The 62,497-nt window shown below is 37.9% G+C and overlaps 1 protein-coding gene across 1 annotated transcript; it reads left to right on the top strand.

Annotated features, from left to right (window-relative positions):
* The first annotated feature begins 17,411 nt into the window (after nt 1–17,411).
* Nucleotides 17,412–61,988, top strand: DPY19L1 (dpy-19 like C-mannosyltransferase 1). Its single transcript, XM_058803082.1, has 23 exons — nt 17,412–17,718; nt 18,597–18,665; nt 23,508–23,532; nt 24,055–24,142; nt 24,777–24,914; nt 29,818–29,938; nt 31,492–31,585; nt 33,801–33,858; nt 37,406–37,497; nt 38,936–39,035; nt 40,405–40,482; nt 42,031–42,117; nt 43,566–43,625; nt 46,011–46,091; nt 46,678–46,779; nt 47,477–47,548; nt 48,988–49,037; nt 49,704–49,728; nt 51,334–51,453; nt 56,767–56,941; nt 57,706–57,805; nt 59,206–59,331; nt 60,384–61,988. Exons 1-23 carry the CDS (start codon nt 17,412–17,414, stop codon nt 60,538–60,540), a joined length of 2,325 nt encoding a protein of 774 aa, XP_058659065.1. The 3' UTR covers nt 60,541–61,988.
* The last annotated feature ends 509 nt before the right edge of the window (nt 61,989–62,497 follow it).

Raw genomic sequence — 62,497 nt, 5'->3', positions numbered from 1 at the left:
GGTTACTGAAATTGAACTGCTTTTAATCTGAGGTTTTCCATGAAAATTCCCCCTGTTTTCCTGAAACAAGAACTCTATGATCTTCACTGGTCTTCGCTCTGGTGTAAAAGTTGAGTGTGGGAGAGCAGTTTCTGTTTCTCTTAAAGACATGGTGATTCATTATCACAAATCAATTATTATTTCTTCCTGTGCTCTCTCATGGATTGATCCCAAGGCAGCCAAAGGAGGAATTACTTTTTATCTTGATGCAAATTGTTGGCTGTAAGATTTGCATTGATAATATCTGAACATGTACCGAGGGCTTTGGAGTGGCAGGCTTCAATTACCTTCCCTCTGAATGCCATAGCTTTCTGCCTTGAGACACCAGTCACACAACTCATCTCCAATGACGTTACAAATAAGTTAGTAGCACTCAGGGGATTTATCAGCCTGACTTTATTTAATCTCTCCATTTTCAGTTAACATAGTCACCTCAAACAGTGCATTTCCAGAGGATGATTAGATTGTTTCAGATGGTTAAAGCCTTCCTTGCTGCTTCATTTTACAATGCACTAGGAATTTTGTACATTTTTCACTGAACAAAGTCTAACACTTGTGCCCCCATAATTTCCTTTACAAGGCTTTAAATACCTCTGAGTTGTTCTTAAATGAATTAGTATGTGTTGTAGAGCCTATCTAGCACTTAAGACAACTTGGCATGGTTTCCAGTAGTTCTGGACAGACAACTACTTGTGTTTTCAGTCACAGAAAATGTTTTCTTTCCTATATAGCTGATGAGGGCAAAGACTAACAAGGAATATTATAGGCTGAGATTTCAAAGCCATTACAAAGGTGGATGCACAGCTCACACTCATTTTAGCAAGACTCGGGTTTCTGAGTCCTGTACAGAAAATCTTTGCTATAGTGTTTGTTATTTTAAAAGGTTTATGGGTTTTTTTCAGAGACCAGCCTAAACATTTTAACATTTGTTCCTGAATTATTTTAAAGCCTCTTTTGCTCTATGCCATAATATCATGCCTTTGTTCTTCTGTTCTTTCAACCTTGGCCAAACTGTTAGAGAACACATGGATACTTCCTTTCCATTTGCTAATTCAATAATAAGAGAACTCATGTGAGCTGAAGAGGTTAATTTACTTTTTTCTTTGTGGAGTTATGGATGTGTTTGGGTTTTTTTAGTTTTTGTTTGTTTGTTTGTTTGTTTTTTGGGATTTTTTTGTTTGTTTTTTGTTGTTGGGTTTTTGGTTTTTTTTTGTGGGTCCTCTTCTTCAGAGCTTAGTTCTACTTTGCTTTGCTTATAGAAGAACAGCCTATATATTTATCTCAAAGGCAGAGTTGCTGTCATTACAATATACCCAAAACTGGATTTTGCTGTCAAAAATTTGAGGGATGAGCTTGAGCTGTCTTGACATAAAAGAAATCAGAAGGTAAAATGACACGGAGAGGCATCAGATCAGCCCGCTTTTACCACTGCCAGGAACTCCCACCCTGCTGCCATTCTGCATGCAAAATTTCCCCAAGAGCAAAAGCAAAATGTTTTCCTCCTCAGGGCTTTGGTATAGGCAGCAAAGCAGGCATCAGGTTTGGGCATGGTTTGTCCCCACCTAACACATAAACACATAAACACACAGAGTATTTGATGCTGAGGAAGCGTCAGTTTGTGCCGGGAGCTGCTCAAGGCTGTGGATTCCCCGAGTGATCTAAGCCCAGAACCCAAGATCTGAAATGTACAAGTCTCTCTTTCACACACACAAAAATGTATGGCTTAGAATATTTTTAACACTTGTATTGTTCTGGAAATGTGAATCCGCAGTGCAGCTGCAATGAAATGGACATTTTCACCAGAAGGGACGCACTGGAAAATCCAGAAAGACATAAATAGCAACGGTCCGGATGCAACAGCAGAAATAAATTGGAAGCTGATCATAAGATCCAAGTGGGTATTTAGAGTTAGTGTAAATAGAAATACCAAATTAAGCAAATAACATGTAATTTTGAGATGAATTGCCCTATGTGCCAAGCACAAAACTTTGCACTGACTATGCAGAGCATGATAACATGAGACTAGGGCAGACATTTTAAAACCTAAAATCACATGAGAAATTGCAAACCACAAAAAAGAATACTAAAAGTCACACGTGCAATGTGACCATAAACAAAACTGCAGTATGGTTAAAGCCAACTGTAGCTCAGAAAGAAGTTTTCCATAACATGGAACCTGAAGGAAAACCAGACCATACATCCAAATTTCAGCTATACCAGATTCTAACTGCAAAAAATTTTAAAAAGCACCAGTGTGAGCATGCCTAAACACAACAAATATGAATGCTTATTCTAATTTTTGTGTTAGACTACACTGGTAATTCCCTGTTTACTGCTTTGGTTCTGGAGTATGTCCACATAAAATAAGTTGCTCAACTGTGGCTTAAACCATTTTTCCAAACACACAAAGACAACAAATGGGACGGCAATAATGGATTTCTGCTTTATCTGGGATTCATGGCAAGTGCTGAACATGCATCCAGATGGAGAAATTATTTAGAGAAGACGAAAAAGATCCCAGAAAAGGAAACAGAGAACTGTGTATCATCTTCACTTAACTAATGAAAGCCATAAGAATTAATAAGTGCACCAATCGGTTGGAATAAAATTGAGAAAGGAAAGAGAGGTCTGCAAAATTTCCCCCACCATTGAATATGACATATATAATTTCACAATGAACAATGACTTCATTTTTGTTTCTCTCCACACTTCAGTGATGTTGAATTAACCAATGCCTTAAAATAGATTTCTCCATGTGAAGTCACTTTGAAAAGTAGCTTTTGAATGAAATGTTTCAAGCTAGTGAGGAAATCACAAGTTAAAAAAAAAGGCAAGCCTTTGAAAAAATGTTACGTGATGGTCTGCACTTTTGCTAATAAAGAGAACCATGATTCCTGAACATGAGAAAGTTCAGGCATAAACCTGATTCTGTAGGTACCGTGCATCTCTGTGGTGGAAAGCACCACAGCAAGGAGCTTGTTTATTTAACACGAGTGTGGTTTCACCTGTTTTAACTGGATTTCCTTATTTGTATATACAAGGCATCATAAACAAGTTGTTCTTCTTGCTCCACCCACATGTATTGGATATCCACATGTAGAGCTATCAGGTATAAGAGTACTTTTAAATTTTAATATGGGATGGCTATTCCCCATAATATAATTTTAAGACTAAAACATTTCAATTCAGCATTAGGGAAACCAACCTTTTCCACTTCAAGGCATCCTCTGGTTTTTCTTTGGTAATTTTACTGTGAATTTTGTGTTGTTTCACCTTGTGTTGCTACTAAAAGTATGGACATGAGAAACAAAATTTCATGAGAATCCCACCTTCCATTAAAAAGAAAAAAGGTGGGAGGAAACTAAGGTGGAATAAATGTTTGAAAATTCAGGATATCAATAAATAAACCACCTTATAATTCTTGTTTGGACACGTTTTTTAATATTTGGGACTGGAAACAATATTTTTTGTTGTTGTTGCTCTGTCAGAAAATACATTTATTTCTGATATAATTTATTCCAGTTACATAACCAAAATAAACAGTAATGGCAAAGTGACTTTTCACTGTCACTCTTTACGCACCCTTTAGGACTCTAAAAAAAGAAGGGCTTGTGGATGATTTTTGGTTGGCTGATAAACTGAAAAAATAGGGGAAAATTAATTCAGAATCAAATGAAAACACAAAAATCAATTTTGGAGGAGTATGAAGGGCTGATTTAAATGAAGAACAAGAAGACCAACACATTTTGAGTAAATGTACAATGTTGTATTCACTGAAAATATTTGACTGTGTCCTCAAGCTATTCACGACTCCTTGTAAACTTACTGGTTTACATCAGTTTCAACTGAAATACTAAAACACTTTATCACCTATCAAATACTTTTTATTTTCAACTTCTGATATAGTTTCCTCTTTTCATTTCCAGCTGAAAATCATTTGGTCTGAATTAGAAACTCATTTCCGCTTCCAGGAACCAGACCTTTCTTTTGACAAACGCGCTTATCACCGAACTTCTTGGCCATGTGGGGTCCTAAGACACAGGACTGTTTAATCTACTGTATTATTCACTGCCACTCCATCATAGCTTTTATTATTAGATGAAAAAATAACAATAATAAAAAAAATTAAAAAGGAGGGCAGTTAGCTTTACTATTTCTTGACAAGCATCATTGAGTTTCAGTGAGTTTCTCACCCGTGCCCTAACACTTAGGGTTAACAATTATTTTCCTCTGTATCTTAACAAAGAAGTAATCTTTAAATACTGCTCTGAAGGTAGATAGACACAGGGACTTTTCTGCCTGTTGGTCCCTAATTGGAAGCGTTGGGTTGCACACCTGCGATGCAGGGAAGGGAGCGCAGCCGCGTCCCTGGGCGCCCTGTGCCCTCTGCCGGCGGCACCTCCGGGAAGGCGGGCGGGAGCGCCAACAGCCAGGGGGGAAAACAGGGAGGTAGGAAATAAAGGGCACGGGTGAGAAACTCACTGAAACTCAATGATGCTTGTCAAGAAATAGTAAAGCTAACTGCCCTCCTTTTTAATTTTTTTAAATTATTGTTATTTTTTCATCTAGGGATTTGTGTAGGCAGTGTTTTCCATGCGCCCCGCGTGCCACCTCTGGTATTGCCTAGATTCCCGCTGCCCACCCCTCCCCTGACCTCCATCCCTCTGGAGAACTCAGTTTTCTGCCCAGGAACCTCTTTTGCCACTGCGGCACAATCGCACTGGAAAGCTTCGGACGTTCTTCAGGCAGCAATATCCCCTTGGTTTTTTTCCCCACCATACACAATAAGTAAAACAGTCTGCCTCGGGTATGTTTTCCCAGATTTTCCACCAGGTGCAAAATCGACATGGTGAGTGAAAGCACGCTGGCCTGCAGCACCTATCTATTTGTGTTTCTTAAGTTGATTAGGTTTGTTTTTATCTCAGTAGTTTTGTTTGTTTGTTTGTTTTCTACTTACTGGTTGGCTGGCATCCAGGCAAGACATAAATGTCTTTTTGGATTATGAATGGTAAGATATAAATTTTTTTACTCTCCTATTTTGAGTAAATATTACTGTTGTCTGCAATAATTGAACCTGAACAAGAGGAAAGAATTAGCTTGTATCCACATGTACTACTTCTAATTTCTTCCAAGTAGACAAAACAATTATTTCGCTCTATATCTTAACAAAGAAGTAATCTTTAAATACTTCTGGAACATGCACTCAACACCATGCCAGGCAGAAAATACACAGCCTGATTTTCATTTACACAAAAGGCAGTTTACAAAGCTCAGGAAGCCTTGCAAGGATTAAAGCAGATGTCTGCACCCACTTAGAGCTTTCTTTCCGCACCAGAGTTGTGTAACTGAATAGCTGCTCAGGACTTGCTGCTGCTGAACCGGGTAATCGTGCCACACCTAACACCTTACTCAGGGCAAAACTATGCAGATTCCATGTTTGCATAAAGAAGCATATATTTTCTTTTGTGGCAATCATTTTCATACATTTGCAGCCCTTCACTTCAGTCTCAGAAAACCATGCTGACGGTCTCAGAATTTTGTCCCCTTTTGCCTCCATTGATCATGTTTATCTGAACTGTCATTAATATAGAAGTCACCAAATTACAAAGCCACACCCCACCATTTTAAAGTGTAGCGTTGAATTAAGTTGAAACTGGCTATATACTAAAAAAATAATTTCATATAATTAGAATAATTCATATATCCAAGCATCTTTTTCTGTAGGAATCAGAGTAAAAATCAGGAGCATAAGGACTTATTTTCCTCCTTAATCTTCATGATTTTGGATTTTGAATTCAAGTGGGCACAATGAAAGAAATGCAATCACACACTGGAAAGGATGAATACAGTCTCTGCAAAAGGATCAGATTGTCTCAGCTAAACTCCCTAGTGAAATGGGAATAATTCTCTTTTAATGGAAATGCTGAAGTCCAAAGCACATGTCTGCCATAGCCCTGGCATCTCTGAGGAGTAAAGACATATGACTGGTCTTGAGTTTGAACTCCTTCTTCTTCCAAGCTGTATTTGGAGAGCTTTTTTAGAAACTGGAGAGTTAAACCCTGGAAAAAAAAAATACAATTCCATTAGTGCTAAAATTACAGGGACTTTAAGACACAGATAGGGCAACTCCAAAGAGTAGAACAGGCATAGGACAGTAACCTGACAGTGTTTATTAAGGACCTTACAACGAGAGAAGTGTAAGAAAAACTTGAAGGTGCAGTGGTGACCTTTCTTTTTGCAAGGTGGGTGTGAAATCTTTGCCTTCTTTGGCTTTCCTTTCCTTTGTGCACAAGGGCTGCAGCTGTTCTTCTCTGAACTTTAGCAAGGGCAAGTGTCAAATTCTGTGGCTGAGACAGGGCAACTGTAGTTGTGGCCACAGGGAATGGGAAGCTGGAGAGCAGTGCTGTGGAATGGGACCTGTGAGTCCTGGCTGACAGCAAGCTGAACGTGAGTCAGCAGTGCCCTGGCAGCCAGGAGGGCCAACCCTGGCCTGGGGGCATCAGGGACAGCATCTCCAGCCAGGCAAGGGACTCACTCGAGTTCTGGGTGCAGTTTTTGGCACCGTAATATTAAAAATACATGAAGCTGTTAGAGAGCATCCAAAGCAGAGCAATGAAGATGGTGAAAGGCCTTGAGGGGAAGCCATGTGGGAAGTGGCTGAGGTCATTGGTCTGTTCATCCTGGAGAAGACTGAGGGGAGACCTCACTGCAGTCTGCAGCTTCCTTCTGAGGGAAAGAGGAGTGACAGACTCTCAAAACCATGGACAGTACTTGAGGAAACATCATGAAGTTGAGTCAGGTGAGATTTAGATTGGATATCAGGAAAAGGCTGTTCCCCCAGAGGGGAGTTGGGTACTGGAACAGGCTCCTCAGGGAAGTGGTCACAGCACCAAGCTTTGTCTGATTTCAAGAAGTGTTTGGACAATGCTCTCAGGCACATGGGGTGATTCTCAGGGTGTCCTGTGCAGGGCTAGAAGTTGGACTCGATGATCCTGATGGGGCCCTTCCAACACAGCACTTTCTATCATTCTATGATTCTATTTCAGGTAGTAGTGACAATGAGGAGCAAGGACCAAAAACAGGCTCTTCACAAGACCTTTGGGAAGAAGGTTACTTGTGGAAATCCTGAGTAGGAAGAAACCTCAAGTCAGTTCAAAATAAGACAGCAGCAAAAATCCATCACAGAAGAGACAGACCCACTCTTGAATGAGGGCATGAGACTGGATGGGATGCCAAGAAAGCAACATTTATTGTCTCCTAGGGTAGAGAAGGTACATACAAGGATGCCTTCTCAATCTCTTGAATTACATGAGAAATTTACCCATGGCTGACTGGTTTTTACCTGTCCTTGGGAGTATGATGTTTCAGGGTGTCTGACCTACCATAAGCAGCAGTTCAGGGGATGCAGGTTCCAGAGCCAAGGTTCACTTCAGTACTTAGATTTTTTTTTCTACCTGTAGAACTCCTTTAAAAGCATATGAAACACTGAAAAGCACAGAATCTTTGTTGGAGTTAGGCCTTTGTTGCACTTGCACATTTAAGGTTATTTTCTAATATGACTTTTCTTTCCTTCTTCATCCTCTGACTTTTCATTTTCTTCCTCATTTATTACCTACTCCTCTTCATTCTCATTCTGCTCACACATCCCCTATTCCCAATGCTACAAATCAATTATTGTCACAGCTCTCTTCCTTCCTCGTTATCGCCTCATTTTAGACCATCCACTGTACTTACAAAGTACATCTGTGGCAGACCTAGTAGTGAAACCTGTGTGCCTCTTTAAGACCTGGGCTAGTTTTCCACTGCAAACTCAATGTTACTTCTTCCTTCTTTTCTTCTGCTCTCCCACCTCAAAAGAAAGGCCCAAGCAAATATTACAGGTTTGTCCCTGCTCTTCTCCTTTCAGAATTCTTTCTCTTTTCTTGTTTGGTTTTTTTCCTCGTTTTTCAGATAGTGGCAAAGTTTGAAGGTGTTGCCCATGTAGTTTATTGATGAAGACTGATATTCTCCAAGTTACACTGAGCCTTTGTGATAAACAGCATGGCATCTCACGGTGAAAGTAGCATTGCATTTTCTTCAGTATATTAGGAGCTGGGTGGTCTCCAGCTCAAAGCTGGGTCAGGGGATACTTGGGATGAATGTTTTTAAAAAATACTCACTGAGGGATTAGCCAGTATATAATAATAATAATAATAATAATAATAATAATAATAATAATAATAATAATAATAATAATAATAGGTAGGGCAGGAAGGGGTCTTCAGAGATCATCTCCTTGACTCAAGCCAAGATCAGTTTATAATTAAACCACCTCTGGAAGATGTTTATCTTTTTTGTTTTTGAAGGACCCCAACAATGGCAACTCCACAGGTCCTTTAAAGATTCTGCTGTTTAACTATTCTTTCTTTAGAAATTGGCCCTAATATCTAACCTGACCCAGACTGAAATTTTAGCCCTTTATTCCTTATCCAGTGCTTCTGCCACTTCTTGTAGCAACCTTTTGCCTATTTGAAAACTGATATTACATTCCCTCTGATTACTCTTCTCCAGGCTACTTTTTACATCTTTCTTGTGTAGAATTCAAGGGTGTTTTCTGCTGTGTATATATGCTTGGTGGAGGGGGAAATCTGCTTTGCAACTACCATGGCTGATGTAAAATAAGGATGACAGCAAGGGATAAAGGAGATTAGGAAAAGTCCCTGTCTTTCAGTGGGTCTGCACTACTGAAGTGCAGTGTTCACTATCAGACATTCCTTTAGCTGAGATCTCCCCAGTATGAACTAAAGTTAATAGATGACTGCAAAGTAAGATTGTCACAACCCATTTTGTATTCTTTCTTCTGCATTTTTTCTAACAATGCTGGCAATAAGGCTTATAATGACAGCTGAAATGTGGAGGTTCCATGCTGCCTGTAAAATGGAGTTCCACATATGGTGTGCTAACATGAAATTACTTTAAACCTGGCTCAGGCAGTTTGTGAGTTGTTAGTGGGCATTGAAGCTTTTTCTGTTTGAAAGGCAGATAGAATTTTTCCAAGTACCACTCCACAGATCACAAAGTCTTCTCTGAAGAGAAAATACCTTGTAAAACTTTATCATCTTTTTCTGACAGTTATTCTGCATTCTGCTCTTTGACATCCTTTTCTCCTTCCATTAAGTGGCAATTTTAAAAGTATGTGAAGTATCTCTTCAGCAAAATCCAGGATTACTAGTGGGCCATAGTTTCCTTGCAGTGCAATCCTGGGACTCGTTCTGAAACCACAGCTCTACTCACTCAAATTCTCTGTGACTTTTTGACATGACAGCTGCATGAGAGAAATGGCTAAAGACAGGTCTGTCTTGTGAAATATGCCTTCCATGCCCAGCAGTGCAGCATGTTTAGTATTCTATAGATGCTTTTTATATATACATGCATGCAAACACAAACACTTGTATGCGCACATTTGAAAGTGCATTGTTTAGTGAATTCTCCTCATTTTACTGTGGGGCTATCAGGAGAAAATGAATGCCATCCTATATTCAGGTTTCAGTCCGTCATCAACATATACCTTGATATATATCACGAATGGAATCTCTCAGGAAGAGAAATCCTCTGAACTCCCACGTGTCATGCCACGGGGAGCCATGCTACGAGATCCCTTACTGGGAAACAAGTTGTAGCCCAGTGAGGAACTGGAGTGGTTGCACCTGCCTTGTGAAACAGTAAGTCAGCTGCTGCTGTCTGAGCATCATGAGTTATTCTGAGTTATTCAAACTAAAAAGAAATTGAGATTTTGAAGCAAACAGTGTATTTTAGGAGTTTTTCCCCTCCATTCACATAATCTCTTCAGTGCTGACAGCTATATGCTTCTTGAGAAATGGATGAGGCTAGAGATTTTTCTTGCCTATAGATACTTCTTTTGAATTGTTTTTGGTAACATCAAAAGTTCTAATGGTAGGGATGGAATGGGCAGAGCAGTCCATGCCTTGTGTAAATGTAAATGGAGCTTATGGGGAGAGAGGGAGTGCCACCAAGGGTCTGTGGTTACTTGTGAGCAATGGTCCCAGGCATTCTCACAGGACAGTCTGTGGTGCTCCAGGCAGCACTCACAGGGAAGTGAAACTACCTACATTGCCACACAGCACTCATGGAGAGAGTGAAGGCAAGCACAAATTGAAGAGGAGCTTGTAAAGAGCACCTCTGTGTGAAACACATAATTTGTATCTGCAGAGCTGGAATGATCACCTGGAGCAATACAAATCTGTGGCAGAGGTATTTACAATTTGTACCTGAAACACAGGCCTGATTCTTCTTACTTTGCATGCATCTCCAAGTGCTTCCTTATGTAGACTTTCTCAACATTTACAAGTCAGGTGTGATTCAAGATCTGCATAGATCAGTTGTTTAATTTAAATTACCAGCAACTCTGACAAAGCAGCATTAGTCAGCAAGAAATGACAATGGCCCGGCCAATCTGTTTTCTTTTCAATTAATGAAACAACCCCAGACTTGGCCTACTAGCCTAGATGAAAAAGTATATTGAAACATAAATGAATGTGTTATTTCACCTGCTGCTCTTTGTAATTGTGATGATGCAGCAGCGGAGAGGATGCATTGGACAGTAGAGGGCACTGTGACCTCAAAAATAAGCTTCAGACTGGGCTGTAACTGAGCCTTTTTGTGAACACAGCTGATCAGGCACAGACAAATGTCCTATTCCAACAGAAAAAAAAAAAAAAAAAAAAAAAAAAAAGCTCTGTTTGTTTCTTAGTAGATCTAGAGACTAGAGAAATAATGTCAAAAACAAGGAGGGGCTGGACTTAGACTTAGACTTAGGGGCTGCCTTAGTAAGGGCATGATCACTATAAATTTCCACAGGAACAAATTGAAAAAAAGGGGATGAATTCCATCAAGATGCTTGACACTGTGGCACATCTTAATGTTTTGTGAACACAGACTTAAAAGGCTGAGTTGGGTGCTACTCTTAACGAAGTTTAAGAATGTATAATGAAGTATCTAGGATCATGCTCTGAGAAAGATTGTCAAAAAGTTGAAAAGGTGAGGAAGGAGATGAGAAGATGCAACTACTATTTTTAGTCACCAACAGGGACTCCAAGTACCATTTTCCAAATTTTTCAGTGTAAAATTTGTATCACATTTTTAGTCTTGTATGGGTATAGATTAAAGAGTTTGTAGCCTCAGTATCCTTTTTTCCCCCTCCTCTTTATAAGATATCTAGCAAAAAGACCACATTTACCAAGAAAGGATGCCCTGCAGTGCTCAAAGTGACTGTGTTAGCCACCTCAGTTTCTCATAAAGAATTCACCTTTTCTCAGTCATATACAGGAAGCAAACAGCATTCCCAAACCATGACTTTGTTTGTCATTTAAGGAGTGTTAGATGTGTAGGATTATCTTGCCTTCAGTCTTGTCTGCCATGTTGCTCAGTTTGCCAGAGGTACTTTTTATCACTGTCCTAACGTGCCTCTTCTCGACCTGCAGTAGCCAGGGCAGCAAAGCACATTCTGGAATCCTGACCGAAATGAAAATCAGGTCAAGCAAAGAGTGAAACAGAAATAAACTTGCTAACATCTGAACAGGCGAGCTTAGACCCTGCTGCTGTTCCTGATGCAGCTGTTTGTATTTCACACTGGTCCACAAGCTTCTCTTGCCAAAACAGATTTGCCAGTAAATCTCCAGTGATGCAGATATACTGACTTCAGTATGGCAACATATTTCAAGAGCCCCACTGTCTCTCACATCTGGCTGCTCTGCCAGTTGTTCACTGAAAAGCTATTCTGTGAGCACTTCCAGATCATTGCTTTCCTCCTGTTGCTAAGTCCACTGCTGACCTTCCTGTATTTCCATCCTAAGTGGTGTCTATACTCTCAATCTTCCACAGCGAGAATCTGCCATGAGATACAGGAGTAGCTCAGCCCATGTTCATATGGTCCTGTTCTGCTGTTACCACTTAGCTTCTGCTTGTCGCTGCAAGCTGTTTCCTCCGTGTTCTCTGATGCATCTTTTGGCAGCTGCTACTTAGAGATACAGCAGATAAACACCGACTCCATAAAAAATTAAGTAAAACCACCATGGCTAGTAAATCAGGTTAGGGGAAGCCGGATCCATCACTTCTGCTTGTAAATATTGAGTTCTGTGGTCCTCGGATAACTTACTCTGTAATTTGCTCCTCCAAATAGAAGCATAATGAGATGCAGTTGCTGTGGCTGTGAATCATGGCATCTATGCCAAATTAGCATGACTACTCACAGTGGCCAAATGCCACGCAATGAGAATGTGGCATGTACAGCAAGAGATCTTCATTTTGAAATCTGTAAGGAGATTATGTCATGCAGAGGAGTTAAAAGTCCTCAGAACTGTGAAGAATTACAGAAACATTCCAGGCCTCAGCTGGGAGGAGATGATCACACTCCATGACTTAGGAAGGGGCATTGCCAAATCTTCCCCGTCAGCTGCTCAATAGGGCAAATGAACGCCTCTGCTGCTTTCATCTGTGCAGCAAGGAAAGAAGGGTAACTGGAAATATGTTAGAATCCTAAAAGGTCCTCAGAATTTATTTCCTGAGGTCATTGTATTTAGTGGCCCTGGTTTTATTTAACTTTTTTTTTTTCCAGAGCTGCAGGGAAGCACTTAAGGTAGCATGAATACATGGTACTGGAAACTGAAAGCAAAGAAATAAGGAAAACTCTGGTGGAGACTAATTAGGTTTTCTGAGTCACTAATGTTCTTCAGTGTTATTCTGGCAGCAGGAAGTTTGAGGCTTATAATCAACATTATAAAAACAAAGGAAGTAATTTCCATGTCAAAGATAGAAGGGCTTTAGGATCTCTAATTCAAAATACGTGATTTTTTGTTTCTTTTGTTGTTGTTGCCAGGGTAGGCAAGCTAGGTAAATTGTTCTTACTTGTTTCTAGTAGAAGCAAGGTTTTGGTTGTATGAGCGGTTAGCCATACAGACACAGATAATCCACTTCTACATGGTGTTTTATGTATGTAAAGTTAAAGTTAGTGCAACTGCAACATGAAAAGTGAGAGAAGATACATATGAGCAAACATGTGCAAGTAGAGATTGGATTACTAACCTACCAGGAGCATACTTTTTCCTCCTCAGAATACAGGTAAAGTATGTTTAAAGGGGTTAGCTCAAGGGGGCATATTTGTATCCTGCAGAAAGTGAACTGGTCCCACAAAGCTGTTAAATAGGACAAGGTACACACTATAAACGTTTGCTACTGCATTCTGCTGTTTTTGTTTTCCCTAGCAAATTCCTCCATGTACAAACTCCAATGGCAATCCCACATCTTCACTTCTACCTTACAAGACTCCTTTGTCTTCTGCACTTATATTCAGCCTGGTCTTCACAAGAAGAGGTCCCAAATATTAATGTTTTCCTTAAGATCCTCCTGTAAGTAAGAATTTTTCTGCTCTGTGACTGAAGCTCAAGTAGTATAAATAATGAGTTAAGTCAGATATGGCCATATGGCGTGGAGCTCAAAACACTCTAACATCCTGGTTAGTTACCTGAGGCTCTGAGCTCCACATTGCTGCAGCTCTCTTGCTGTCAGCACTCAAAATGGCTCATTTAATGCTAGGTTGAGTACATCTAACCATGCAGCAGTCACACAGTGGTTTTCTGAAGAGACGTACTTTCTAGAACATGCCTTCATTGCATGCTAACCTTGGATTAAATGAACCAAGGAGAGGGAGCCTGAAGTTCCCTAACTTGCTACAATGCAGCCCTGCTATTATTAAGTTGCTGCTAAACGTGTGAAAGTGTGGGGGATCAACAGAAACCTCACAGAAGCAAAGCCCTGTGGTAGGTGGGACGGCAGCCTTGTCACAAAATCCACAGAATTCACGGCAGCTCCGCTGGAACAAAGCAGAGCAGTACAAGAAACATCATTACAGACTGAAAAAGGGAGTCTCTACAGGCACCCTTATTCCGATCTCCTTGAAGGTGACTGGAGAGAGAAAGAGTTGGTATTGGTAACAAACTAGAAAGCAAAAGTCTCACTAGAGGCAAGAGAAAAAGAGAGAATTGGTGTAATGAAACAATACAGAAGATGAGGGTGAGTGGGGGGAGGCATGCCAGCTCTGGACTGTTTGGTAATGAGGTGTGCCCGTCCAGCCTCCCAAGGAACAAATGCTGTTAGAGAACGTACAGGAACTGCCAAGGCCAATGGGCTTCACTAGCAGTGAATTCCTGAGGACTGAGAATTATTTCTGCTGACAGTGTGTCACAACCGCTATCCAGCTGAGATTGCTGATATCTGTCACAGTGATTTGGAAATATCCAGTGATCACAGAAAATGTGTGAGCAAAGAGATCGAGAACACCTACCAGAAACAGAAATCTCATGTTCCAGAATGTGCCTTGTCCAGGGACACCGCAAAACTGTGGAACAAACTCTTACAGATTTTGCTTTCCCTGGACAAAAGAAGTCAGGACAATCTGATTAAGATGATGTCTCTCCTATGTACATGTATAGGTCTGTCAGCACCCTTGAGAGTTGAGAAAAATTTCATTTATTTTCAGAGATATATTTCTTTCCTTCCCTTCATTTTTTGTTATAAACAGAAAGATTTATTGGAATGACTCCTTTCGCTGTAGTGTGCAGGATTAGTAATGAGCTACACTGTCTGAAACATGATGCTGGATATTAAACATAGCACTTCTCAAAAAAATATGCAATTCCTGTGATGATATAAACCCAAGCTTTGTTTCTTACTACTCATATCTTATAGATTGAAACAAATGTCATTTTATTTTTAGAGGTGTACTGCTCTACCACAGCTTTTCCGAAGTAGTGTTGGAGGTTTTCTATAGCAATTCATGCTTGCTGAATATGGGCACCTTTAGATTTAGGAATGTGATGTTCTGTTTTTTGCACACTTACAGTAACTTTTAAAACCTTTATAATTGTTTAGTAGCATGTGCCTTTGTAGCCAGGTTCTGTGGGTGGCACCTGTTGAAATAAATTGCCTGAAGGGTTTTATTAAGAGAAAACAGCCTGAAGGTAATTGATCTGCTGCAGGCTGGAGCAGGCCTAGTTAATCTCAATGGCTGAGCCATCCCACAGCAATTTTATGAACCTTAATAATATCAACCCTTCAAGTTTCTAAGTGTTCCATGACTCTATTGATTTTGGCAAAAATTGAAATATAGGTTACAGGAGTTAAAAATCAGCAGAACATATCATATTGCTCTTTTTCTATGCTGGTTATGTACAAAACTCTATCTGGAGCCTGTACCCTTCAATCACTCAGACAGCAACAACAGACTCCTCTGGTTACTGAATTTATAACAAGGCTACTCAATTAAAATCAAATACAAAGAAGAGCAGATTATGGGACTTTTTCTCCTGAAAAGCAGGTGAGGAAAATAGTATGTAATCCTCAAACACTTGAAAGGTGTTCCTTTTATGCCTTCATTTATATTTAGTATGTAATAAGCACAGATAAATGTTTCTTGCAATATGAAACTGCCACACATAATTCACGTTGGAAGAAGAGCCTGGGTACTCAGGAGACCAGCTGTCTTATATGAAAAATTGTATTTCTTCCTTGCTTGCTTTTTTGAGATCAGTGTAATACATGGCCTTTGCAGTTATCTCCCCAAAACAGCTAGTGGTAGAAGGGTGATTCTCGCCCAGCAAGGATCAAAATATGGAGGACTTGGACACACAGGATTTCTGTCAGTCCCACAGGCTGCTTTGTTTAGTACCAGGTTTATCTTCACAACCTTATTGGGGTGTCAACGGCCTTACTACTACCGCAAAAACAGCAAAAGCCATCCTGTTCTTACACTTCCATTGCCTCAGTAGCTGAATCTGAACCAAAATTACTTTCCTGGGCTTGCAATGTGACAGTTATCTATCTGTTAAATAATTTTCAAAAATACCTAGTATGGTACTTGCCACATTAGACTCAAACCTTGTGTTTCACAGGATAGGATCGTAAAAATAATTAGGAAAAGGAGATGGACATAGGTTGTAAACATTTTAGGAGAAACCTATATTTGTCAAAAGAAAAAAGTGCAAAGGCTGGAGAAAGTAAAGAGAGTTGAATGGAAAACTCAAACATAGAAAACTTCTCTGAGCAAGAACATAAAATGAAGAGTGCAGAGGGATAAAGAAAGCATGAAGACAGCAATGAGGAGCACCTGGGAGGCAAGGAATAGGTACAGTCAAGAAAGATAAAAATAAGAAGAGGTCAGGGAGGAAAGAGTGAAATTGATCTGTTTGGAGAGGCTGCACTTACTGAAGAGGTTCTACTCTGCTACATTTAATCAACACTACCAAAATGTGGTATTTAAATTGTGAGAAATTCCTCACATAGATAATTAATCTATCCCTATTGGATGAGCCACTGCTTGAGCGCTGTTCTGTGCTGAGCAGGAGAGCACAAGGAGGAGAAACAGCGGCTTTGCTGTAGCTGGGTCTTGTTCCACAGTTGTGCTGTATATTCACAGCTCTTCGAGGAGTAATTAGAGTAGGAGCTTCAGGGATTGCGACTGAGAGCTCCTGAAGGTAAGTGCTCTGGAAAAGTCATGAAGCACCTCATGTCCCAAGGGGCCGTGTAACAGAGTTTATGTGCAACGGGGCCTTTTAACCACTGAACCCCAAGCAAGGGTTTGGCTGGATCTGTAGGGTGCTCGTGAGGGGAAAGGCCGCTTTGCAAAGGCAAACCCACAATAAAACTCTAGAAGAAGGAAGAGGGGTGTTTTCTGTGCTGCGGAAGCCCCATAGGACGTAGCGACGACCCACACAAGTTCCCTTTTGGGAATGAAAATTTTGGGCATTTGGGCGGGGGGAGGAGGTGCCGCGCACTTCTGGAGCGGACTCAGTTTAAGCAGACGGTATCACAAAGCTGAACGGAACGGGAAAGGCAAGTGACAGAAACACCGAGAGGTTTCGAAGGACGAGGCCGCAGCAGCGCGGGGGGCAGGCCCGCCCACACGGGGACCGACGGCAGAACCGCGGCCGGCCCTCGGGCAGGAGTGAGCGGGAAGAGCCCCGCTCTCGCCTCCTCTTTCCCCTCCTCCTCCTCCACCTCCCCCTGTCGCCGGGCTCCGGGGCGGCGCGTCCGTGAGCGGCGGGGCGGAGCGGGGCCCGCGGGAGCCGCTCCCCGCCCCGCCGGCAGCGCCGCCCCCGCCCCCACGTGTCCAGCCGGGCGGAGCGGGCGGCGGCGGCGGCGGAGCGAGGACCGGCCGCCCCCTCGCCCCGTTACTACGAGCCCGCCGGCTGCGGCTCCGCCCCGTGGCCTCCGGGCCCTGCCAGGGGGTGGGGGAAGCTCCTCGCTGAGCACCGCCCCCCTTAGCTCGGCTCCCCTCCCCTCCGGCGCGGCGCCCCGGCCCCGGCGGGGACTATGCGGAGATGGTCGTCCCGAGCCGAGGCAGGAACAAAGAGTCGCCGCCGCTCAAGCCCGGGCAGCAGCAGCAGCAACAACAGCAGCAGCAGCAGTCGCCGGGCGCCAGCCCCAGCCGCGGTCGCCGGCCGCACTCGCCCGGCAGGCAGGGCTCCGGCGGGGCCCGCGCCATGCGGAAGGGAGGCGGCGGCCGGCGGGGAGCCAGGGGCGACCCCCGGGGACCCTACCGGGAGGGGCCCGCGGCGGACGGGGAGCGGGACGTGCTGGGCCGCGGGCCCCTGAGTCTCCTGCGCCTCTGCGGAGAGCGGCTCCGAGGTGAGGCTGCTGCCCCGAACCCTGCCCCCTCTCCGCTCCCTCTGCCCCCGCGGCGATGGGAGCCGGCCCTTCCGCCCGCGGGAAGTGCGGCGGGGCTGAGCGCCGCTTCCCGTCCCTCTTTCCGGCAAGTGGCTGTTCCCTTGCCCCGTGGCACGGGGCGGCTTTTGCCGGGGCAGGGAGCGCCGGGACGTCTCTCCCGGGAAGCAGCAGCGGTCGGGGTCCGGCGGGCGGGAAGGAGGGAGGAGGCGGCGGGCGGTGCCTGGCACTGCCCGGGAGCGGCGGCCGGGTCGCGCTCCCGCTCTGCCCGGGCCCCTGCTCCCCCGTCGCTGCGCGGGGACGGTAAGGAGAGAGAAAAGCTGACGAAACCCGCACAGCGATCGGCGGGAAACGGGGGCGAGGGAAGGGGAAAGGGCTTTTTACCACTTCAGCGTCCTCTGGGGTAGAAGTGGGGAAGCGTGCTGTTTGTGTAAGTAACTCTTGTTAAAAGAGTCTGTCTGGTGGTGCTGACTATCGCAGCTTGCGGTGCTGGTATGACCAGCTTATTTCTGCTGAAAAGCACGGAGGGCTCAGTATTCTTTAAAAGTCTGACTTTCTGCTTGAGCGAATTTGCCAGTAACATAGCTTTGTAGAAATTACCTTTTGACAAGTTATTCTGTAAAAGTTATTTCAGAAATTAAAAACCTGATGATTTAAATAGTCACCTTCGTAGTCTATCTGTGATGTTTAAAGCTTTTGTGTGTAGTTATGAACTTGCTGTATGAAATTTCAGCATTTTTGAGGTCAAGATTTTTACATAAAACTAATGTTGCAGAGCTCAGATTTCCTTTTGTAGACTCTGTGCTTAAGTGATGCTTAAGGTGCTTGTATTCTTTTGGCAGTATTTATTGTCGACAGAAAGGCCTTCATCACAAAAGCTGATAGCAACATCTGGCTCACGTTCTTTCTGGGTAAGTAGAAGGAATACATCGAAGGGGGGAAATACTGATCTCTTTACCCTTCTCTGTAATTGTAAATTGTGTCAAAATGTAGTTGGAAATACAGATTTGAAAAGGAAGAAAACACAGCTGATGTTGAAAAGGGACAGGAAATAACTTCCTACCTGGTAATTTTTGGAAAGCTGTTACTGTAGCAGTTGATGGAGGAAAAAAGGATTTTTAGGGAAAAAAAATTCCAGGTATTTACATATTTCTTCTATCTAGTCATTAATTTATAGGGAAAAAAAAAAGGCAGCAACTTTTATTAAGTAATATAAGAACAACAGCTTGTTTCAGTGGAAGAACATACAGTTGTAGAGGGATGTAAATTTGGATGTTATTATCTTTGGTAATATTTTTGAATAAATAATGGCATGATTAATGACCAAAGTCTTGAAAAAAACATCTGAAGTATTGGCCAAAAGATGCATTCCTAAATTTAACAAATGTTAGGTAATAGCATATTTGTCAGCTGCACCATTAGGTATACACTAAAAGGTGTATTTTAATAGAGACTTTCAGGGTATTCCAACGATGCTGGTACTGTTAATCACATCACCAGTAGTCCTGGCTGCCAGAGGGAGTTTCTTCAGTTTGATGAATTGCATTGCAAAGCAGTAGCAGGGAAACAGCCCTTAGCTTACAAACTAATTAATGAATAAAGTGTTCCTGAATTGCTTTACTTGCATCTGTTTATTCAGCAGTTCCTAGACTTGTAGTTACTTAAATGACATAGAAATGCTTAAATGATGGTCAGAATTGAAAAATGCTTTCCTCTGATTGAAATTTGAGAGCAGATTAGGGAGAGAGCTTTATAATTTTTAGAATTTGATTTTGTCCATGACACCCAGATAACACATTAAATATTTCAGGGAATTTTTTTTTTATTCAATTGGAGTAATAGCAAAGTATGTACTAGCATACAGTATTTGCAGTAGCAAAGAATGTACATATACTAAATATGAAATAGTGAGTTTTGATTAAGTTTAGTGGAATTTGAATTTTTGTTGTCACTTTGCTTAAGATTTAAGGCCTATTTTAAAAACAGAGGCTCCCACAGCTGGAGCTAGTTTAATTATAGAGTGTGAATTTTTTTCTCTTACAAATTATCTCCCAATTTATGTGCAGCAGTAAAGTTGTCAGACTTTCAAGGATGTTCTTATACAACACTTCATCCTATTATGTTGTTTGGGTTTTTTTCACAATGACCATTGACTTGAGGCCTTATTCCTGGAGACATCCTTATTATATTGCACAGAATCTCAGAATGTAACAACTTGACTAAGCTGCAGAAGTAGTCAATGCTTGCAGATTCCTCATTGCTTCCAGTTCTACTGTATTCCTACTTGGTCATTTTGTGGATATTTGCAAAATATGAATCAGTGTATTGTACCTTTCACATCCTGTTGGATTATAGTGTCTCAGCATTTGTTGTTCTCTTGGTAAATAAAGCCAAAGAATGGCTGTATTCTTCAGTATTTAATTTCCAGAATTAGAATCCTTTTTATATGCCATTCATATTGCTTTTCTTATAATAACACGCAGACAAAAATAGGAAATCTATCAGATTTTACATAATAACCCTAGTCTGCAAAAATCTTATCATATGCTTTGGTTTTAGGGCTTCTTAGGCTGGGTGAAAAAATGGCATCTGCAAGTTCAAGCACATGGTAGCTGTGTAAGTGTCTGTAGCATTAGGACTGTAGTGTTCCCTTCCTGTCCCCTCCTTCATTCCCTCTCCAGTAAGGACATTAATGAGACCAAAGGGTGGTAATTTGACAGAGCTGAGCTGCATGTTTTCCATCAGAAACTGGCTTAATGCAGTCTGTTGAAAAATGCTGATTTGGGCTTAGAGTGGAAGTCTATGAATTAAGCCCATTGTCTCTTGAAATATGAGTAATTAACATTAATTGCTGTGTGATTATGAGAGGTCTTCACTTTGTACTTATAATAGAATGATACTGTGAAAATGTATATGAAATTCTCCAAAATAACTGTGAATGTATTTACATTTACTGCATTGACTTTCAATAAAGCATTTACTGAAGGGAAGAATCAGATTTAAAGACATTGTTTCTTCTATGAAATAAGTGGTATGTCTGGGTGTGAAATGTAATTTCCATAATAATAGTTAATTTATTTGCATCAATAAAATACTGCATATTTGCCTTATTTGGAACCCTGTGAATTTGAGTTTAAGAACAATACTGGTAGCTAAGATGCATTGGACTTTACTGTATATTCTTAACATGTGATCTCTCTTAATTTTTTTTTTTGTTTTTTTATAGCTGGTGTATGTGCAAATGTATTTCAGTATCTAATCTTACTGGGAATCTTGTGAATGTTGAGAAATAAAATAATGCCTTGTCCACATGTGTAACTATTAGTCAATAAGCAGTAACTAAGAAAGGTATGAGCTGCTCTGTTTCTTTCCATACAATTGCTGCAGAAGATGGTTTTTTTAGTATGGAATATGGTTTGCTGCATTGCTGATAGAGCTAATGTGCTTACCTGGAAATCCGTGTCATATCAATGCCTGCTCTTCTGAAAGACATTTGCAGCTTTCCATGGGAACTAATGTAAATGTCCTTAGTATAAAAATACCCCTGCAGCTCCTGAACCTTTCCTAAAACATTAAGTTCTGCTTACACCAAGCAATTTTGGTGATTTTTTTTTAGGAAGTATATAAAAAAGGGGAAGTTCTAAGTGAAAGATTGAGGTCTTCATTTTCTAACTGGAACCCTATTGTCTGGGTTCAGTCTTGTCCTTGAAAAGCCTACTTCAAGTGATAGAAGTGGAGCTGTAAAACTCTGAGGGAAGTTTCAGTGTACTATAGTAGCACCTCACCTGCTGTGTGAAGTGTTTAACATGAGGTCAATGTTGTTAAATTGTACCAGCAGCTCGTTTAGAAATTTTTTTAGGTAATTTTTTGTGTGTTTTTCTTTTTTTGTTTTGTGGTGGTAATTTTCTGTCTTGCCCAGCTTCATCTTGGATCTCTTCACTTACAAAACTTAAATTTTAAAATTAGGTCATAATGCAACACTCTACAGTTAGGACACCTTGTTGTGACCAGGATAACAAGTACTGGCAGTAGCAGCAAGCAGCACTTCCAGCCTCTGTGTTGGAGGACTGTGTGAAATATACATATATATGGAATATATGTTGGGTTTATGTACTAGGGCATGAAGTGTACATTAGGTCCACTCCCATGCCACATAAATTTAGTGGATTTGCAAAGGGTTTTTCTTTCTCTTATCCCTGCTGCTTTTCAGAAACGGACAACTCGAGTCTTGTAACATGCAGCCTGAACAAATGTACATTCCTTAACTCTCAGACTGTGTTCTGCATCAGCATGCAGGCATTGCTGTGTGCTTTACCAACGTCCAAGCACCTTGATTCCTTCCACGTCTTCAGAGAGGCAGCAGCAGTGTCTGGGTGCCTGAAGGAGGGAAGGTGTGTGCTGGTCAGCACCCTGGAGAGGGACACAGTGCTCAGCACCTCTCTGGCCACAGCTGGGTCTGGGCCAGGAGGGTGATTGTCCTCTCCATTTTCTCTCTGCTCCATACAGCCTATGTGAGTAAGAGGGCTCTTCATTAACAATAAAGATTTTAGTGGGTTAAAGACAACTAGTCTGCCAGATCTTTCTCTGGCAGAAAGCCTAGAGGGCACCTGGGACACCTTCAGTCCAGGAGGAGCACTGTGGTCCCTCTAAATGCCTTCCCATTATCCCTCCTTCAGGCAGGCTTTGCTTCTGTGGTAGGCTGCGTTTGTTGCCAGCATTGCCCAAGCGAAATGGAGTGGTTCCTTCTCTCTCTGGGTCTTGTCATGCTTAGGTGGTGTCAGAGACCTAGGCTGTTAACTCACTGCTGTATCAGCATTTGTCTCTTCCCTTTGTCCCTCAAACAACCCCCTTTGTTCTGTATCTACATGGTAGCAGTGCAGATAGTCTTCAAATGGAACCTAATTGTGCGCAGAGTCTATAATTTTTTAGCAATTACAGTTTCAATTAGATTTGTGTTGGTTGTCATGGTCCATTTGGATTCCTCATATTTACAGCACAGTGTGCTCTGTAAATTAAAATTTATTTTATGAGTCCATTAGGGAAGAAAACCAACAAACATGACAAACAAGGGCCAGTCTACTTTGTGCAGGCTAGTCTGACATAGGAATTCACTGAACCATCATTTAAGGCATGAGGTTTTGAACTTACAAGTTCTCTAGTTCATAGCTGAACTTGAAGCTTCTAACTTGTGCACCTCTCAGCAAAATAATTACCTAGATGGTGGTGAGAGCGTTCATCCTTCCTTTTTCATCATGATGCTGCATCACCTGGGAAGCACAAACCTTAAGCCCTTTCAGCCCACCAGGTTCTGCCTTTGGTGCCCTTGCTTTCACCTAGCAGTGCTGCTCAAATGCTCCAGGCCTTAGCATGAGTTACTGAAAATCCGAGCAGGAATTGAGTGAACAGTAACAGTAGGTGTCATAAAAATCCTAAAAATATTTATGCTTATTAAAAAAGTGCGTTTAATTCAGTTTTGTTGTCAATAACTGAAATGTGTGCATTAGATGCTGGTGGGTCAGCTTGAGTGATGCAAGATGTAGGTGGAAACGTTGCCTAGTGCGGAATACCACAGAAAATTTTCAAAGACCTGGCTGTGGAGGTGTAATTCAGATGTTCCTATTCTTCTGTTTGCTGGGGTCTTGAGTACCTTCTGTGCATATCTGAAGTAGTACTGCAATTACTGCAGTCAGCACATTTTCATGTTCAGTTATTTAAATATTTGAGTAACTTTGCACCTTATGTTTCCTTTACAGCTCTTTTTGCAGGAGTCCTACATTGGTAAGGTTAAATTTATTACTTCAGAGTAATATGCTATTTTAAAATAATAAAAATATAATTTTTAGTTATTTTTAGAGAAGACGTTGGGATAATTTATATTTATAACTTTCCTCTCAAGACTAAATTATCTTTGAACTGAATAATTCTGTTCTTGTGAAGATGATGTGAAAGGTTTCTTAAGCCTGTTCAGAGAAGAGTGAAGCCTGCTTTTCAGGTGAAAAATTGCTGCTTAATCCTTTAGTGTCTGCACTTTAATTAAAATACATTACAGTTTATATATAATATATAGCGTTATAATATTGTTACTAATGCCATACTAGAATTTAATAAATACTCTTTGTTTATTCTTCTTCAATTTAAAATTATCTGAAAAGATGAGGATATTGCTATAATATATGAAAAAATTACAGTAGCAGTTTGTAAGTAAACTTTGGGTATTCATTGAATGTTCTTTGCTATCTATGACTTAGTACATATTCTAAACCTCTTTATTCCATTTTAATTGTTATTATTTTTTGGCAGGTGTCACATAACAACTCTTTTTGAAAATGACCGTCATTTTTCTCACCTGTCAACACTAGAAAGAGAAATGGCTTTTCGCACGGAAATGGTGAGATTATGTTCCAGTGTTTGGAAAACTTTTGTTTGTAATCTGATCATGGGCTGTCCAAAATGTCTTAATAGATAGATTCTGCATAAGTATGCAGATTGCTCTCTTACAACTACTGTGCATTACACTTTTGTGTGCAAAGTATTTGTGTGACTTGCAGCTGATCCCTATGAATTTATCACTTCACAGTTCACTTAAAATATAATCTAAAAGTACGGTTCTGGAGGACCCAAAATACAAAACTGCAAGTACCTTATATCTTGCTTTCAGTTATAGTCTTCTTATGCCACCTTGTTTGTCTAAATATTTTTTCAGTTAATATATGTTGGCATATAGATACACACACACACCTTTTATCTGCTTTTATTTTGAGAATTGTGAAACACTATTTAATGCATAGTTACCAGCCCAAATGAGAGGTTGCCAGGTATGCTATGAAACAAAGTGGAAGGAAACCCACACCACTTGTTTTGGTTGCAGTAACAGAAGAGATTTGAAAAACAGGATAGTCCTCTTCAATAAGTCTGTCCTGTTTGTTGTTACAAAATTTGTTTAAAAATGAAGCTTGTATGTAGTGGTTCCTGAAGCAGAAGTGACATCTTTAATTGTAAATAATTAATCTGTTCTCCTGTAGGGTCTTTATTATTCCTACTTCAAGACCATTATTGAGGCACCATCATTTTGGAGTGGAGTAGGTGCCATTATGAATGACAAGCTAACTGAATATCCTTTAGTGATTAACACCTTACAAAGGTTCAATCTTTACCCAGAGGTGAGTTATGTTTTAAATGTAATCCCTTCTGCAGGTCTTTGGTTGTTTTAGCTTTGACTATAAATTTGTAAAAGTTACTTTGGAAAATGTATTTGTAAAGATACAGTGACTAATGAAGTGTTGCTTAAATATTGTATTTCAGTTCCAGATTTCAAATGAGAAAGTTACTTCATACATTATAATCAATTTCCAAACTTCAAGTATTTTCAATTAACTATGAAAGCTTTCTAGATCTCAGTATTTTGTGCCCAAAAGTTGCACTTTTTGCCTTTTTTTGTTCTTTTCCCTGAAAGCAAGTAAGTTGCTGACATTATATACTTCAGGAAATCGGATGTATGCAGTATCAGTAGTATGTGACAGTAATGACTGAAGTGATGCAGGTTGCAAGAGATTATTTTGTTTTCCGTTTTTTGTAGGACACATGAAACTGACAGAACCAAGCACATCACAGTTCACAGTGGCTGTGAAATCCTTGGGTGGTAATAGTTTACTTAGATGTTGCAGAGGAAATTGCTTTGTGGAGGACTGACTACTGTTGATTTGTGCATACTTAATGTTAGACTTATTACCTGGTTAGATCACATTCCTAATCTGCTTTTTTTGTCATTAAAAAGAATGTGTTCAGAATGTGTTCAAAAGAACATGTGTACAGAAATGTTGAGGTTTCTGTCTCTTAGGGTTTTGCCAGTGTGTCTCAAACATTTTGCAAAGGGAAGATTCCTTTGGTTAATGTACATTTCTGTAATTTCATGTGTCAGCAGCAGTTTATTTTTATGAGAGCCAACTAATAATGGCTGTTATTGTTGGGTACTAGCTTTTATACTCATTCTTCTGCTCTGTTGGAGCAGAGCTGCTGTCAGGAACTGTATGTGTAAGGGTTCTTGGTGTGCATGTATTTGTACAAGTTGCACGTAGTGGTTTCATTTCCTTCCTAAGTCCTTGCTCTGGAAGAACTAAATGCTGTGTAGATGAGCACGTTTTTGTTGCCCTCTCACTTATTTAGGGTTTGTTTGGAATTTTTTTCTAATTCCAGATGGATTGCAGTTCAGTTCTAGAAATGCCCTATTGTGAACATCATTTGAATACTAAAGAGCTATTTCCTTTAGCTGGAAAAAATTTATTGACTTCAGCTATAGTCTGACTTTCAAAAATCAAGGATTACTGGTCAAATCAACTTGTTTTTAAAGACTCAATAGTATCATCCTGAAAGATGACTAAATAAATTAGGTGGTGGAATCAAATATAGTGGCTTACATTCTATGAATAAGAAAGCTGGGTTGATTACAGTGCAAAATGTGTAGGTTTGTCTGTTCATTCAGATTTCTAAGATTGTACTGGCTCGTAGAAATATTGGTGATAAGGTATGAATTAATTCATCTTTTCTGTGCCTGTGTGGGCATGCAAAGCAGACAAATAGTCTCCTCTACTCCTTCCAGTAGTTTACTGCTTAATGTCTAGACTTCCTGTAAATAGTGCTTTGGGTTTTTTTTTTTTAAGTGTATTTCTTAAATACTCCTGTTTCCACATAACTGTATTTATAAAACTGTCAGTAGGTGCAACTTGGCATTTGAAATATGTTGTCTGAATTTACAGAATTTTCTCATGATTATAATGGGGCTGGGTGGTGAGAAGATGCTTGTGGATTTTTTTGTTGGCAGTAAAATTTTTCCTTCAGATGCTCAGTATCCAGTCATGCTTCCTGAAAGTGTTTCATTTCCTGTTTGATATTTTGGGATCTTTCCAGCTCTTTAAGCCCATTAGTAGCACTAAGGCTGAATTCTAATAAAATGTTTGTTTGTTTAATGGATATTAAAATTAAATTCTTCAAAACCAATCTGGAAATCCCATTGCTAAGTAGGACGTTAAATTAAGTAAGAAAAGTAAAACAATTCACTTACATGTACAGCCAGTACTAGCCTTAAAAACTTCAAAAAAAGGGAAAAAAAGTAAAATGAGTGTGTAGTAATCAATACATCATTTATGTAAATTATACATATAAGCAGTAAAAAAAAGCTGTCAAATGCTACAAGGTTGTCCTTGTAGCTGTACAACGTTAAAATTCAAATAAAGTTGATTTTCCAAGTATTTGCTCCATAGTCAGGTTGTTCTAGTAATTGTAGTGTTTTCATTTCTGATGAAAAATGGTAGAGATAATGTGTTAGTTTCTGTGGTGGAGAGATAATGTGTTAAGTTTGCTCTCTGGATGTTCATTGTTATGGAACAGTTGATATTTCTGTGTGTGGTGGTGATAATGAGGATGTGAGTTGAAATGAGGAGTGTGTTACAAAGATCCATGTAGTTGGCTTTAGAGTGCACACTCAAAGGCAACTAGTGAAAGGGCTTAACTTTTCTGCATGTTCTTTTGCAGCAAAGCAGTGGCCTTGTCCACAGAGCACTCCTGGGTCTGAGTGCCAGCCTTTTGTTTTCCAGGGTCAGCATTTGCTGCCTCATCTGATACAGAACAGTAGAAATTCCAGAAACAGCACTGTGCTCCAACTGACCTAGCAATTTTGTGCTGCTTACTGATTTGTTTCCATTTCTATGCCCATGTTAACTATTTCAAGTAAAGCAGCTTTTGGCAAAAAATAGGTTTTTTTGCTTGAAGTACTTAGCCTGATACCTTTTTAGGGAGTATTCACATGTAAAATCTGCAGCAGATACAGGCACTTGTGGCATAAACAGGTTAAATTGATAAATTAAAAATAGGTTGATAAATTAGTAATTTGATTTTTCTTTTTTTTGATGCAACATTTGGCAAGAATGGTTTATATGCTTGGCTAATGTCAGCTTCAGGGCTGGTGATGCAAATATGCCATAGAGATATCCCTAACAAAGGGACATTCAGGTGATAAAAAGAAGGACACTGATTTGGTTCTCCAGGCCTATTGATGTCTGTCTGGATATGGGACAGTGTCTGGTTCATGTATGCACGTGTGCATTGCCAGAAGCACCAGGGCACAGATGTTCAGAAAGTTTCCAGGAATTCAGGATGCTGTACTTTGTAAGGCACAATGTTGAGGCACAGAGTCTTGGTCTAGGAAGATGTAGTTATATTTTAAATATACAGGATTTACATTGTGAGGGTGTGAAGGTCACAGATGAAGTGAGCCATGAAGATTGGAGCCTTGATACTAAAAATGAATGAATTTTAGAATCCCAGAACAGCTGAGGTTGGAAGGGTTGTCTGAAGGTCCTCTAGTCTCAGCACTGCTCAAACCAGGGTGAAGTAGAGCAGGTTGCTCAGGGTCATTTCCAGTCTCAATTTGAATATACTCCACCTCTCTGCAGATTGTTCCAGTGTTTGACCACTCCCGAAATAAAAAATTCCTATGTATAAGTGGAATTTGTTGTATTTGAATTTGTGCTTGTTGTCTCATGTCTTGTCAACCAAAAAGAGCCTGTCTCAGTCATCTTTATTCTATGTCCTCCTTGTCTTGAGCAGCCCACAGCTGAGCCCAGCACCGCAGATAGAGTGTTAGCAATGCTGAGTAGAGGGGAAGTTGCATTTCTTGTCCTGGTGACATGCAGCTGATGATATATTGGTCTTTTCTGCATCAAGAGCTTGTTGCTGGCTCAAGTATAAATTGTGCAGCAGAACTCACAGGCCCTTTTCTGCAAAACTGCTTTCTAGGTGGTCACAGTGGTGTTCATTCCCAGTGCAGGACTTTGCATTTCCCTGTTGGGAAGATTCCTGTTGGCCCATTTCCCCTGCCTTTTGATGTCCCTCTAAATGACAGCACAAGGATCAGTCACTTCTTCCAGTGTTTATCCTGCAGATTTGCTGAGGATGTTCCCTTGTGCCATCATCTAGTCTTAAGATGTAGAACAGATTGGCACCAAATTAAAAAAATATCTGCAGTTTTCTCCTTATCTATCAAGACAGTCATCTCAGAAGGTTATAAAGCTGGACAGGTGGGATTGCACCTTTTTAAATCTGTGCTGATTGCTTCATATCACTTTTTTGTCCTGTGTGTATTTGGAAGTGGTTTCCAGGAGGATTTACTCCATCACATTCTCACACGCGTTGTCTGTTTTTCCTTCTTGCCCTTCTTGAAGACAGAAGTGACATAAAGAGTTTTATTAATTGTATGGGGAACGAGAAGAGAGAATCATCTTTCTTATATATGTTCTCTGTGACACAGGGCAGAGGCAGCTAATACTGCAGTGGTGAAACATATTGTCAGTCTGGGAACCCCTGGGTTATAACTTTCAAAGCAGCTCAACTGGAATGGCCACATTACTCATTTATGAACTCTATAAAGTCAGTTATATCCTGACAGAATAGCTTGGTAATGTTATTAACTAATGACTTTGCTGTGAGATGAGTTCTCATTTTTGCTGTGTGTAAAGTACTGATGTTTTCTGTGTCAGGTGTTGAGATTTAGTTGAGTTGTTGTTATAAGAACATTACAGCATTTGCATGGAAAATGGAAATGCTCTCTTACATTGCATCTGGAAGCCCTTTGAATGCATGCTTAAAATTAAGCTATCAAAATTTAACAGACTAAAAATCCTAAAGATTTGGTCCACTAATATTCTTGTGAGGTGGAAAAAAATTGCCTTGAATGGGTTCAGTTTTGTCCACTGGCCTCTGTCAACAACATCTGTGATTTTAATATCTGATACACAAAAATACTCAAATGAGGAGCCTTCCAGACAATGCAATATGTGGGGTTTTTTTCCTGAATATTGCAGCTTGATGCATTAAATTATTTCTGTTATAAAGCATCTGAGTATCAATAGGCATAATTTTAGTCTGTTAATGAAGTCTGTTAGATGCCTCTAGGAAATTGTGGTCAAAAGTGCTGAGATAAATCCTGAGTTTGAAAATGAGCCTGGATGAGAGCCAGCTGTCCTGAGGGGTCACTCTGGGCAGAAACTTCTAATCCTGTTTTCCCCCTAGGTGGTCCTTGCCAGCTGGTACCGCACATATACCACCGTTATGGATTTCCTTGGTGTGCCAACAAAGACTTGTTGGACTGTGAACAGAGGAAAAGGGCTTAGTCCTGTTGAAAGCTGTGAAGGTAAATTCTGGTTTATCATGGTTTCTCCATGGAAGCATGCACTTGTGGCATTATGTATTTCAGAAATTATAAATAGTCCTGTGTTACCGAGGGTGAAAAATGTGGGTTTTGCTTATTAGATACCTCCTCTGGCCTAGATTGAATTCCTGTCCTGGAGTTCAAAACTTCACAGTTATGGTCTGAGCCCTCATAATGTTGGGTTGCTACAAAGACTAAGATGTCCTAAATGTAATTGGAAGCCTACTGTAGATGTATTAATTTTTGTAACTTCTGAAGGATCTCAAATACATTGCAACTTCCTGCATTTCAAAATTTCCTCCTTCAATTTTGGAGATTTTTTAGAGAACTCTTGCCTAGTGATGCTGCTGAGAAAAAATCCTCTTCTTACATGCAGTGCTATTCAGCCTAAGAATTCAGCATAAGAATTTCAGCCTTAAACGTTGATTTGACACTGTGCTCCAAAGGACACTGCCACTTTTTTTTTCCCCACATTTGAAATATTGGCTTGTCAAGTAGGTATTAAACAATAAAAGTACCTTACTGAGAAGTGCTTTTGAGGTGTTCTACAGTCAGTTCAACCTGAATAATAGATGGTAGTTTGTGAAGTTGTTTCATTTTATCATTTAGAATGCCTTTGTGTGAGGACAGGGTAGTATTTTTCCTTTGCACAAAGGCTGTAAGAACTTCAGAGCTTGAATGGGTCACTTTCTCTAATTTTGTAAGAAGCAATAAACGGTGTGCAACCTTTCATTCCTGTTTTTCATGAAAACAAAACCAACAGAAGCACCAGCTATTGAGACTACTCTGTTTTGTGAGCATATCATCATCTTAGTTTAGAAAACTGTCTTGCTGTGTTTTCAGCAGTGGGGAATAATCAGTTCTGCATATGAAACTGAAGTTTTGCTGCCATTCACTTTAATGAATAAGGCTTTTTAATGCTGTATTGCTGAAATGATTAGAGCCAGGAGGGTTTAAAGAAATAGTGGGAAAGAGAATAACGGCAGAAGAGTGAGCGCAGAAGTGTCTGTTAATGAATAAATTGAAAGACTTGCATTACTGGAAAATATCTTGGCTTATAATGAAACAAAGCAAAGAGTGTTGTGTGTGATATGTTTAAAGATGAGTTTACTCCTGCAAGAGATGGGAAGTGTGAGTCTAGGATTAACAGACCTGTTCTAAAAAGCTCTATGATATAAAAATGTAGTCTAGAGAATATTCTTAGCCGTATTTCTACCTGCTAAACCTCATAGGTTTTTCTCTGCAGTTAGTGCATCCTTCTTGGCTTATTCTGTCACTGACTGCCCCAATGTTGTATCTACCCCTACTCTTCCTGTTTTTTTCCAGAGCTGTGATCTCCTGATTGAATCTTCACAATAGTCTTAATGACATCTACTTTTTTTTAAATTGTCTTTCTGTAGATACACTGAGATACTATATTGATAGTTTATAAATAATATAGACATATTAAGATAGTATACTGATTGTATGATGCTTTATAACCAATATGGCCTTCCTTCTATATTTGACAACATATATTAACTGTTTTTTGTTAGGGTTGGGAGACCCTGCTTCCTTTTATGTTGCTGTGATTTTTCTGTTGAATGGATTCATGATGTCACTGTTCTTCATATATGGTACATACCTCAGGTAAGGCAGTTGAGACTGGGCTATTTAGTTGGTATTAGCTGTCAGTTTTTAGATAAAATTTGAAAAAGTGAATGTAAAAATATTTTTGTGGGATATTGATGATTTGTACAGCAGTAGTGCTTTTTTTTACATACACATTGTCAATAAAAATTACTGAAATAGAGAAGCTTTTTTCTTAAAACGACGATGCTGCTGGAAAAAAAAATGTCAAAAATTTTATTGAGGCTGTGTCTCATTGATACCATGGGGTTGTGGATTAAACTAGAAGTTTATATGTGTTTTAAAAAGCTTTTGACATATTTCTGCTCTTAAAATTATCATTGTGACTCATTTTTACAACAAGTTGAATGATGGTGTACTTTTAACCAAGACTGGCATTTTCCCACTGCTTTGCTTCAAGTTGTATTTGCATGTATTTCCATTTTAACATAACTGAGAAGGCAAAATATTTTTTGACCTAATGCATTCTTTTGGACAAATTGTATGCACTTCCTTTTTTCTATAAATTTGTGTTTTCAGTATCTGTCCTTACATTTCAGGAGCTGTAATACACTTTCATACAAAAATGGATTCCACATTCAGCAGAAAAGCAGAAGTGGAAATATGTTTTCTGTTTACATCTGTTTTCATGTGTTGGTTTTGCCAAAAAGTGAAAGGCAGCTACATTTTCCTAAGAGATGTGATTGATTTCCCCCCCTCCAATTCATTTCTGGCTTCATTGTCATGGGTTTTACTCCTTTCTCAAGCATGTGCTGATAAAATAAGGAATAGCTCAGGGCAGACACTGTCAGTAAAAAGAGGAAGTTGCCTAGTGCATGTTTTGAGGAAGTAGGTAAACTTTGAATATTTGTCTTGTTAACTTGTAATATTTCTCTTAAGGGAGTTGTACAGAAATTCACATTTTATATATGAATGTCATTGAAAAATCAGTGACCTCTTTATTTCTCACTACTTTCTTTGAAAAGCATAGACCTTGAGTTTTGTTTCTGGTTTTGCGTGTTTTTTGGCAAATTTTTATTCTGTTTCTAGGGCTAACTTTTTAATGCTAAGCATGTTCTTAACATTAAAAATTTCAAAAACTAAAATTTTGCATTTTAGTTTTGAAGCTTTTCAAATTTATGGGATGTAAAGTTGAGTTTTATGTGCAAGAATGCACAATTCCTGGAGATTCGTTTAGCACTTGGTATCTTTAATCCTCAGATTTTGTACCCAGAACCTACTGATTCTGTTTAACTTGTATATTAGTGATGGGTGAAGGATCTCAGAGGGCTTTTTTTAGTTTTTGGGTTTTTTTTTTTTTTGCCTTTTTTTTTTTTTTTTTTTGTGTGTGTGTGTGGTTGATTTTTTGTTGTTGTTGTTTGGTTTGGGTTTTTTTTCCCAAGAATCTTAACAGCTGGCTGCTGCTTTGGTTTAGTAGCAAAAATGGTATCATCTGTCATTCAGAGTAGTAGTGAACTTGTGTGCACAAAAATGTTCTTTGCTTTATATCACATAGCTTGAGCAATTATAAATCTGTTCAAACAATAGGAACTTTTTCTATTGCTCTTTTGAAATGGGAAAAATCTGATTAATATCTTTGGGTTTACTTTTGGTATTTATTCAATAGGTGAATTTGATTGGTATGGAAATGTAAAAAATACATTTAAGTCAAGGGCTTAAAAAGCTTCCTCATGTTAACATTGCAGTATTTCATATAAAAATTAAATTGTATCTTGCATTGACCCATATAATGAATTAATTTTTAAGTATGTTTTTGAATGTGCTTGATTTGATTACCCTAAATTAATCTTTAGATCCACACCAAAATTTCCTGTTGGGTGATTGAGCATGCAGATTCTGATATTTACTGCTCAACATATTAGGGAAGAAGTACTGCATTTATATTGTCTGGTTTTTAGAAGCACCAGATGTAATGATCTGCACCAAAATTTGTGAGCAGTGGAATAACTGTTTTCCAGGTTATTAACATTAAAATTGGTGTTCTGTGAAGAAGAGTTGATGTATGAAGGACTGGTTTGCTCTGAAATAAACCCTGTCTGACTAACTAGTATTTTAATATTGTATGTACTTTATTGATTTACTTCCCTTGATGTTTGAAAGCTTTCCTCCCTTCCTCCCCAATAAAATTAGCTGTACACAAGTGCAGCTTCACTTTTTTTTAAGCAATATTGACCATGATAAGATTCTGTTGTACCTATTTTTCTTGTTTTCACAGTGGGAGTCGCCTAGGAGGCCTTGTTACTGTGTTGTGCTTCTTTTTCAATCACGGAGAGGTAGGTTTCCCTCTCCCACCACTCCTTTTTGTTTTTAGTTATTACCAAAGTTTAAGCTATTTTCATTTCATTAAATGTAGTGATGTTGCTTATTTATTTGAGATTGAATTTAAATAACTTAAATTCAATTAAAATAAATTAATAAGACAATTGAAAGCAAAATAGACTATGACTGAAAAATACATAGCACAGTCCAATGTCCCTTAAGTGCTTAAAATAAAAAATCAGAAAGGAAATATATTGTAAATTGGTCCTGAGATTGAAACTCAGTAGCACAATGACTTCAAGTTTCAAAACATCAGGATACTCTATTTTCATGCCCATACCACACATAACTGGGCTACATTTACCATATGAGTGAGCTTCAGAAGCTTCTTTAAATTGCTGTATATTTTACTGGAAACACAAAGAAAGTGCAAAGAAACCTCGGTATTATTTATATACTATACCCAGGATACACAGAATTTAGAAATAGTGTATGTATGTAAAGGATTCCAGTGCTAAACTTAAGTAAGCTGCATTGCAGGAAAGAAAAAGGAGCTGTCACTTGCAACACCTCCTGTTTTCCCAGTTAATGCTGTTCATGTCATTGTTTCATATTTTGGAAGAAAAATCATAGCTTTCATTCTTATTCCCTTGGGCTGTTTTTTTTTTTTTTTTCCTTAGTGCTCATTTTATGAAAGGAAATTTGTAAATAACTTCTAAATGGAAACTAACTACTTATAAATTAGTTTAGGGTTGAAATTATGTTTTGTTTTCTTACTTTACTGAGCTGAACGTGGTAGAGAACAGTGAGTTGTAAGAACATGTATTGTACATAAGAGAATTAGAGATGCTTCCATCACAGTAAGCTTTGACAGTTTTTTTATAAAACAAAAATCTATGTGATAAAATGACTATTTTATTTTCAAGTTTCATTTGAAATGTCTTTTCTTTAAATATCCCCCATGTATGCATGGGGGATATTTAAAGAATTTAGGCACTTAAAAATGTAAGCATATTAAAGCATTGTCACCTATGGATGTTGAACTGCCTGGTTGAGAACAGGTGAACATTAGAGTTCCTAAACTTATTTTTTGTGCTCTATGTGTGTAAATATGGCATTTTATGTGGATTTCTATTCTTAATGGCATCCTGAAGTGAAATGATGTTTCATCCTTTGCTTGTGAATACTAATGGAATAGGCACTGTTTTCCAAGTCTGTGAAGGTGGTAAGTGTAACTTCAGAAAGAAATGTGTTGAAAACTTCAAGGTAGTGGTAGCAAAACAACATTTATTTCACTGTGATACAGTGCAATTCTTTCCATGGGTGACTGTAGGAGAGCTTCTCTCTCTCTGTGAATGACTTGACTTGGGGAAAAAGCACAGGTAATGTATTTTGGAGAAACGTGTGAAAGCAGATCTGCATAGCTCTACACAGATGTAGTCTGGGTTTAGGTGGGGCTTAAGGAAGGCAATCCTGGTTCAAGCTCAACTGCATGGATTTCTGGAGAACAACAGGAAATACTTGCAGAGGTGCAGCATTGGATCTCAGCTGGCACTTTTCTGTTTGGACTGTAGCTGAATGGAACAACTCAGACTTATTTGATATTGTTGTGTATATATTTATGGTAGTACCTGTAGTCAGAGGTGCACAGGGGCTCTCTCCTCACAGGGTGCTCATGTTGAATGCCATGCTGTGGGTGTGCCTGTGTGCGTGGAAGAAAGGCCCAGCTCTTTGACAGGCTTGTGATTATGTGCAAATCATCTTGAGTGGGTCAACAGTGCCTGCAGTCTAGCTAGACCAGCTGCCAAAAATTTCCCTTCCTATTTGGGAAGGATAGGACTGAGCTACACAAGTAAGCCTCATGTACAGCCCTTGGTATCTCAGCTGTAATGCTGAGATGTAAAAGTTGTATGTAAAAATGCTCTCTGGCTTTCAGCTAGTGACCCTAAGGCTGTATGTTTTTGTTTGTGCCGCGCTTGTGCTGCTGTGTTTTAATGATTTCAAACTTAGACAAATCTGATATATTTCTACCTGCAGCAGAGTGAGTTTACAGCCTTGATAAATTATCCACAGATGATTGAATTTAGCATTGCATTCCAAATATAGAAAAGTAGCCCATGTTAGTCAATCTACTTCTAAGGTAATGCTTCCTTTTCATGGTTGTATATGTTCATCATTTTTTTCATGTCTTATCTTTTCCAGTATCATAAGATTTGGTAAACCAAATGTTGCTGTAGTCTTGAAAAATATGCAAAATGACTACACTGCTTTAGAATAATCATGATTATATTTATTGCTTATTAAAAAAATTAACTCATCACATCTGTGCAGTCAGCTGAGGACAGCATATTAATACATATATTTATGAAAGGTTTATTTTAATGATAATTGCTGCAGCTTTTACAAAGAGTGCTTCAAGATGTCAGGGACTGTGATTAATGTGATGTGTTTCTGTTCTTTGCTTTTATTTTACACTGTTAATTTAACATTCTTGGGAAATGGCAAGACAATAAGCAAGGAATTATATAGTGTTGATTTTAGTGACTTGCTTGGTAAAACAATATTTTAAAAAATGGTTTAAAGATTCTAGGAAGCAAGGGAAAAGGTACATTTTTGCAGCAGTATCCTACAGTATTTTCATAGATTGGTTATAGTCTATGTTAAGATTAATTACATTTTTCTCTTGTAGCTGTAAATAACTTATTTCTAATTTTTAATGCAGATCTCTTGATCGCCAATTTGAACCTGTTTTTTGTATGTCAAAGTACTCCTGTAAAGTTGTATTTGTTGTTTTTTTAAGGTCAGTGTAAGCCCTTTATAAAGAGCTGAATATAAACATTGGAGACAACAGTTGTAGCTGAGCCATTTGCCATGAGGCCCATTATTTATTTGTCATTAACCCCATTAATTAAGAAATTAATGAAACAACTATTCAGTTGACTTCAGTGTATTATGCTTTGCTTTATTAGGGTTAAAGAATGGAATGCATAAATTACGTATAAGTAGTATAGGGTCTGTGTGAATTTAATTTCATTATTTTAGTGTACTGGCCTGTTTTGTAAGGCAGCTTCAGATTTTATACTTAATGTGCTGTTACTGATAGAAATTTGAAATGTTTATAACCTAAAGAACTCTAGCATAATGAGGAATATATTGCTTTATCCTTCAGATCATCTTCCAAAATACTGTCTCTGTCTAAGTGTGGCAAGTCACTGCATCAATTTGAGAATTATTTACCTAGAAGAGTTGATTATTTCAGCAAAACCAGGGACAAGTAGCTGCTGTCTTGCTTTTTTCTTGGATATTCTCTAGCTGCCACATTTCATTTTGGAAAACAGTGCTCTGTTTTAATTAAACAGTGTATATTAGGCCCCAAGGGTGGAAGCCACTTCCTTTTCCTTCCTCTTTTCTGCTTCCTGGCTTGTCTTTTTAACGTTCTGACTAAAAGCTCTTGTAGCTTGGTTTTTGCTTTATTGGAGTATCTGTAGTCATTCATTTTGAAATACATTTTATGGAAATATATCAGTGAATGTCCCCATCTAACCCAGTTCTTATTTTCAGTGCACTCGTGTCATGTGGACTCCACCGCTTCGTGAAAGTTTCTCATACCCATTCCTTGTGCTGCAGATGTTGATTTTGACCTATATTCTCAGGTACCTCTCAGTTTATACTGGGTCTTTACAATGCTTTAAAAAACGGAATGTCACAGGACATTTTTTGAAGTGCCTTTATTTAAATATTTATTTGAATGCCTCCATGTGCTGTAACAATGGTATCATTAACAGAGAAACTTTCCTATGGCTGTTACATTACAGACGCTGCACCAGTAGAACTGCAGTCATATTACTCACTTATTAAAAGGAAAAACTTTGCAACTTGAAGACATGATTAACATAAAAAGCAGAATTACTGTGTTGGCAAATACGTGTCTAAAGTAAAAATCAGAATTTTTGGTTGATGTCCCTTCCTTCCCATGAGAAACAAGCTGATACTTCATCAATTGGTTTTGTCCCTCTTGGAGAGTGGTATGTTGGCTGCACGTAGAGTAAGCCTATGCTTTGCACCAAAGGATGCTATAGGCATCCATAAGCTAGTATGTTCTTGCAGTTTTCTGTGACTAATTAACTAGTCTCATTAACTAGTTCAATGATTTAGAGCAGTCTAATTACATTAATGCAGGGATGCTCTTGAGTTCATTAGCCCTGCTTTTCCGTGATTATTTCTGGCTTGCAACATGATTATTACTGTCTTGCCTCTGTTTTAGAAAATAAGCATGACCATTCCTACTTAAGGGCTTCTTTACCAACTCCATTGCATGAGATTTACTATGTATTTATGATTTAGGTGAACTTGGTACTTATAACCACCACCTTTCCTTTATTAGGTCATACAGATTTGTACTTATTGATGTTTAAAGCAAAAGTATCTCATGCTTATCACTAATTTGTGGTTTTTTATATAAGGAAAAGATATGTGCTCTCAAGAATTTAGTGAAATTTGAAACATGACATGTTTCAGAATTGAACTTGAACCAACACAGGATTAAATATTTTAAATAGCATTTATTTCCAAACATGGAGAATAGACTGGGGTTTCAGTTACAGATGAGTTTCATGTACTTGCCATTGTCTCCTTCCCTGAAACATCACTCAGGATTGCTAGCAGAAGGTAAATATGGAAGAAATGTGAGAGAGAGGAGTTAAATCACTTTCAAATGCAGACCATTCTGAAACAGTTGTGATTTCAGCTGAAATGGAAATAGTTGTGACCTGACTGTAGAGTCGTCACAAGAAGGTGAAGCACTTGCAAATGACATGCTTTGGCCTGCTCTACTGAATACTGCCAGGAGAAGACTTGTTTGGTAACCAGTGAGTCATCAAGCAGTTAAGAAATCAGAGCTGTTGTCATAGAAACTCAAGAAAAAAAAGATATTAAATTTACTTGGGCAGTGTTATCTGTAGTTGATCAATATTGCTAGCTATCTTCCAAGGTAGCTGTGTTTTTATTGCATTTTCTATTGTACTTTTCAATTATATGCAAACACCTGTGTAATTGTACTTACTGATGCCTATTCTGTCTCTTTTTCCCAAGGATTCCGAGTATTAATACAGGAAGCTTGATTGCACTGTGTGTTTCTAATATCTTTTTCATGCTTCCCTGGCAGTTTGCTCAGTTTGTTCTTCTAACTCAGGTGAGCCCATATTTACCTCTAAATAGCCTCTTTGTCTAGCCTGGACAAATTGACTGCTTTGTATAGACAGCCATTGAACTCACAACTATACTTTCCTTTTTAGCCAGATTTCATTCACGCTGTCAGGAAAGATTCTCACCCTTTACCACATCAATCTTGCTAGTCTTGAGTTTAAAAGTTGACTGTTTACACCTCTTATCATTCTGTCTCCAGATCTAAAAATATTTACTTTTCCCACATAAACAGCCTCTAGCCTGAGATCAGTACCTTAGAACAAGAAAAAAAACTTTGTCTTTTGAAGCACAAAAATAAAACAAAAGGCATTGATCAGGCTGTTAGAAAGTTTTAAATGTACCAGTGTTTGCATGGCATGTAATAGCTGGCATGATTTTGCATGATTTCCTATATAATTTTGATGAGTTTGTCTGTAGTGCTGTAGTCTGAGATTTTGGATAATTGAGGTAACTGTAGTTAGCACTGAAATCTAGGGAATGCTGATTGGAACCATAGGATGCTGTCATACAGCAACTTTCCTCCTGTTTGAGTTGGTTGAGATGTAGCCTGTTGACTGAAATCCAAAATCTGTGTCTCCAGACCTTTTCACTTGTCCGCTTTACCTGAAGCAGAGTTTGCCTGGTTTGAGTTGATAGCTTTAAACAATCCATATAAGCTGTGGTATGCAAGGTTTCTAACTGCATAAGAGGAAATCAATAAATTCTGTAACATATTGAGAAAAACTCATCACTGTAACCTGTTCAAGAAGCTGAGCCTGAAATTTGAAAATTCAGGTTCACTTCATAATTTCATTAATTTCCCATATGACTTTTAAGATGCTGTCTGATCCATATTTTCTTGAGCCTTATTTTCCTCAGCAGCAAATTGTGGATTTTTCCATACTTTGCTGAAAACTTAAAATTAATTAGTAATTCTTTTGTGGTTTTGACTGTTATATTTTGGGGTTTTTGTTTTGGTTCATTTGGGTTTTTTTGTTTATTAGGTTTTTTTTTTTTTTTTTTCCATTTTTGTTTGGTTTGGGTTTTCGTGTGCTTGGTCTGGGGTTTTTTGTGTTTAGATTTTTTTTTAAAATTTTGTTTTCAATTTAAAGGTGAAAGGTAATGTGTTAGTGCTGTATTTTGGTGGCTTGCATTTTTATAAAGTTGAGTACTTATTTCTTAAATATTCAACTGGATTTGATAATTCTTATTTAGAGCACCACAACAGGATTTCTGAAAGAAATAATTATGAAATGTCTAAGTACTAAGTAAAAAGTAGCAATAAAAGTTAATGATTGTTTGAATAATCTTTTCTTTTGCATGAAGGAGTACACCAGTGCAAATTGTTTTAACTTCTCTTTCACTTTTCATTTTAGATAGCTTCATTATTTGCCGTGTGTATTATGGGTTATATTGACTCCAGCAAATTACAGAAGATACTGTCTGCTCATATGGTAATGTTTTTTAAAATAAACCTTAAGTCCCCTCAAACAGGTCAAAGCATGAAAAGAGACCATTTGTCTGAAGTGTTTTCCTTAGTTGCACAAAGGTTGAAAACATGCAGTGATAGGGGAGGGAGGAGTCTGGACTGGAACTAAAATTGGGTTTTGAAAACTACTGTAGTCTTGACTATCCAGAGATCTTGTGGTTTAACTATTTGGGGAGACACTTAAAAAGGAGGACAAGAAAATAAATTTTTAAGTTGAAAATCTTTTTTTATTTTAAAACTGTGCCAGAAAGTCAAGAAAAAAGGGAAATGATAAGTAAAAGATGTGTAAGTTTCTGCATAATACCTGATTTTAATTTTTAAATTCGAGATAGTGATCAAGTTTTGCTTTTTGAAGTGAGATTACAGTTTTAAATACAAAGGAAGATGTAGACAAGTTTTTTTAAGAAATGTGATGGCGCTTAAAAATATGTTTTGCTAAAATTGTACTATGCTAACTCAGTGGGTAAAAAGAAAGTATTTCCCCAGAAAAGAAGCTAAATTATATTTCATATGTTTTAAAACATTTTTTGAAATACTGTAAATGATAAACTAAAGGCAATGTTAAGTTCTGTGTGATTTTTTGGTCATGTAAAGCAGGAACAAAATAAGCAGATTTCTTTGGTAGCTTTTTGACAGAAGCAGGATGACATACTTAAGCTTTCTGGCTTATGTCAATAGTTATATCATAATTTAGGTGCTGAAGTGCCATAAATAGCCTATTTTCAGATAGATAAACAGTCATGTTATGTTACAGCGACAGCTTATTGAGTCTGGGTAAACTGCCAGTCTGTTTCGTGGTGTTTTCAATTTTTTCCTCCCTCCTACCCTCCTCCTTCTGTGGAAAATGAAAGTTAACTATGTGAAGAGGGAAGTAGAAAAGTCTGCAAATTACTGTGTTATTTTTCCTTATTCCTGTGTATAAAAGAAGACAGAGCTTGCTTATTGATTTTTGCCCGCCAAGTTGGAAAATGTAATTCAGATTGCTTTCTGTTAAAAAAGAGAGCACAGTAGATCAGGATAGTGGATGAAAGTTGTATTTCAGCCTTGAATTGGGTGCATATGACAAGACAGAGTTCTGCTTCCTTGACTTTGATGATGATAGTACTTTAAATAAATATTTGTCAGTTAGGAAGAAAGAAGACATCAAACATTCTATTAATTTTTACGTTTGTCCAGAATTCTAAAACGTAACAAACAGGATAAAGAGAAATAATACAGTAATTTAGAAAAAAAATTAATATGTTAGAAGTAGCTTCAGAAATTTATGTATTGTATTGCATAAATTTATCCAGGATTTGTTCTTGCATACTTTTAATGAATAAATTAAAACAATTATCTACACTTGGCTACCTGCTGCCATTAGCTCCTTACAATCAGTGTTTTCAGAACAAATCTGCAAGTGTATCAGGACTGCACTTTGCTGTAAAGTAGGTGTTTTTAAATTTAAAGCTGTTAACACATTAGGTAATCATTACCTTTTCTATTTTGAATTGAATAATTTTTATTCTTTCAGGTATCTCTTCTGGTGTGTTTTATTCTGATGTTTGGTAATTCAATGTTACTGACATCATATTATGCTGCATCTTTAGTAGTTATCTCGGTAAGTTGTTTAAGAGGAATCATATGCTGTGCTGAGACTGCGGTGCTGTACTTTTATATATGTATTGATGTAAAATGTGCAACTGCTGCATTACCAGACAGATGAGGAACCCTTCACATGAGAAACAGGATCAGACCATAAAGATATCTGGTGATGGCGTACATACTGATTCAGGAAATCGTGGATTTACACCAAAGCCTCTTTGTAAGAGAAATTCAGTTAAGACTCAGCTCTTCTACTTTTATAGTTCACTTCTTTTTATTAAAATATAAAATGTACCATGTATGTAATTTTGACCAGAGTAACTGTAAAATAAGAACCATGAGCAAGAAGGAGCTTCATTTAAATGCTTCTTATTGATAGTAAATCCTCTAGTGCAGAACAAATGACTAAGCCATATATAACAGTGGTTTAAGATTGTTTGAAACTGCTGCATCATACCAGTGTTCGCAAAATTACTCACTGAAGATTCATCATCTCACTATTCATTATCTTAATCTTTCTTTAAATAGGACAAAACCCCACAAGCTCTTTCACTTTTGTGTAGTTCCTCATAAAGGATTTATGTACATAAGAAATAGGAGAGAAAGTGTTGTGAGCAGATCCTATTTAGCTTTCTGCAAATCATCTTAATTTCTGATACTTTTTGCCTGTTTAAATTTTGTCAATCAGCAAGAGTGTGGCAATTTCTCACTTATGCTAGAGTAGACTGCCTTGGCTGCATATTTGCTGTAGTATAGTTTGCTTGTTATGAATCTATTCTAGTTTATTGTAGCAGCTGTTGTAATTACATATTAAGTACAGTTTGAGTTCTCAACCTGTTGAGTTCCTTGCCCATTTTCTGCTTTGATAAAAGTATTTGTTGTTTGTGTGTTATTTGGATACTTATACTGGCCTCAGTCTCACATATGGACTGGATTTCTGGAAGCTTTTAATTACTTTGTTCATCAAATTAGCCTAAAATGGGTCTTCCTTGTGTTACAAAATGAACACGTTGTGAAACAGAAAGGTGTGACTCCTACCACCTTCCATACTCTGTTGCCTTACTTGAAAATTGTTTGTATTAATGCTGCCAGCAGTTTATTTCTTGCTTCAGTCTCTTGTCATTCACAGAAGCAGACAGAGCTCAGTTTCCCATTGGTTTTGATTTAAAGAAGCTCAGAACTGAATAATGCAAAATCTCCTTACTCATTCAGGAGAAAAGTAGTCTTCCATAATTGTACTCAAACTGCAGTAAGAGTTTCTTTGTTGGCAAGTTTTGCCAGTGGAGGGTGAAATCATACTATATATATTCATATCTCAGGTTGTATTAATTCTGGAAGATTTTTTAATAACTAAATATATGGTGTGATAGGCTTACCAAAAGGAAAAACCTCTCATTCAGCGTACTGGAATAGCTTGTTGTTATTATGTTACCTGAAAATATGCATTAATTTTTTTTTTATTAGGGAATTCTTGAATGGAGTCCAAAAATCTTGAAGAGGCGCAAAAGAGAAGTCTATGTATGGGTAAGGAATTTTGAATATTTTGAAATTTCAGGGAAAAACGATGACTTTTTTTTGTTTGCTTTTGTCAAATACAGAAACAACTTCTGGTTTCATTTCTAATAATTGAAAATCAAGGACTATAGCTGCGCTACTGTCTTTAATAAATTGTCAACATTCTCAGCAATTAGTGTTAAATTCCTGAAGAAATAAAGAGAGCATAAACACACATTTATATGAGAAAGCTGAAATAACCTTTAAATGGCAACACATTTAATTTCACATTGACAACTTTACATGTTTACAAAATCTAAGATCTGTATGGAAATCCTTTTAAAGTAAAGGTCAATTTAGAAAAGGCAAGTAAAAGGCTAACAGTGCTTGCAGAAATGGAGATTAAGGTACTGCATTTGATATTCACTAAAATGTGGTTATCTATAGAATTTTTTAAGGATATTTTTATGACAACAGCAAACATCTTAAAATTGCATAGGGAAGCAAGTCAGAGTAAAATACTGTAGAGTGTGTAGGTGAGGTTGGAGAGTAGAAGTCATGTCCAGACAGGGAGAACACTCCCAAAACTATTATGAATAAAATGTAACACTGTAGAAAACATGAGAATTGACTTGCTGCATAAGACATGATGTTAACATGTAAAAACACCTCAAATGGGAACCTACCAAAACTATGCCTGACTTAAGACAGGCATTCTTATTAAGTGAAGGGTGAGCTGTTAGCAAAACTGGATGAAATTCATGCAGTTATTATAAAGGAATTAGAATAGGAAGGAATTAAAATATTAATAGGAAACTGCAGTGTGTGGCTACATGCCTGGCTGTAGTACCAGAGAAAATCAGAGTGTAGGCAAATTTCATGTCAGTTTTCTGAAATGGAGATCCAGTGCACTTGTGGAACGACAATCTAAAAAATCTGGGGTTTGTAAAAGAATAAGAACTTGTATGGTGAGGAAGGTGTTAAGCTGTATGTATGTGCAGAGAGACATCCAGTGCAGCCTTTGTGAAAGGAAGTCGTGCCTTGCAAAATGTTTGACTCCTCTGAAGGATGTAGATAAGGGTGTGTGGGTGAATGTAATGTACATAAATTTCAGGAACTTTTTGGAGAAGCTGTCTAACTGGAACTATAAAAGAAACTAAACTCCATGAGATAAGGTATGAACGTTAGAAGGTCAGAAACAAAGGATGGTGGGATTAAATGGTAAGTTTTCAAAAGACCACCACCAACCTAAAAATGTATATAAAATAATTGATCCTAAATAAGATGCTACCATTCAGCAGAGAAATATCAGTATTCTTACGCAGAGTTCTCTGAACACACCAATTCATTACTGAGCAGACACCAAAAAGGAGAATACTTGATGGAAATCAGAGAGAAGGACCTGTAGAGAAAGCAGAATTTCTTTTTTTTATTTTGTAAATTCATATGTAACATTGTACATATTGCATGTAGTCTCAGTCAATGTGTCTTACATAAAAAAAAAGTAAAAACTATAATGCCTTCCACCAAAATCTGTTGACATTGAGTATGAAGATAATTATTAATGTAGATTTACCAAATAGCTGAGATTTTAAAATATGTTAGAATTCTACATATTGTAAAGGTAGAATAAAATAAAGGTAAATATGACAAAGCCAGTGAAGAAAAGTAAAATATGACTTTTTAAAGGTGCTGTGGAAGAAAAATACCCAGAGGCATTCAGTAAAGGATTAGGATACCTCCTAGGTATTTAGGTTTCTTAGCAGCCATGAAATGAGCTGATTGAATGCAGCCCATCGTCACATAAAACCCTGGTTACATTAGGGCAAAGATCAGTTTTTTGTTGCATTCTCTCTGAAAGCATCTGCTGTGAGTCCCAAATACAAGATGCAGGCACAGGTTGTCCTATTCAGTTGATCCATTTTTATAAAGAATTAGCTAGATTAAGCTACACTGCCAAGAATTTAACCTTCTTGGTACAGGAATAAACTTGATACATAACTAAAAGGAGTAACTGGACATAGTTTGTTTTTATTTCCATCAACTTCTAACCTCAGATCATCTTGAGACAGTGCTATAAATCATCAAATTCCTCCAAAGATTTGAATTACCAGGCTAGCACAACCTGGTATAATATGGAGCAGCTCTTGTCCAGAAACAATCCCTGCACACGGATATGTGCAAAACAGATGGAACAGACAGCGAGGCTGCCCCTGTTTCAAAATAACTTTTCTACCCCCTCTGCTGCACTGTTGTATGCAGTGGTACAGCTGTAGTATAAGGCAGTGGCACAAAATTATTCAGCCATAACATAGGAGATTTTATAAATAGTGGCTAAATTTAAGAAGCTTTTTAAAAAAGAAAAAATTTGTAAAAGTTAAAGACAACCATTTCATTCTAAATATTTTTTTCAAGGTCATTGAAGGATGTGCCTGGTTATTTGGGACAGTCACCTTGAAATACCTGACTTCTCTTGTGTTTGGAATAGCTGATGATGTAAGTTCTATTATCAGAGTATCTGGTTGGTATCTTACAAAAATTTTGTCATGCCTAATATTTGATTTTGACATCTTACTGATGTACTTTCCTGAATTTCCAGAATTTGTTTTAGAGAAGTGGGAGAGACATTGTATATTTGCTTTTTCTTTCATTATGTATTATCGCTTTGAGATCTTATTACCAAAATTTGCAAAACTACAAATACTTTTGTCTTAGTGAATGCTCTATGTGTTTGTTTTTAAATGTGGATTTACAGGCCTTTGTTTGTCTTGGCTATCTTCTACCTACACCTTTATTTACTGAGTTTGTCAATGCACTCTTCTCTGGAACTAATTTTTTTGCTGTTTTCTGCTTTTTATATAACACCATACCATCTGTGTTAGACTCAAAGATGTTATTTAATACACTGGAAGTAGATTTTTGGTGCTCTTGTAACAATACTATAAGTGATATAAAATTCTGTTCTAATTAAAAATATTTCTCAATAAAGTGTAATTTATCATATTTATACTACTTTGTTATGGAAAACAGGACTGTTTTTGCTTACTACAGTTTGGTATTTGTTTCCTGTGTATCCTACCAGGCTCATATAGGAAATATATTGAAATCTAAATTTATTGGCTACAAGGATTTTGATACATTAATGTATACCTGCGCTGCTGAGTTTGACTTCATGGAAAAAGAGGTAATGTGATTTTGGAAGAGGGAACTTCTTGCTTTATTTTTATTTGTAACTTAAAACATTTCAGAACCACATGTCCTACTGCCATCATAAGTTCAAATACATACTTGAAAAGATAAATTAATGAACTAAAGCTAAATTTAATTGGGTTTATTGCATTTAAGTGAACTTAAACCAAAGTAGTGTTTTGATTTTAGATCTAAGAAATATGCTAGCTTCAATGACAGAAGTGCTTCCTCAGGAATAAATGAAAGGTTACAGTTCTGCAAACAAGATTTTATGGGGCTCTCAGTACCTGGTTTTGAGTGTATGGAAAGTGTACTGAGAGCTGCAAGGGCCTTATGTGATAAGTTTAGACAGGAGAACAGCATTGAAAGTTCATCATGTGGCATTAATAGACTTCCTTTAATTTATCACTGCCTAGATATGCATTTAGAATGTTTATAGATAAGTCAACCTATAGTACTCAAATTCAGATGAGATACAAACTATTTCTCATCTTTGAATGGCTTGCCAAAGAACTGGAAATAATTTACTGATGACCCTAGTATTATGTCTTTAGTAGGATTGCTGAGTGGAGTTTACATTTACATTTTACTCCAGAAAGGTCTCATTATATTAATTTCTTTAAATGGTGATTGAAATAATTACAGATGAGGGGATGAGGGGAAGCAATTAAAGAACTTGATTTCCATTTTAGACTCCAGTAAGATACACAAAGACTCTGCTATTACCAGTTGTTCTGGTGGTTTTTGGGGTAATCATCAAAAGGGTAAGTGATTGATTTCGTGAGTTACCTTTACCTTAAACTTACATTTCAGGGTTTTTTTTGAAGGGATTGCTATTTATTTATTTATTTGATATGGGAAGACATTTATATGGGAAGAAATTGATATGATGGGTTAACCTTTGCTGACTGCCAGGTGCCTGCCAAGCGATGCTGCCATTCCTTACCCTCACTATGATGGGGGAATATGAGTAGAAAAATCTCATGGGTCAAGATAAGTATGGGGGCTTCACTCTCTGATTCACTGTCATGAATTGAGGAAGATCAAATTAAATATTTTGTGAATTAAAAATAAAATGCAAGATGAAAACAAAAAGCTAAAACCATCTTCTCCTCATCCCCAGGCTCAGTAGGTCCGTTCCATAGGCTGCAGTTGTTTTAACAATGGGGTCAGCATAGGTCAGGTCCTTTCCATGGGGTACAGTTCTTCAGAAACAGACTGCTCCAGCATGAGTCCCCCAGAGGTTGCAGCTCCTGCCAGAAAACCTGCTCCTTTGTGGGCTCTTGTCTACAAGCTGCAGTTCCTGCCACGAGCTGTTTCCTTTGTGGGCTCTCTGTGGGTTGCAGCATCCTTCAAGGCATGTGCACTTGCTCTGGCATGGGCTCCTGCACAGGTCTCAGGTGAATTTCTGTCTGCTCCACCATAACCCTTCATTGCCCTCCACGGGAAAAGAAAAACAACTTATATCACTGTGGTGTTCTCCAAAAGATGCAGTCTCATGGTTCTTATGGAGCATCTCCTCCCTCTCCTTCACTGACCTCAGTGACTTGAGTCTCGTTTCACTCCCAGTTTTCTTGCTGCTCTCTCTTAAACATGCTGCAGAGTTACCTTTTTATGAACATGTTATCAACAGGGGCCCCACCAGTGCTGCTGATGAGTTCAGCTTTGCCCAGTGGTAGATCTGGTTTGAAGCTGTCTAGAGCTTGGCCTCTGACGTGGGAGCAGCCCTAGCTCTCTTCCCACAGAAGCCACCCCTGCACTGCTCCTGATACTGAAACCTTGACATGTAAACCCAATACAGTCAGAAAAACACAGGTTTTCAAGAACATGTATTTAAAATTCTGTATTCTCATTGCAAAGATTTTTGCAAAGGTCCAGTCCTGAGACAGATAGAAGAAATTTCTTTTATTTAGCTGATGAATACTAAACTGGAGTTTATAACTGTTTTTGTAAATTTGATTATGTATCGTTTGTGTAAAAACAACTTACAGTTTGCACAGGAACAGATGGGATAACTGCTAACTGCCTGGCTAATTAAACATCCTCTAAAAGAAGTTCTGGCTGAAACATTGCATGTCTTTTATCTTAGCATTATCTCAAAAAGAGATTACCCAGGTGTGGTTTAATTTAGCAAATGTTGGAAATGCTTCAAAATGCTTTTGAAAGTACGTTCATACTTTTTGTTGTCTCTTGTTTTCTTCAGGCAATTAAATATATTCTGTGCTCCTTATCTCACACAGGCCGATATGAAAAGTAAGTATTGTCTTCTTTTTTAATGTAAAACTGAGTTTTGATTTGCTATATGCTACAAAGTTCAGAATTCTACATTATGTAAGTTCTTTTTGAAAGGTTAGTTATGTGCAGTTCGGTAACTGAATGGATGTATTGCAAATGGTATTTTTATATTATAACTAAAATGAAAGTTATCTGACATGTTTTAGACATCTTAAAGCCATTTATGCATAGATTTTATATTTAATGATTTACTTTTCTGCTCTTTTCCTAAAGCAGTATTTATGTGCTTTTTTGGCTTTTTTACTATTTATATTTTTTTACTTTTTTACTATTTGTATAAATAGTAAATACAAATTCTTTTTTCCCTCATTAGTTTCTTCATGGTTATAAAGGTACCAGAGTTTCATCTCATGGAAGTAATTAAACAAAACCTGCTAAAACCAGTACTCGAGATTTCCAAATAGATACAGGGATTGAGGAAGATGGTTATGATTTGCAATTTATTTCAAAACTTGGATAGAGGGGTGGAAAAAAATTCTAACACTTGATTCATGTTTACTGGATTAGCTGCATTGTCTAATGCCATTAGAGATTATCTTATTGTAACATTAGAGATTATCTTATTGTAAAGCCATTTCTTCTGTACATAAATAATGATGGGTTTTGGGTTGTTATTTTTTTCAGAGAAGAACGTTTTAACCATGGTGAGGTAAGATTCTTTTTCTGCACAATTTTGTTCCTGTGTTAATGCAAATACTCAGCATTGAAATGCAGGTTGCAATGGGCTGATGCTAATACATATGGTTTATTTGCATCTAAGTATTTGCATCATTATTTCCCTCATCTTAAGTTGGGTCTGGTATGTCACCAGAATAACTCTGAAATGTTGAACAAAGGAATATACTGGCTAATGGGGGTGATTGTGCAAGAGAGGAATCTTCGGCTTTTACTGTACCTGTTCCAAAAGACACTGAAGCTAGGCTGGACCTTCTGTTTTCCACATGGAGACTGAGAAGAAGATGGTTCCTTTACTGGGTTTTCACATGACATGTAATGTTCAAATTCTATTTTTAGATATGCCATAATGAATGTTATAGTACACATAGTTCTTTTTAGTAAAACTGCAAAGCAGCATAGTGTGTCCCCCTCTGGAGCCATCGGCACAGGAAGAACGTGGACCTGTTAGAGCAGGGCCAGAAGAGGTCCACAAAAACAGAGGGAGAGAACATCTCTCCTGTGAAGACAGGCTGAGAGAGTTGGGGATGTTCAGCCTGGAGAAGAGAAGGCTGCAGGAAGACTTTAGTGGGGCCTTTCATTGCTTAAAGGGGGCGTATAAGAAAGACAAGGACAACTTTTTAGCAGGCCTGTTCCATTAGGACAAGGGATAGTGACTTAGAACTGGAATCAGATAGATTTAGGCAAGCTATAGGGAAGAAATCTTACTACAATGAGAGTGGTGAAACACTGGGATCAGGTGGCCCAGAGAGTTGATAGATGTCTGTGATTTAAGCTCAAGTTGCCTTAGAGGAGGTTTAGATTGGATATTAGGAAAAATCCCCAAAAGAATTTTCAAGCAGTGGGATAGGCTGCCCAGGGAAGGAGTTGAATCACCATCCCTGCAGGCATTTAAAGACATGTAGATGTGGCACTGAGGTCATGGTTTAGCAGTGAACTTGACAGTGTTAGATTAATGAGTGGACATGACCTTAGAGGCTTTTTCAAACTTGAATGATTCTATGATAATCAATCAGATAAAAGCACTGATTGCAAAAATGCCTCTATATAGCACAGAACTTTGACAAGTGACATAGATTAATGTTAGGAGTAATGAGTGATGTATCTGATGCTTTTTAGAAGACTAAAGCAAGCTGCCTCTGATTGTGTCATTATCAAGGATGATCTTGTTTTCTTCTCTTACTCTATACTTGTGTATTTTGGGCACTAAAAATCAGAGTCTCTTAACTTCTATAAAGAGGTTATACAAGAAGTTTTACATATTCTGTTGTTGTCTGAGTGAAGCCTGTTAATGGCTAAGGATTTTTTTTAATAGCTAGCTGTTGCTCTAGCTCCTTTTTCTTTTATTGATAATATTTCTCTTTCCTGTTATTCCCTTCGTCAGCATACTACATGCATTCTAAATAAAAGATTACAGAAAGTCATTATCACCATCTGAAATATGAATATCTTTACTTTGACTTGGACTCTTTCAGACAAGCTCATCATTTAAGCTATACTGAAAATGAAGTTGTCTGTTTAAGGCAGAAAAGGATGCAAAGTTGCTTCTGTGTCTTGTGGTTTGTTTTTTTCTTTTCAGCTGGTATTCCATGCATTGCAGCTGTTGGCATACAGTGTCCTAGCGATTTTAATCATGAGACTAAAGCTGTTTTTAACACCACATCTGTGCATTATGGCTTCCTTGGTGTGTTCAAAACAGGTAAGGTCTTTTTTATCCTGTAGCTATCTCAGTACTTAGAGCGTTACACAGATATTTGTCCTAAAGCAGATTTCTCTGTGTGTAATTGCTGAATCTGAGGGTACCAGATAAAAATAAACCAGATTATATTGCTTGTCAAAAATGGTTCCATTCTCCCCTCTTCCCAAATAAAGCAAAAGTCTTGCTTTATGCACCTTGTCCAACTGCATTATTATATGAGTTAGCATGCTGTGTATCAAGCTTGAGCACAGGGAGACATCTCTTAGATTTTACTGTGTTTGCACACCTCTATGCCACTGCAAGTTTTTATTGACTATTAATTTTATCCAGTGTTTGTCTTTGTTTACACTGTGTTTTCACAGCTCTTCAGAGCTTACTGCCTTGCATATTTCCTGCCTATTAATTCTTTCTAGAAGTCTCGTTTGAAGTCTTGCTTGTTGAAAACATTTCAGTCATAAAAATCAAAACTCATATGCCTCAGACTTAATCTTACTACTTTGAATAATCTGTAACATCAAATATTAACTAGATTTCCTCCAGATATAAAAGGTCTTAGAATAGGCTTTCCATGTTTCATTATCTGTGTTTCTGAGAAGTGAACGTGATTAAATCTCTTATTTAAATAGCTATTTTAGAAGCTTTGAACATGCAGCAAAAGTAGGGTAAGTAGTCCTTTATCTGGGAAGCAGACAGGAAAGGTAGATTGAAAAATGTTTGAACAGCTGGGCCCAGAAATGGGTGGTGCCAAGTCTGGTTGAAGGCCAGTAACCTGAGGGGCCTGTGCTGGGTCCAGGGCTGCTCAGTGTCTTTGTTAATGGGCTGAAGGGTGGGGCACAGGGTACCCTCAGCAAGTTTGCTGATGGCGCAGAGCTGGGAGAAATAGCAGAGTCTTTCATGTGGTGCCCAATGACAGGACCAGAGGCGATGGGCAGACCCTGAAATGCAGGCAGTTCCCTCTGGACATGGGGAAACCTTTTCACTGGGAGGGTGAAAAGCGTTGGCACAGATTGCCCAGGGACGTGGTGGAGTGTCCAAAGAATCAGGTCCATCCTTGGAGGTATTCGGAGCTGGACATGGATCAGGGACACTTGGCTCTGGGTGACCATGCTCAAACCAGCCTTCAGAGGTTCCTGTCACCCTGCATGCACTGTGCTGTTGTAGAAAGTGTCTAAAAGGGAATTAGGGTGCTATGGTGAAGGCAGTTCCTGTCTGTGGAGCAGCTGATACCCGTGTCAAACAACTGGAGGATGAGTGAATGAGACAGATTTATGCAAAGAGGAGAAAGCTATCTCATGTTGGGCTAGCTGAACAAATAATTGTTTCCCAGAAAACTGAACTGCTTCCTAAATGATCTTTAGAGAAGGGTAGTTCTTTATAACACTGGACAGATTACACTGTATCAGTCTGCTTAAATGTGCTCATCCCTTTCTGATGCCTGATGTACTTGGCATAGGTTAAAGTGCCACGCATTTGCCAAAATCAGATTAATCTCTACAGTTAAAATGTAAAATGCTAAGAAATTATCAAAACCTCTTTCTTTAGCCACCCTGTAATTGGGACTTAGAAATCTCCTCTACATGCTTGCTATTCTGGAAGATTCACAGATGTCCAGTTTTGCAGCTCTTAGTTGTTCTTGAAATGCAGGCATCCTCCTAGGTGATCTGGTTGTTCAAGCAATAGCAGTTGCACTGGTTATTTTTCTAAGTGAACTTTCATAAGGTGTTTCTGAGTAATTTGAAATGAAGCTGCTTTTCAGAAGTCAGAGGAACAAAATGAAAAAATGTTCTTTTAACATCCAGTTTCTAGATAACAGTTATGATTTAGATTAATGCTGTCCAAAGTTGATTTGTTCTTAGTTATTTTTTAACTGTATATTTCTTGATGGTCTTTTCTGCCCTGTTGGTTGTGGTGGTGGTGTGGTAGTAGTAGTAGAGTTTTGTAGTGAAGTTCAGAACTAAAAGTATTTATATATCAGCACAGTAAAATCTGTGCTGATTTTTTTTTAGCTGCATGGTGACTTTTTTTTTTTAAAGCACCAGAGTGATAGCATTTCAGTAATTTTTCCTGGATTGTTGTGTGTTTTTAGTACTGCAGCTGAGGTTATCAGGCCAGTTAGTGAATGCTGGTGCTTTTCATAATTGTTGCATGTTGGATCTTAGAGGATGCCTTGTGTCGTAAATGTGTAACTATTGGAAGGGAGGACAGTAGACAGTATTTTGTCAATATTTTTTTATCTGCTGCTTCCAACTGCATTTTGGCCCTTTGATTGTTCTGCTGTTTCCTGTTGTGGAGTGAGAGCAAGCTTCTCAGGAAGCTGCAGTTGCAGATGCTAACCTGCTCTGGGAGCTGCCCCTGTTGGATCAGGTGACTCTGGTCCAGTAACTTTTCCTTCCTTCACTGCAGCATCATGGAGGCTTGAAGGAAACAGGTCATGAGTGCTAGGGAAGGGCTTTAGATTGCTGCAGGTCAGACATTTATTTTGTGCAGAAAGGGATAAATGACCAGCAGTGATACATAATACAGCTTGGGGATATCCTGGCCCTGGCTTGGGCCTGAGGAGAAGTGTTCAGGTGAATCCAACTTTAGGTGAACAGCATAAGGGGAAATAAAATTGATTTCCTTCTCCTGTTATTAGTGAAGGTTCTTTTGCCTGTTCAGCTGTTCCCCAGGTTGGTGCTGATTGATACCTGTAGAAGACAAGCTGGATTTTTTTCCTGGTCTGACAGATGTGTGCTTGCTGTAGTAGGGAGAGGCTGACAATCTTCCAAGCAATACAGGACTGGCTTCAGCATGGTACACAAACACTGGCCCATAAGGCTGTTGAGCCACCATTGAGCAGATCACCTCTAAGACTTAGCAAACAATAAGAAAACTTTTTTTTGTTCTTGTTTTGGTTGGTTTGCTTGTTTTTGTAGGGCCAGGAAAATATGAAGTGTTTTTTGATGAGCTTTTTCTATCCTACTGGCAGCTGAGGAGAAGTAGTTTTTTGAGGCTGAAAAATCTAATTGTGTGTGCAATACTGATCCAGAATTTCTTGGATGGAGGAAGATGAGATTTGTGACAAAATGATTGATTAACACTCAGTACAGTATATCATTGGATAAAGTTTTAGATGTTTGAATGAACATAAGTTAATAAGTGACAGTTTGGTTTTACAGATGCAAGAAAAATTTAAGCAAATTTAAAACAGGCATTTATCTTACTGCAATTGAGGTCAACACTGTCCTTTCATCTAGCAGGCCATGAAAGCTTATCTGCAGTGGTATGTTAGTATATCTAGTTTCTTTTGAGGCTAAAAATTACTGTTTGCACATGGAAAAGAAATTTTGTATGTTGTGTTGTTTCAGCCCATTGTGTGAATCCCTGCACTTTCCATTTTTCCATTACCAGCAGCCTGTGGCAGCTGATGGGCAATAAAAATGATAATGTTCTTTTTCAAATAAAGAGTATTTTCATTGTCTGGAATGCTTTCTGATGAAAAGAAGTGACCTAATGTTGATTTTCATTGGAAAGTAATTCACTTCATAGCACATTTTCAAGAAAGGATTTTTAATGAAAAGAAAATTTAAAGTAGCTGCATCTTTACAAAGGGAGTAACTCCCTTCTTCTGTACAGCTGCATTTTAAGTATGAGAAACCTGCTATTAGAACCTTTACTTCTCTTAGGTTGAACAAGGAGGAGTAATTAAATTAGGGATGATTCAGATATGTCATGGAACTCACTGTTCTTCAAGTTAGGCCCAGATCTTCTGCTGTTACTGTTCAGACTTTTGACCATTTGCATCCACACATTTCTTCTTTCTGTTAGGGAAAATGATGCTATCCTGAATGGAAATTTTGAAAACAAAATAAAATAGCTGGAGAAATACTTAAAGTATTCATTTGGGGAAACTAACCAAAAAACTAAAAAGCAACCCAAAAGCTTGAATTGATTAAAAAAAAACATAAGGAACAGCATCCAATGAAAGAAATGCTTTTTTTACATTGCATATATATTCAATCATTTTAGGCTCCTTGTGTAAACAAAATAGTGCTAAATTCAGAGACTTTGAACATCAATGAGGCTTTATAAAAACGTGACAGTAATGTAATTTTCTTTGATTTTAAAAGTTGTGGAACTGTCAAAGTTCTAACATGTCAATGAAGTGACATTTTTGCAGCTTTTGGTGAAAGGGAGATTTACTCATGCAGAGCAGCCTACAAATGAATTAATTTCACTTCATCCTTCCAGATCCACACAGTGGTCAGGCCTGTTTGGGAAATTAACTTTCTCTGGATAGTATTGCTGTTCTTCTCTGAGTGTTTAGTGAGTCTTTAGGGATGAGAGTAGAGTATACTGTATCTTTGGAGAGGTGACTGGAGAATTTTAATAATCTGAGGTAGTTTGTGGTTAGTTCATAAGAAAGATAAAACACACTACTTAATTGGTGTAGTCAGCCTTGTGGGAGCTTCTACTGAGAGACTTTCTTTCATTGCTTCATGCTTTAATTGAAAAAACCCAAATAACAGTACTATGAATTAAATGTATTTATTTAGTGTGAGTTTGATATTTTTGATGTGTGGAGCCTTCTAATTGGGAAAAAAATGTAGTTTATACTTTCTTATTTAATGGTTCAGGTATGGATGTGATAAAGTGTTACTGCTCAAATTAAGCTTCCACACAGCAAATTTAGTACTACTTTTTTAACTACCCCTTTTCATGTATTTATGAATATTTGCTTAGGGCCTTCAGCAAATTGCTTTTAGGAAACAATGCAAGCCCCAGCTGAAGAAAGGAAAGAGTGGGGTATAAAGCAGCGTTAAGCTTACTGTCTTCCAAGTCTGTCTTTCTAATATGTTTCAAAAGTTTGTAGTACAATCTCTAATCTGTATACTAAGATAAAAACTCTAGATAGAAACAGGAGATAAAATACTGTTAAAGTCCTGTTAGCTTTATTGAATCATCTTTCCTTGCAGATTTTGATATCTGAGATTTGACATTCAACTTTAAAAGTTTACATTAATGTGAATTTTTAAAATTCTTTTTTTTTTTTTAATTTATTTAGAATTGCAAATGTAATGTGCAATATTTGTTGAACATGAGTAATTCTTAGGAATTGCATTCTGAAATACAGTATATATTGTATATAATATTATGTTCTGAACTATATTATAATACTATGAATTATAATCTGAAGTTTAGTGGAGAAGAAATAGCAGAGATGTTTTATAGTGCAATATATGTTAGATTCTTCATAGAGAAATAAAAATGAATTGTTCTGCATACAACATTACAGAATTGTTGTCTAGGAATTAATTGATTCTTGCATTTCAGTTGTTTGGATGGCTCTTCTATAAAGTCCAGCCCAAAACATTGGTCTTTGCTATTCTAGCATTGATGACAATAGAAGGATCTGCAAACCTTCGAACTCAGTGGAACATCATGGGAGAATTTAGCAATTTGCCACAGGAAGAACTTCTAGAGTGGATACAAGTGAATACCAGACAAGGTGAACTATTTAATAATGTAGGATGTCCCCATTTATTGTGAGGTTGAACCATGGAACCTGTCACAAATGACTGCAGAGGTGTTGCTACTATCTGCAGCTCTGGCATGTCTACTTGTCCACATAAAAGCTCTGTCCAGTGAAAAAAAGCACCAGAAGCTGTCTTTGTTAGACTCCTGGCTACTGGTCTGGAGGTTCTAACCACTGGTGGAGTATTTTCAACAAAAGCATCTTTGCCAAGTCCAATTAAAATAGGTTTTTACTTAAATGATGCTGGTCTTGTATGTTGGTTGGTACATGATCAGCATTTTGCTAGAGGTGAATTAAAAATGTCTATGTGTGTTGTGGTTGCACCCCTCCTTTTTCTAAAATCTGTTAGAAAACTGGCTGGAAACAAGGTACTTGCCTTTCTAGAGGGAATATATGTTAAAGCCATAGTGAACTGAGATTTTACTGCCCATTTAACACTGATGAAAGAGTTGTTTTAATAAGTATGTTATTCTACCCATTCAAGAAAAATGAGTTAATTAAATCTCCATTCTTAGATGCTTAGTTATCTAATTGCTTATATTGAGTTCAAGGTTACAAAAAACCCAAACTAAAACACTGATTTTGTGCATTTCCTGTTGATGTCACATACAGCCTTTTAAAAAGGAGTACCCTACCCTTTTCATGGTTTTCCTACGGGATTACTGCTCAGATATTTGAATTGCTTCTCTAATTGTTTCATTCCTCATTTCAAAAATGCTTTTGATTGTGTATTTCAGATGCAGTTTTTGCAGGAGCAATGCCTACAATGGCAAGTGTCAAATTGTCTACACTTCGTCCTATTGTAAATCATCCTCACTATGAAGATGCAGGATTGAGGTAAATTTTGCAGTTGAGGTTTTATTTGTGTCTGCTATTGATTCTCATAATGTCTGTAATAAAGAATAGGAATGGCATTGTTTTATAGTGTAAAATTTGTTGAAATCTCACAGAACTGGATTTGTTATTTCAGTCAGAATGAAACCACATTATTCCTTGAGGATTTGTGTTCATCAGAAAGGATACACTCTAGGGACAGATATGGCTTCAAACTTCAAAATCAGAATTAAGTTAAGGAATTTGATTTCATCAGTTCAGTTATATCCTTTCTTCATTCTAGTTACTCCTGACGTTGTAGACAGATATAATTTTTTTTCCATGATAGCCAGTGTATTTATTTCTATTAGCTTTCTGTGATGGGCTGTCATTTTTTGTGATAATTGGTTAATTATTGAAGCTGAAATTTTGGGATGGAGTTACTAAGATTTGTACTCTTGTTATTTTCAAAATCAGGATATTTGCCTAAATTGAAATTGATTTATCTGAAAACGTCATGAATTTCTTTTACTATATTTAATAGTGTAGCATCATTTTTTTGTTAATTTGGTGAAACTGCTTGAAAGAAATCCAACACAACAAGAAGGCAGCAAGATAGAGGGGGATAAAAGAGAAAGGGCAGGGATTTTTTTTACATGCCTTATGTCCTTAGTTCACTGCCTGGCATTAACTGGCTTTAACTTTTGGTCAGACAGTGGGACTGGGATGATCACTGCAGGTCCCTTTCAACTGAAATATTCTGTCCTAGTTACAAAATTATGGGAAAAACAAGGTACAGGCAATACCTGTATTAAGTGTCAGAAGATGGATGGGCTTTAAGAGCATCATGCTTTGCACATTCAGAGGAGGATGTTGCTGGATATGATGTGAACTGGCCTGGTTTGGAGGGACCTAAAGGTCATCTACTTCCAAAACAGGATCATGGTGTCCAAGGGCTGATTTGGCTTGATGACTGTAGGTGGACTCCAAGTCTTATGCTCTGCATTTCAAAATGTCCCAGCAAGGGCAGTGTGACATAGTGACCCACAGTGATGGGGATCTTTTGTGGAGAGACTTGGCACAGGATTGATTCCTCCTGATCACCCCAGTCCAAGCAAGCTCATTTCTAGTCCTGAGTATTCCATGGTGAATGCATTGCTTTGGCATCTTTACACTTGCAGTTCACAGTAGCCATGGATCCTGTTACACAGTTGTCTCCTGCTACAGAAAAACTGTATAACTTGTTCTTGGAATCCTTAGATTTCTGAAGACATGATGGTACTTCAGCAAATGGCGCTATTTATGGAAACTTTGCTTTGGCATAGTTACCTTGTGAAATAAAAAAGCCTTCCTCTCCAGTCTAAGGTTAAAGCTTACATTTTCATGCTCTATTGCAGCTAACCCTTAGATTTTTCTTTTTGAAGGGCCAGAACTAAAGTAGTGTATTCCATGTACAGTCGAAAACCTGCAAGTCAAGTAAAAAGAGACTTGATAAAACTAGGAGTGAATTACTACATCCTTGAAGAGTCATTGTGTGTAAGCAGAAAAAAGTAAGTAATCTCCCTCTTTCTCACAAGAATGATACACTTCTGAAATATGTAGTCTAAAATTCATATCAAGTTTTGATTTGTGGTTTATTTATTAAAAGTGTCCAAAATAATTTTTGTCCAGCATCTTTAGATAGTAACTGATGTAATTGACTTTACCCTCATTAGCAGCCCTGTGTTCTGTGTGTGAACCTGGGAAGCTCTGTGGTATGAGTTTTTAAACTTCAAACTGTAAAACCCTGAAGGAAAGAAGTCATTACAAAGGAAAGAAGCAGTTATTCTCTGATGGCAAGAACAGATGTGTGTGTATAATGAAAGCCTGGTATGAATAAAAGGTGCAGAGTAAAAGATAGTTGGAGCACCAAAATGTTATGACCACTAATAGTAAATAAAAATTTTGTTACATTTAAGATGTTCTCCAGAAAGAGCTATGCTTTTACTGCCCCCCTCACCCCCCCCTTGGTTTTTGGCCCCCCTTCTCTTTCTGACCTCCAGAGCAGAATTAGTTTGGATTTTTTATTTAATTTTCTTTTCATTTAGAATAAAATTAAATGTATGTGTTCAATTTCTTTTCTGTTATCTTTGATAAAATTAGAATATTCACAGTTATTATAACTTTGAAAGGCAGTTTTACAGGGAATTGATGTTGGCTGTGATTTTTTGTAAAGAACAAGGAATTGCTACTTTTTTAAGGTGTTTTATTTCCTGAATTTTCTTTAGAAATGTTAGCAATATGTATATCACACTCCATTTTATAGGCAGATTTAAGGGTCCCTGGTAATGTATAATGTGTTGCATAATTTGCGTCGTTTTATGTGCTTCCTCTTCCAAATTAATTCTTTATTAATTACATAACCACAAAAGCCATTCTCAATGCTATTTTTAAATTACTGTTATATTTATTGATTTTGTAATCTGATAATTTTTCTAGTACAGAGACAAACTCTAAAAAATACAGATGGCACAATCAAGTATTCATGGGGGCACTATGAAGGAAGCTTCATGGGTTTTTTATGGCATTTCTTCATTTCTCTTTTCATATTCCTGTTTTTTAGGCCTGGCTGCAGTATGCCTGAAATTTGGGATGTCGAAGATCCTGCTAATAGAGGAAAAATTCCTTTATGTACCCTTATGAGCAAGGATTCCAGGCCATATTTCATCACAGTATTTGAAAATAGCAATTACAGAGTCTTGAAGATTCCAAAGGAATAACATTTCAATGCAATGAAGCATCAGTCTTTCAAATCTTTCAACTAGTAACTGTAAGAATTCTAAATCAGAAATATCTTTTTTACTAGACTTAAAATGGAAAAATGTGTATTTTATTTTTTACCATTTTAAGTGAATTCTGATTATAGAAATATCTTAAACCTAACAGTTTGGATTTCTATTTCAGGGTCAGTCCCTTGAAATTTGCTATGCAAATGATTATATGTTTGCACATTTTATTTAACACTGATCCAAAAAGAGCTAAAAGTAGCTATGGAAAAGTTCGTAGGTGGACTTGAAACTTCATTTTTTTGGTGCATGTTATTGGAATCCTATTGATATTAAAAAAGAAGACTAATAAGGGTAATATTTGCAGTAAGCAATAGTTTAGCTTCTCAGTGTCCAAGGGTTTTTAGCATTCTTATGCATTCAGAATAAGCTGGCATAATATACATGAAATTTTTAAGGGAAAATGCTTTATTCAGGAAAAATCTGTCATAGCCTTAGAAAGATACTAAAATAAATCCTTCACTGCCTTAACTAGACCTTCAGCGCCTAACTTGATAAGAAATTACTTTCAAAATTTAATGCCCTTTTTCCTTTCCCCATATATTAGATCCTGCCTGGACTTTTTCATCAGCATTAAAGAAAAACGAAATTTATCCCAGTTGTGCTATGGGTGTAGTCAGTTGTGTGGGTATAATTGCTCCAGCATTATTAGACTGGTTCTGCTGTTTTTCTGTCATCTTGATGTCACACCATTATTATAATTAGATAATAGAGAGCTCACTTTCCGAGATACCCAGTGCAAGGACGCCCTTTAGTCGTTTATCTGACTTGGTAGAATTTTTGTATGTTTATTGCCATTGGGAGCTATCACAGTAATTGTGATTCTACTGCATCATAAGAGTGCTAAGGTCTAAGATGTTTCGCTGTGTGTTGTTCATGGTTTGGATTTGTTTCAACTGGTTTTTTTTGTTCACATCAGTCTATTGGTGTGATTGGTCTTTCCAGCCCTAATAGCATCTGGAGATCCTGGATGTTATAGGGACACCATCCATCACGCCTGTAACAGTGTCAATTAAATGGGAACCTGTGATAAAGTAGTAGTATAACAACTGATCAGTATTCTAAAACATCTTATTTTTTTATACTCTGTTTTATTGAGAGGGTGAGGGAGAATGGCTGAAAATGCATTAGCTTTTTAACTTTTACAGAACAGATTTTGGAAAAATTTCTATAAGGAAACTCACAAAAAAAGGGCTTTTGGGAAGTCACTTTTTAAAATGTTAATTGAATTCAAGGAAGCAGGAAAAAGTCTTTATATAAACATTGTGACTAGTGTTTCGGCACAAAAAGGTACTGTATTTTTATGAAGTTTATGCCAACTGTTGACATGTACTTATGTGGTTAAATAAAAAAGAGAAAGATGGAAATTGTGCTCATGTTTCTGGTAGGTGTTACACTTCTCTTATGTCTGTTAAACTGAAGTTTAACACAGTTACCACAGCAGATACGATTGGAGCCAAACTTTCAACTAAAAAAGTGCACAGAAGGGCTGCAGATGATTAAACCAAAATCACACACCTCTTTCTGGCTTCCTTTTTATTCAAAATATCAGTGCAGGAGTACATGAAAAGACTGGTGGAATGAAGAAACATTTGAAAGTTAAAAGTTCAAAGATGTGCTTTAATAAAAATGTTCGTCATTTGTTGAGGAGGTGACTTTTACTCGGTATGTGGCCACACATGCAAATTTTCATCTCCAGGGATATTATGCTGTTCATCTCTTTAAGCTGCTCTGAAACCCAAATAATTGTTTTCATCTGTTTGATATTAATGTGATAAAATTTAGTAATGAAAAAATACAGGGCAAAAAATGCAACATATGACTGTGAGGAAGAAACCTGTGAATTCTTGAATCAGGTATCCTATGTTAGGAATTTCCTGTCATCTCAGTA

The sequence above is a fragment of the Ammospiza caudacuta genome, chromosome 1 (genome assembly GCF_027887145.1).
Source record: "Ammospiza caudacuta isolate bAmmCau1 chromosome 1, bAmmCau1.pri, whole genome shotgun sequence".
NCBI classification, from domain to species: Eukaryota; Metazoa; Chordata; class Aves; order Passeriformes; family Passerellidae; genus Ammospiza; species Ammospiza caudacuta.
The sequence above is the reverse complement of the archived record's forward strand: the minus strand, read 5'-3'. Positions and strand labels throughout refer to the sequence as shown.

What these genes read in the sequence shown, in the direction of transcription:
- DPY19L1 (XM_058803082.1), top strand. Translation starts at nt 17,412, where the DNA reads ATGGTCGTCCCGAGCCGAGGCAGGAACAAAGAGTCGCCGCCGCTCAAG. An exon ending in CATCTTTAGTAGTTATCTCG is followed by an intron (nt 42,118 to 43,565) that starts GTAAGTTGTTTA and finishes TTTTTTTATTAG; the next exon opens with GGAATTCTTGAATGGAGTCC. An exon ending in TTGTGTGTAAGCAGAAAAAA is followed by an intron (nt 59,332 to 60,383) that starts GTAAGTAATCTC and finishes CCTGTTTTTTAG; the next exon opens with GCCTGGCTGCAGTATGCCTG.